The following is a 72,089-nucleotide window of genomic DNA, read 5'->3' on the forward strand; positions in this document are numbered from 1 at the left end:
ATTCACTTACAACCAAACTCTTAAGTGACTTGTTAGAAACGTTTAAAAGACAAGACACAACATTCACGTTTATTTCTCATGGGCCCTTAAAACATGCCACCATATTTCTGATCTGCTACATTAAAAGAAGTAACTCACTTCTGGTTCACTGGTCTAGAATCCATAAGAAAGAAAACAACCTACATCCGAAAGTTAAACTCAGTTTTGTTAGATCGTACAGATTTTGAGGTCTCCTTCAGTTTCCTTCTAAAGAATGGACACATTTGAAGCAACTCCCTGTGACAGGTCAATTCTGTTCAAGCCAACCACAAGTATCAATGGCCTGGTAGAGCAAATCTCTCTCATGACCTCTTTCCTCGAAGTCCCGGTAATAGGACTGTCACTTGGGCCCCTGCCATGGGTATTCTAAGGAAAAACTGCTTCACAAGGAAGCCAAGGCCAAGCTCTGTGAATGATGCACGGTGATAACACATCCCTCGTCAGTCACTTCTGGCTCCTTTGAAAGTGAAAGCCCAGAATAAGAGGCTGTGAGCCACACCAAAAAGCTAAATAAATACCAAGTTGAGGCACCTTTGGGATAGTTTTCATATACCACCAATTCAGAAGTACCCTGATCTTATGTTTTATTTTTCCAGTACTGTAAATCTCCTAAAATAGAACTACAAGTACTTTTTATATTTAGTAGCATTTGTTTTACAAAGGCCTGAAATTTATAGAAAGATTTAATACCAGTTTCACAGTTCCTAAATATTCTCAACATTATTTGATTTACAAAGATTTATTTATATGCACCTAGAATGTTCCTGTAAATGCAGCAATAGTTAAAACCACGTTTTCAAAGGATTGTTAAAGTAATAGAAAGCAAAGATCTAAAATGCATCAATTTTATTTACATAGTACTTTTTTTCTCTTTGGTTAAATTACCTTTTGGAGATAATGATAAAAATTTTTTTACATATCCATTAACATCTCTTTCCAAACGCCTCATTCATTAATTTTCTACCAAAGAAAAGTTGCTTTCTAAGCTATCTATCCCAATGACTCTGATCTTTTAGTTAATGCTGCATGTGGATAAAGTGCTTTATCATGGTTAATGAATTTTTCCATGTAATAATGCCTTTAAGTTGAATAAATAACATTATCCTATTACCATTAATAATAGCCCTTACTGTCAGCAATGAACAGTATGAGTATATATCAAAACTATTCTAAATGTTCTTAAGATACATTTCATTATTGCCTTTTGTTTATCCTCATTTTGTTGAATACATTTGCTGCTTTCAAGTATTCATTAAGGACCTACTGTGCACGAGGAATACTCTGATTTAACTGGTCTAGACACTGGTATTTTTACAAATATCTCCAGGTGGGGCACCTGGGTGGCTCAGTGGGTTAATCATCTGACTCTTGGTTTTGGCTCAGGTCATGATCTCATGGATCATGGGATCAAGCCCCATGTCAGGCTCTGTACTGACAGCCAGGAGCCTGCTTGGGATTCTCTCTCTCTCTCTCTCTCTCTCTCGCTCTCGCTCTCGCTCTCACTCTCACTCTCTCTCTCTGTCTCTCTTTCTCTCTCTCTCTCTGTCCCTCTCCTTCTTATGCTAGCTTGCTCTCTCTTTCCCTCTCTCTGCAAAATAAATAAATAAAAGCTTAAGAAAAAAATCACTCCAGGTGATTCTAATACGTGTAGCCTTCGTTGAAAATCACTTTTCGGAAAGCTGGGAAGATTTCACAGCAAAGGTGACATTTGACATAGACCTAAAGAGAGAGTAGGAGTTCCCCAGGGGTGGAGGTATGGAAGGGGCTATATAAGAAGAAACAAGGAGGCTTGACAGGCAAGCACCCTTGGCAGGATCAGACCATCTACTTTAGGGAGGTGGGAAAGAAAGTGACCAGAGAAGACCATAAAGTATGGTTAGTACCACACAGAAAATAGCTTTGAAAGCTATATTGGGTTTTTGCATGTTACTCAACTGGAGCCACTATATCTTAACATTTTCAAGTAGTAAAGACAGTACAACCTGACCTGTGTTTGAGATGCAAAATCTGCAGCCTGGAAGATGCATTAGAGTGTGAGAACTTTGAAATTGGCAGGAGTTCACATCATTCGGGCAAGAGATAATGATGGATTGATTGTCCCAAACTGACCTCCATTGTAATTTGGATCACTGTAACTTTCTTTTTATACATATTTTTAAATGTTATCAATCATGACTACAAATGTGTTAAATTTGTGCTCAGAAGATGAAAATAATATCCTTGATTCACAAGGCATGTAACAAATTTATCGGTACAAAAGAAGGAAGAAGAATTAAAACACAACAAAGACAGCATTTACTACCAAGTGTCTTTAAAAGAAAAAAAAAACAATTCAATATTTACTCAATAGCTTTGAATCAATCAACTAATCTGTAAATGCACCTGCTGTCAGAACCGTGGAAGAAATACTGTGCTTAGAGACAAGATTTAGGACCAGAACAAGAAACTCTTTTACAGTTGATTTGTTTTTTTTTTTTTAAATAATGACTAGTTGTCAGGGACTGAAAGAGATGCAGATTTGGGTGGAGGAAAATGGGGGAGAAATCACCTCACCAACTGCAGTATATTTGTGTGTGTTTGACCCTTAACGAATTCTGCATTTTAGGGTACTTGAGGCTGACTTGCAAATTAGTTTTAAAGTTGTCCTTCTTCCATTGTAAGTATTTCCGTGAATACTACCAATTGGAAATTAGAACAGTAGAGTACTTTTCTGAATCCAATCCTATTTTTATTTTATACAGTATTTCTCAGATATGATCTTTAGAGCAAAAGCCAACGGCAGAAAACAGTTTATACCAGTTTCATAGTATGTCTTTGGGTTTTGTAAATAATTTTAACTCAAATAAAATACTATTCTCAATACGCCCCCCCCCCCCCGAAAAAAGTTCTTCAGACTAAGAATACCAGGAATACGGAATGCAATTTACAATGATAAAGGGGTCAACTCATCAGGAGGATATAAAATTGTAGTATTGATGCACCAAGTAACAAAGCTTTGAAATACACAGAGCAAAATCTTATTAAACCACAATTACAGTCACATTTCAATATTCCTCCCTCAGTAATTGGTAGAACATTGACAGAAAACCAGTAAGGATGTAGAAGAGTTGAGCAATAATTTTAACTTGATGTAATGTAATATTTGGAACACTCCACCCTACAAAAGTAGAATACCCATTCTTTTTAAGTGCATATGGAAATTTCTGCAAGCTATACCATATTCTGGGACATAAAGCAAGTCTTGTTAAACTTAAAGGATTCATATAAGGTGTGCTCTCTGATGACAAAGGAATTAAATTAGAAATGATTACAGATCTTTAGGGGAAAAAATATTCAGAAGCAACACATTTAAATAAACTGAGCCAAATAATTAAAGGGAAATTGGAAAACATTTGAACTGAATGAAAATTAAAAACAATATATCAAAATGCACTGGCTGCTGTTAAAGCAGTGAATAAAGAAAATTTCCTTACATCAAATGCCAATATTAGAAAATAGGCATGATCACAAGTTAATGACCTTAGCTTATGCCTTTAAAAAATGGAAAAATGAGAGCAGTGAAGCTGAAAGTAAGTAGATAACGGGAAATAAATTCGTGTGGAAATCAAAAAAAAAAAAAAAATGAAAAGACTAAAACAGTGGTGAAAACTGGTGAAGGCAAATGGTGAACATTTGGGGCCAGATAATTCTTCCTGCTTAGGGCTGTCATGTGAATTGTAGAATATTTTGCAGTCTCCTGGCTTCTACCCAGGAAGATGTCAATACCGTGTCCCACTTCCCAGTTGTAACAAGGACTCCACTGGAACTACTATATCTTAACATTTTCAAGTAGTAAAGGTGGTACAACCTGACCTGTGTTTAAAATGCAAAATCTGCAGCATGGAAGATGCTCTAGACATTGTCTAGAAAATGTCTCTAGACATTGTCAAATGCCCTATAGGTGAGAAGGAGTAATGGTGCCCCCTGTTGACTTACATGAATAAATTTTTTGAAAGGCACAAACTACTAAAACTCAAGAAGAAATACATAATAGCCCGTATCTATCTATTAAAGAAATTAAATTTGTGGCTAAAAATATCCCAACAAAGACAACTCTAGTCTCCATTAACTTCATCGGTGAATTCTACCAAACACTGAAGAAAGAAATGATACTGATTCTACATGAACTCTCTTGGAAAGTTGCTAGTTGGGGATTACTTCCCAACTCACTCTATAAAGCCAGAATGACCCTTATATCAAAACCAAGGACAATATAAGAAAACTATAGACCAATACTCTTCATGAACATAGATACAAAAATCCTAAACAAAAATTTGGTTAATGGATTCCAAAGTATTGGGAAATGATAATACGTAATCAAGTGGCGTTCACCTCTGGAATGCAACATTGGTTTAATGTTCAAGATTAGTGTAATTCACCCCATGACCACATTAAAACAGAAGAACTATATAACCATCTCAATAGATGCAGAAAAAGCATTTGATGAAATATAATCCCAATTCCCGATTTACAAAACTCTGGGCAAACTAGAAATACAAGAGAACATCCTTACCTCGACAAAAGTTATCTACAATATCCCTAAAGTTAACACTGTACCTAATGTAAACTTATTCTACTCAAGCTTTTACGAAAGGTTCTAGCCAGTGCAATAGAATTAGCAATACATACATACATATGGAAAAATAGCACCCTGATTGGGAAGAAAGAAGTAAAATTTTATCCACAAATAGCATGATTATCTACACAGGAAATTTGGTGTTGTCTGTGAAATAACTCCTGGAAATATTAAGTGAGGTGAGCGAGGTTGCAGGATTCAAGATCAATATAAAGTACTCTTGTGTAACTGCGCACGAGCAATGACCATTGAAAATTGAAATATAAAGCAGTACCATGTAAAATTGCATAAAAAATATGAAATGCTTAAAGATAACCCTAAAAAATATGCAATACCTGTATAGTGAAAACTATAGTACAGTGGTGAGCAAAATTAGAGACATAAACAAATAGAGAAATGTATGGTTCTCATGGGTCAGACATTTCAATATTATTAAAATGTTTATCTCCCGAAATTTATCTGTAGGGTCAATACAGTCCAGCCACTTGGGAAAAATAGTCTAGTGGTTTCTTCAAAAGTCAAAAATACCCAACAATATGAGCCAGCCATTCTACTATAAGGTATTTATTCAAGAGAAATTAAAAACATATGTCTGTGCAAGACTTGTACATTGTGAATGATTATAGAAATTCTATTTGTAATAACCAAAACCTAGAAACAGCCCAAATATCCACCAACAGATAAAGGGATAAGTGAATTGTGATGTAGCTATATAATGGAATACAATTTAATAATAAAAGGAATGAACTTGATGAGCACTGAGTAATGTACAGAAATGTTGAATCACCAGATTGTACACCTGAAACTAATATAATACTGGATATTAACTATACTGGAATTAAAAGCAATAAAAACACTTTAACAAATGAATGAACCATTGAAACAGCAATACCATAGATGAATGTCAAAGTAATTACAGTGTGTGGAAGAAGCCTGTAAGACAGAGTGAAACATACTGCCCAATTTCATTTATGTATAATTCTAGAAAATGTACGTTCAACTTTAGTGAAAGGATCTCAATCAACAGTTGCCTAGGGATGGGTGGGGTGCAGTGGAGGTTGAGTGGAAAGGAGCAAGAGCGAGAGATTACAAAAGGACATGGTGAAGCTTTTGAGATGGTACGTGTGTCCTTTATCTTGATTGTGGTGATGGTTTCCTGGAGATACAAATCTAGCTTTCACTTTATATATGTGAAGTTGAGAGTATTGTTGTGGGGAGAAAAGAAATCAAGAAATTCCAAAGTACTAAGTGGAATGTGATTTCAGAATTTAAATATAAATTTTGTCTTTGATGAGATACAAGATAGGGCAGAATGTTGAGGGTAGACGAGTAACTTTACGCTTGATAGTAGGCTTTGAAAAATGACTCTGTGAGGACGACCAGCAAAAATCATTTGTATGATCATCAGACCGTATGCCATAGATGATTATTGAACCAAATAATGCAAATACATTTTTTTTTTATTTGCTGGACTTCTAAAGCTTGTTAAGTAAAACCCGTCCTTCATTTGTTATCTTTTAACCACCAGATAGACCAAGAGTCTGGATGCACTGCTTTTTCACTGGCATTTTCAATTCCCACCCATCGTATCACCATATTGGTCAATGAATTCATTTAAAGAAAAAAAAAAAAGGTCTGTATCTGCAGGTTGTTAAGCTTTACACTTTCTGGAATTCTGTAAGGAGTTTTGCACAATTAGTAGCCCAAAATGCGTGCATCTTCTGATAATGCGAATTAATAGTGGATGACTCACTTCCTTTTCCCCCTCAGTCCTGCTCTTGAAGCTCTGCACGGGAGGGAGACCGAATACAGAGGGACCTGAGCAAACGTGTGTTCTCTAATGCGTAGATTCCTGCCCTGGAAGGTCTACAGGACCCAGAACCACCCCACTGATATTTCAGGCAGAGTAGAAAACGACCACCAGATAATACCAACCGCCGCAGAGAACGAGACAGAGTTGGACCGTGAAGACAGACCCGAGAATCCCCAACTACCAGTCAGTCAGGTTCACCTCAGTTAATTTGTTTGCCTTCTAATAATGCCACTGTGTATTTTGTGGGTTTAATTTCTTGGGCCCCCTTTCTGCTGTTTTACGTGGGAATTTGTGGTGTAGGTGTGCGTGTCAATGGACTTTAAACCTCACCCTAGACAAAAATTATTTTCAGCATTTGACATATGCTTGTAGGTATCCGCATTACAGAGAGACTGCGTATGCACTGCTTGGATTTTTATAGTTTTCCAAATGTGGACAAAGGACTAAATAGTTAGCATAAAACATGTAAAAAAAATAATTCCTCATTGGTTGTTTACAAGAAATAACTTCATGAACAGCACTGTCTTTGCACGCCAGGCAAGCCCAAAACACTGACACCCATAATGCAGCCTTTGAGGTCTAGAGATATCTTGGGCTCATCTGACTCCCATCTTTAGGTCTGGTTAAACGTTGGTTCGCCCTCTGTCAGGATGACATGTCCTAGGTGCCTTAGGGTAAAGCCTTCACGCAGTGGGCTCACAGAAGGCTTTTTGTGCCTCCTGGCTAATAAGGCAATGGTCCTTTTGGCATCATTTGGGTGTAGGCTTACTCTGGGTGTGCCACTGTGATCAAGTTATGGTGGGGGACATGTATACAGCCCTCCACCTGCCCCTGATGGTGATAGTTTACCATATCGTTTCCTAAATGAACCTGATCAGCGTGGCTTGGTAAAACACCTATTTGATGAGCTCGCAACACTTTGTGACTAGGCTTGATTGGAACTTGCCAATTCAATCCCTTAGGTGCTAGTATAGCCCTTGGGCCTTCTTCAAATATTTATTTCTACTGCTATGCATCTCTCTAGGTTGCTATGTTCGAATCTTTTAGTAAGAATTATTTAATTTGGGCTTTATTATTCTGTCCTCTTTGAGCAATTTATCGTTAGTTTAGGGGCACTAGAGGCACCTAATCCTCTTCTGGTCGATTGGCGAAGCCCTTAGATATTGTACAGTGTAAATGCTTCAAAAGTCCTTATACCAACTGGCTTTGGCAGTCGAAGATAATTCTCAGAAATGATAAGATGCTTAGAGTATACAGATGCCTGGTTGGCTAGCCTCGAGAAGCAATCATTCCTCGGGCGTTAGAAATAAACATGTGAGCTAAGTGAGAACTCTACCCTTTCAGTCTTGTTCATTGGTCAGAACCTGTGGTTAGTTAAATCCACTAAGGGTTTCTCACACTCAACAATAAAGTAAGCCCAGGTCTTTTCCTCAGTAATTGGTTTATTCAACAAGTATTTATTGAGTGCCCACCAAGTGCCAGGCACTGTTCTTTGAGAATACCACCATGATCCATGGAGTAAAAGGCCTTCTTGGAATTTGCATGCTAGTGGGGGAAAGGCAATAAACAACATAAATAAGCAAAATATTCGGTATGTAAAGGAGGTGAGAAGGCAGAGAAAGGAGGCTGAAACCTCAAGCAGAGAATTTTTTATTATTTATTTATTTAAGAAATACGGACACAGAGCCCGATGTGGGGCTTGAACTCGCAAACCGTAAGATCATGACCTGAGCCGAAGTCGGACGCTCAACCGACCAAGCCACCGAGGCGCCCCTTTTTATTTTCTCCTGGGGACCCCGGAGAATCATACTGTGAGGGCGACTTCTGAGGAAAGACCTCTGTGTTTGTGCCCATTGTCTGGTAGTGTGGGATTTCGGGACCTGCGGAGATGGCCATTCTACCAACAGTGCTTCGGAGTCCCCGTGTGGGACCTCCCTTGTGCTCTGTTCCACTGCCTGAGCCACAGGCACAGGTGGGCATCATGGACGGGAGGGTCCTGTCACACACGGCGTCAGTCTAGCTCCCCATTACTGTTTCTCCAGGGCTCCTGGTTCTGCCAGCTGCCTCAATGAGTTCAGACATGATTTGCCATGTCTTCTCTGAAATCCCTGGTCCTGCCAAAGATGGAAGTTTCTGGATTGCTTTCTTTCCACCTTGATCTGAAATATTTGGATTTGTGTGCAGTGAGCAAACAACGGGGGTCGGGGGGTGGGGGGGAAGAAAAGTCTTTTAAAACCACATCAGGTTCGGGCCGCCTGGGTGGCTCAGTCGGTTAAGCATCCGACTTCGGCTCAGGTCATGATCTCGCGGTCTGTGGGTTCGAGCCCCGCGTCGGGCTCCCGTGCTGACAGCTCAGAGCCTGGAGCCTGTTTCAGATTCTGTGTCTCCCTCTTTCTCTGACCCTCCCCTGTTCATGCTCTCTCTCTCTGTCTCAAAAATAAATAAATGTTAAAAACAAAAAAACCACATCAGGTTCCTAACTGAGAGATGATAAATGAGAGCACCTCTTACATCGCTGTTAGTTACTAATATGTGTGGGTTTGGAAAAGGCCGCCTACCAGGCAGGATGCTACAGAGATGATGAAACTTTTGTTGGCTTTCCTTCACACTTCCTTCACGTGTTGACATGTGATGAGGCAACTTGTTTTGGGGCTACAAGATAAAACAGTTCTCCAGTCTTGAGGTAAACTTTACAAATATTCATTTACTCTTGGGTTTCACTACTAGCTATCCGATGAGGGAGCCAATGTTGATCCTCAGTAACACAAGACGCTGAAAAGATTTTCTTCTTTTGGGCTACATCTAAATCCCAGAGTCTGTTCTTGTGGTTGATGAGCTCTTGTTTTGTTTTGTTTTGTTTTGTTTTGTTTTGTTTTGTTTTGTTTTTAGTGCCCTCATCAAAATGCTGAAAATGTGTCCCTTGTATTCAGTTATGGCCGTTTAAGGTAATTACACAAACATAGGTCAGAAAATAACTTGTGTGTGTCCGTATTTAAATACAGCGTGTAGTACTTACGTCAGTCACTAAATGAGAATGTAGGCTTCCTGTAATGCAAACTAGCGGTCATATTTATTTTAGAACACTTAAAACAGGTGTATTAGTTTCCTAGAGCTGCCATTGCAAGTTCCACAAACCGGTGGCTTAAAACAGAAACGTATTGTCTCTCAGTTCTGGAGGCTGGGGGTCTTGAAATGGAGGCGTTGGCAGGGCTGTGCTCTTTCTAAAGTCTCTAGAGGAGGATCCTTCCTTGCTTTCTCCTAATTTCTCATGGCTGTCAGAAATTTGGGGCATTCTTTGGCTTGTAGACACATCACTCTGGTTTCTGCTTCTGCAGATCTTTCTCCTGTGTGTTGTATTTGTCTTCTCTTCTTCTAAGACACCAGTTATATTGGATTAGGGCCCCCCCGGATCTAGTATGACCTCGTCCTAACATGATTACAGCCGTTAGAGACCCTCTTTCCAAATAAGGTCAAATTATAGGTATGGGGGTTGGGACTCCAGCGTATCTTTTTAGAGCACAACGTTCCATCCGTAACAACTAGTATCTTAATTGATGACCCTGTTGAACAGCAGACTATTGCAGATTTTTAAATAGGTCAAAAATGTTATGATACCCATGTGTAGAAATTAATAAAGATTATTCTTTGATTTGAAATCCTTGGACTTTAAGTGAACTCCATGTATCTTTGAATAGTAAAGATTTTACTAATTGCCAGCAATAGATTCAGGGTCCGTAATTCCTCAGGGAGGTCATAGCCGTGCACGCACTTGGAACCCACGGGAAAAGAAGTTGGCTGTTCAGCTACGGGGAACTTGGGACCAGCGTCTGCTTCTAATAGAAACGCTAAGGACAGGAGAACAGCCAGCTTGTTTTCTTCAATAAAACATACCCTGTGTTTTATTAGCTTGTTTTATCAAAACCTTAACTATAACTCTTTTTATATGAATAGCTTCCATATGAATATGTAATTTTAAAACAGAAAATGAATTATTTCAATAAGTTGATTCATATTTTCCCTTCGCAATGTGCAGTGACGATCACAAGATAACAGTAATATATGGGCAACAGTTGAACTATAGAAAACATCTGTATGGATATCCAAAAGTTAGGATTTCTGTTTCCATTGTAAGGTCAATAGTTGCACGAGTAAAGCAGAAATTCGGTCACTGGCCTTTCCAGCTGACAGTATTAATCACATCTCCAGACTTTCTGTCATTTCGGCTCCACTGGTAGATAGTTGGTGGTGGACACAGAAAGCCTTCTGTCCATTTCCACATCTGACTACGATTATTTCCAAAATTTGCCTGGCTAGTCAGAAGTTCAGCTTTCCCATATATCACAGCTGGGACATCTGCTCACACGTACAGACTAGGTTTCTGTCGAGAAAGGCAAATGCATTTCCATCAGCTCTCACTTTGAATCCGATGCCCAGGGCCCGGGAATGCTCTTTGCATCGCCAGACTTTCTGAAAAACGATCAGTGGGAAATGTGGATTTTCGTAGGACCGAGAGAATTTCCGCAGAAGTTATCGGGGTTTTTGCCTGCCTTTGCAGCCTGACCTCCCTCCCTCGGGCCCACATCCATACCCGGACTCTTGTTTCTGGAACTTACCCTTGAAGCCCAAGGGAAAACATGCCAGAGTAAACCCCAGGAAGTGTGATCTCTGAAGGCATGCCCCTTGTGTGAACCGGAGGCAGACATTCGTCTCTGGCTCTGTGACAGCAGCTGTTACTCGTGACACTGAGCCGAGAACAGCACAACTGTGCATAGAGCCTTGCACACAAATAGATGCATTTCCATGCTTTACAGCAGGCATGACAGCTCAGATAGGGAGAGGTCCAGTTTCGGGCCAGAAAGCATCCTCACTAAGGATTCTCTAAGGGTGTCCTTCCCCCTCCCGAGTTTTTGTTTCTTTTAAATGTTTGTTTATTTTTGAGGGACAGAGAGAGCACAAGCAGGGGAGGGACAAAGAGAGAGGGAGACACAGAATCCGAAGCAGGCTCCAGGCTCTGAGCTGTCGGCACAGAGCCCGACGTGGGGCTCGAACTCGCGACCCGCGAGATCATGACCTCAGCCAAAGTTGGACCCTTAACCGATTGAGCCACCCGGGCGCCCCCACCCTCCTGCGCTTTGACCTTCGTTTGTGCCTACCCAAATTATGCAGAAAAGTTCGTTTCAAGCCACTGGACGTGACTGACAAATCAGTTAAGACGTGAAATTTCTTGTCCACTTTGGTTTCGTTAAAAAAAAAAATATTTTTTTAGATGTCCAAATACTCTGGAGAATCAGGATGAGTATTAGAGTCTTTTGTTACCCCTGCTCCCTGGAAAATACGTTTTTAATGCCTGTCAGCTGTACGGATGAAAGCTTAACTCATCAGGCCACTTCACTTCTAAATCTTTAGGCTTCAGTACTACCTGGGAATCTTACCCTTTGACAACTTTTAGCTTTACAGAATTTATCAGTTCTCTTGACTGAGACTGGTTCTCTTTCTTACATTTTCTTTCTTCAGATTTCCAAACATGGGTGCTTTCCACCAAGATGAAAGGAAACACCCTGGTGTGAGAGGCTCCCTCCCATCCCCCTCCCCACCTCCAGGATGAATTCCGGTTCCCTCCAGAAGCTTCACTCACACCTTGAGATCTGGGATGGCGTTTGAAAAGCTAGATTGGAGGGAAGAACCGTTACTAGTTATTCAGAATTTACTTCTGGTACCGAACAGTATTTTTAAAAATGACCCTGGGGGCGCCTGGGTGGCTCAGTAGGTTGAGCGTCCGACTTCAGCTCAGGTCACGATCTCACGGTCCGTGAGTTCGAGCCCCGCGTCGGGCTCTGGGCTGATGGCTCAGAGCCTGGAGCCTGCTTCTAATTCTGTGTCTCCCTCTCTCTCTGTCCCTCCCCTGTTCATGCTCTGTCTCTCTCTGTCTCAAAAATAAATAAAAACGTTAAAAAAAAATTTTAAAAAAAATGACCCTGAAGTAATGGTAGCATTTGTATGTTACCAAGTAGAGCTCACGTGTGTAAGTATGTTAATATTGAACAGAATTTTATGGTAACCAAAATTCATAACCCTTCTTTACTGACATCAGCAGGAATAGTCTCTTTGAGATCTCCAGCGTGAAACTGCATTTGGTGACATTGTCGGATTTTGTGTTTTTGCATAAAAGTGGCACATATTCCCTGAGATGGAGCTTTGGGGGGGGGGCGGAGCTTCAGTTTGCTTTAAAGTGAAACTTCTGAAATGGCAATCGTCTCCTGTACGGAATACGTTTTGACTATTAGTCTTAGCTCGTAAGAGTATTTCTGAAAGCACAATCCGTGTCAGCTTAGAGACCACCGTGAGGGTCACAGATAAGGGAAGAAGAGGTCACTGCAGGATCCAGCATATTTTTAAATTATTTCCCTGTACAAAGTGATCTTATTTACAAGGACTTGGAGGAAGAAATCATTCACTTAGTCGAATCAGTGTCAGAGGTACAGAGTCGTAATTTTAGAAGCAATTTTTCTTGAGTTAATAGCCTATAAATTCAGAGCGAGGATCTTCATCATTTTGCTACATTCTCCCAGCTCACGTTTGGATTTGAAGGCCGAAGTTTACCGAAGCCCTCAAGAATATCATTTCGGAATGGTCTCCCATGGTAGAGAAGGACTGGTGGGGAACAGGGCTATCATAAACAGACCCCCCTTTATTATAACTGCGCCTTAATGTCTGACTAATAACTCTTCACCACTGAGACTCCTAACAGAAGTTGCAAAACACCTGAATATCCATTTAAAGAGCCCATGATGGTGCCTCAGGTTATGATGGGAAGCTGAAAGATTTTGTTACCTGCCATAAAAGCCACTGAAGCAAAAAGTTAAGTAGAAGATTGTTTCTCAGGCAGTTGTAAAAGGGAGTTAAGGATTGAGCTGGGCAACAGCTTTCCCCTCCCTTTATCCCTCTTTTGTCTCCCTTTTATGGCATTTTTTTTCCCATGCAACGTTTATAGGTAACATATATGTCATCGTTCCCAATAGAACTCCAGGTCTTACCTTTTACTACTAACCTGTCACCAGACCGTCTCCGCCACCCACTGCACCCCACAGCTATTGGGTCTTGTCTGTCACTGAAGCATTTGTGTTTGCAAGGGAGAAGTGGCCGCTTCCTTGTTACTTTTCAGCGTTGCAGTTTGCTTTCTTTCCCCTTTTAAAAGCTATTACACCGAGACCTGCCACCCAAGAGCCTAAACATCATCTCCACCTACGTGTCCTGAGTAACTTGAATTTCGCTGCCCTGGGGAACGTCCTGCTTTTTGTGCAGAGGGACTTGGTTAAAAATGTCACTTTCACTGTTTGAGAATTTTTCAGAGAACGCGGGTCTCTAAGTGTACTCCAAGTGGATGTAATTAGCGTTAACAGCATGTTCCTGGTTTCCTTTTAGAGGATTCTGAAAATAAACAATTTGGTCAGTAAATACGTGTAGTTGGTGAACCTCCCTACTATCTCCAAATGGTGCTCTGTACAGAAGCCCCCAGCAAGATGGTAGGAGTGAGATGTTAGGAATGAGATGTCTTTTTCGTGCAGCATTTTGGGAATGTCACAGAGCACCGTGTCACCTTCATAGACCCCAGGAATGAAAGGAGCGATACCAGACCTTTCATGAAACCTGTTAAATCAGAGAGCTGGGAGAAAGTCATGTTACAACAAAGGCAGGCCCACAGTCTACCTTTATTTAATTATTTGTTTTGATGTGTGAATACAAGGCTTTGCCTTGCAGTTTTTCAGTTTATATATATATATATTTTTTTAATATAAAATAAGATCAAAGAGTCCCAGAGAGAAAGATGGATGTTTTATGGTCCTTACTGCATCCCACACGTGGTTGGTCATAATATCAGAAACATTCTAGTCATAGGGGGCCGAGTTCTCCGTATCGTTCCCTGTTCCCTGTGGTTGATAATACATAGTAAACAAAGCAAATATTTTCACGTTGAGAGATTCTGAGGCAAACAGCTTTAAAATCGGTTTCTTTATTGCAGGAATTCTTTCCGAGTCTTTGCTATGCTAATAGGCATTATAAATCTCCACGAGGGGAATAAAACTTATTTCACCAGGGAACTATTTTTTTGCTGGGCTTCTTGTGAGGTCACGTTCCATACATCATATTTTCTTCTTATTTTAGACCAAACTGGAGAGTCAACGGTGGGGACGTGGAGACTTATTTACATAAGAGGATTGAGGGTCACTGTACCTTATGGACACAGGTCTTGGTGTGTGTGTGTGTGTGTGTGTGTGTGAGAGAGAGAGAGAGAGAGAGACAGACAGACAGACAGACAGAGACACAGAGAACAGAGATGGGAAGATTGGTTGGCCACTTGACTGTTTGAACCTAGGATTCATGTAACATTTCTGCTGCATGGCTATAATCCATTGATACAGTTCTGCTTTCCTATTACCATATTTAGTGGAGCTGTCTCACAGTTCTGGGGCCTGACATTTAATAATTATCAGGTGAACTAATGAATGCCTCAAAGATTCTCTTCTGTGTGTATGCTTCCCTGATATTTTCTGAGGGTTCGTCTCTGGGACTCCTGGTTACCACCTGAGGACAATTATTATGAATATTTGAAACACAGAGCCTTCACTGTCTGTTTCAGGAGGTACCCTAAGGCAAAAGAATAAGAAAACCCTCCTTCATTGTGTTTTGCCAAAACCTACTAGGTTTTGAATGTAAAACCAATTTGAAGCAGATGAGTAAATATCCGATTGTCCCTTCTGAGCAGTAAATGCATTGATATCTATTGGTAATCTATTTGTCTAATAAAAAATTTTTTTCCAAAGCATGTATGAATTGTAGTTATGACATAATAATACATTTAAAATCTTCTTTTTTCAAGTGGGCTATACTTCTGATTTTTCATTAAAATACTTAATAAAACTTTGATACCTTTTGGGGCGCCTGGGTGGCTCAGTCGGTTAAGCATCAGACTTCAGCTCAGGTCACGATCTCATGGTTCGTGGGTTCGAGCCCCACATCGGTCTCTGTGCTGACAGCTCAGAGCCTGTAGCCTGCTTAGATTCTGTGTCTCCCTCTCCTTCTGTCCCTCCCCTGCTTGTGTCTGTCTCTCTCTCTCCTTCAAAAATAAATAAACGTAAAAAAAATTAAAACTTTATTTTTTTTTAATTTTTTTTTCAACGTTTTTTATTTATTTTTGGGACAGAGAGAGACAGAGCATGAATGGGGGAGGGGCAGAGAGAGAGGGAGACACAGAATCGGAAACAGGCTCCAGGCTCCGAGCCATCAGCCCAGAGCCTGACGCGGGGCTCGAACTCATGGACCGCGAGATCGTGACCTGGCTGAAGTCGGACGCTTAACCGACTGCGCCACCCAGGCGCCCCAAAAAAATTAAAACTTTAATGTCTTTAATACTTGATAAAACTTTAATGATTTTTTTAAATGAAAAAAATAGGGTTTACTTACAGAGTTACATGATTCTTCAACATCTATTTTTTTAAACTATCATTGTATCTAAATGAGAATGAGCTGGGGTGTTTCTTTTTTCCCCCTAAAAACCTATTACAAGAATGCAGGAATGCAAGAGTGTGTGTGCCAGGCACACACACGGGCACATGTGTCTTCTGTTGATCAATTTACAACTTGTCTGCAGCTCAGCAGAAATCTTAGTAGATTAGAGCGAATTTCTGGAATTGCCATTTCTGAGGAGTCTGAAACTTAATTACATGGGAAGGACACATTTCCTCTGCTTTAAGGAGCAACACATCTAGTTATGGTGAGAAACAATCATTTCCTAGACAGGTGCAAAGCTCAGATCCCTGGAAAATGCTCACAGTGTAATGAAACACAGAAGAGGAAGATACAAAACTCTGTAAAGAAAGATTCCATTATGTAACGGGTGCACAGACCAGAATGAAAGCATACCGAAATGCTAATAAGGTTGTCATCCGTTGATGGGTCTAAGAACAATTTTTAGTATTATTTTTCCTTACACTTTTCTCCTATTCCAAATTTCTGCGATGAGCCCTTGCTCCTCAGACAATAAATGCGCCCCTCTCGTTTTCACTCCCCTCTCCCAGCAACCTGGCCAGTCAGGAAGCCTATTGTGTGACTAGAGAGGCACGTTCAGCACCTCTGCATGAGGTAGACCCCAGCTAACATCATTGCAAAAGACATACCAGATATTCTGTAGATGCATAAGAAGAAAGAGGGAGTTGTAAAGTATCATTCCATCAATTTGACCCTTTTGAGCTTATTTCCTATAAAAGCACATGACTTCATTTTCTGTGAAAATATATAATTCATACAAGGCTGTGAGGAAGAAATTGAATTTTTTTCCCAGTGTGAGAAAGTCTGTATGGAAAAGAAAATTATAGGAAAGGAATGCTAAATGACAATGATGTTATGAAGGCTAACACCCAAGCAGGGAGAAGAAAAAATTTCTGAGTATCTATCTCCCTGTCCAGGTTAGAGTGAATTGTAACTGATAATCTGCTGTTGGACATATGATAGTACAACAGCTTACCAAACATTTCTTATATACATATTCAAATAAATATGTGTGTATGAATATATATGTGTGCATGTGTACATATATATGTATTTCCTGCTCCACACTAATGTTTTGTATCTCATCAGCTCGTGTTTACTTTCTCACATTTGTGGCCAATTAACCATACTTTAACATACTGAGTTTCTAAAATTATTTTATTGTGATCACTTTTTATTTTATGTTCTAAAATAGGGCAGCGAGTGAAAACACATATAGGTACACCGAGGGAGACATTTCCAGATTTATTGAAAAATCTCCTGTGAAACCTAGGTGGGAAGAGTTTTTTAAATCTTTAGAAATAAAACAGAAAATGCCTTTTGAAGAAGATCTTCATAAGGCCGGTGCACCGGTGACGGAGGGAATGATTTCCATCTTTTAAAAGAAAAGACAGTAAGCTTTTCCCCTTGCCGACCCTGCCTCTTCCTTCCCCCACATACTTAATATTATGCGATGCAGTCAGCACAGGCTAAGGGGACCCTTCCTACTGCCTGTCAGATACGTAGAATAAATAGTCTCATGGAGATTCCAGCTGTAGAAAGCGCATTGGATCCCTAATGCCAGAGCCAGGACTGGTCCCTCTCGTTTGCTTTTAAGTTTAGGTTTAAATGACCTCCATGTTTTACTTCCACAGAATCCTCTAAGATGCAGCTTCAGCGGGGCCATTCCTATCATTAAGCCTAGAATATTGTTGAATGAATATTCGGTGTCACTCCTATTGTCAAAAAATAATCAGGATGATCTTCTAGAAACACAAGCTTAGAATAAGAATGAAAAGAGATTCTCCATTATTGCCAATGTGCTCAATATCACAAACCTTTGTGGTGTAAATCCTTATGTCAGGTGTAGCCAGGGGGCTTGGGGGGATGTGAATTACGTATTTTTTACAAGATGTTGACTAAAGCTGGAAATGCTATTACAAAACTTATTTTGCAGCAGATTGATTTTTATTTACAACTTTTCAAAGGTGAAAGAATATTGGTCAGATGAATGTAAACACGCAGTGAAAATTCCTTTCTACCGAAGCATGCTTGTGAGTTCTTTCAGATGGCTTCTTGGGTTATATAAATTTAGTTTGAGGTCATTATATGGATAATTTGTTACTAAGTAAAGTAGTTTGTCAGGTTACGAGACATTAATCTTCCAATAGGTCTTTAATTAGGACAGATGCACTAAATAATTCATAGCAAGACTTGGCCTGGAAACATTTATAATACTCAATTATACCATTTTACAGGGAATGGCAAATTGTTTTTGTGTAGTCTGGAAATTGTGGGACTTAATTAATTACCTTCAATGTTTTAGACATCTGCTCTGCACTCTTTAAATGCATTAAATTGGCAACTCGTGAAATGGCTAAAAATAGTGTTCAAATTCCCCAGATGGTAAAGGGTGAAGATCAACCATGACAGGAAAAAAAAAAAGGCCACTGTGTGGTGTGCAGGAGATATGAAACCAAATTACATATCCGGCCAACATTTGACTTAGAAGACTCTCAAGTGTATAACAATTATTTTTGAAAGAACGAGAAATTTACATGATTTTTAAAAGCTTTTACCTAACATTTCTTCCCGGTATAAACAAATGGGGAAACCGGGCAGTTGTAATGGCAGGAAACACGTATCAATCTGTGCCGTGCAAACACCTCTGCGGGAAATTTATTTCTGCGCAAATAACTTTGCCCCCATAAGTTGTATCAAAGGCGTGACAAAAAAAAATAAGTACTCTGGAAGCATTTGCAGAGGTATTTTCATGTCATAGATCTTAAAATGATGGAAAGGGGAATTAAGAGCTTATTCCATTTGTAATTAGATCACAGAAAACAGATGGCAATGGCTTTGCACTGAGTAGGAGGATGCGGCCATTTAAGTAAACAAAGGAAAAAGCCATGTTCATTTCATTTTTCATCCTAGAAATTTCTCCAAGAAAACCGTAGTTCCTTGATCCTCTGCTTACGGATACTATGTGGGTCCATTACGGAGGAACTTAAGCAAATTCTGAATGCTCTAAGTTGGGGGGGGCGGCAAATTTGCAGATAAAGCGGTCCCCTCTTATGCTGCTGGGAAGACACAGCACAGAGCAGCCTCCGTCTCTTGGAGCCCAGATTCCCGCAGCTTTGTAACAGCATTTCTCCTAAGGCTGGGCAGTTTCTCCAGGGTTGTTTGGAGACATTTTGTTCACATGGACAGACAGACCCAAGTCCTCCTCTGGGAGTCACGCTGGCTCAACATCTGAGGGTAGCTTGGCGGCAGATGTGTTTTCTACCTGAGTAGCTCCTGAATAGTTGGGGAGCGTGGCGTTGACTATTAACAGGCTCAGTGGATGGACAGAGCTTTGTCACCAAATCACACAGAATCTGGATGAAAAAATACAATGCAAGCCACATGCGTGATTTAGAATTCTCTAGGAGCCACATTTTAAAAAGTAAAAAGAAACAGGGACAATTAGCTTCAAGGATGGATATTTAATGCAGTATCGCCAAAATATTTGTAATTTCTATTGGTAATCAGTATACAAATTATAATGCGATATTTTACATTTTTAAAAAAATGTATTCTAAGCCTTCAAATGCCAGTGTGCATTTTACAACACAACTCAGATGAGCCACCTTTCAAGTGCTCTGTGGCTCATGGTGGCTGGTGGCTACCATATTGGGCCACGCCGCTCTATGTAATGATCAAGGGTAACAAATTACATCCCCAACCATGATGGGGGGTAGCGTGGTAACATGTACAGAAACCCCAGCGCATGTGGTGATCACAGTGCCTGGAAGAAACAAACTAGTGCTCATTTTAAATGCCTGAAGAATCCTACTCACCTGGCAAGCCCCAGCGTAGTTTTCTGAGAGGGCCTTCCCTTCTTTTCATCTGCCCCTGAGACAGAAAGTTGAACCACTTTGTTTTCCCTGTTTCCCTTTGGTATTGACAATTTTTTTTTTTGCTATTTCTGTGATGTCATAATAATAATTATTATTATTTTTTTGTAACTTTCCCCATTGCAAACTCTAAGGTTTTTGAGGACAGGGTCAGTGTCTTGTTCATGCTGATTTCCTGACGCGCAAGGTGTGTTCCATAAACACTTGTGAGCTTGCAAATGGAAGGGTGCGGTCCACGATTCAGATGAGGAACCATGGCCAGAGTGCACACGTCAAGGCAGGCAGAAGTGAGAGAGAACAGAAGAGACTGGTAAATGGGGAGTGGGGGAAAGGAGAGGGGAGCGGAAAGAAGGGGAGACAGACAAGGGATGGAGAGGCAGAAAGAGGGGGAGAAATACAGGCAGATTTGAAGGAAGAAGCTCATCCAGACTTACACACCATCTGCCCCACCATCTCTCCACTGGATCACTCTGCTTTGCAGGACAAAGTCCTCTTTGGGGAGCCAGACACAGTATGGGAATGGAGTGGAACCATTTGCACGTATGATTGCTTAACAGTGTGTGGGATATAAAGGGAATGCGCGACTCTGTTGTTCTGGTATCATTACTTTATTAGAAAAAGAACAACATGGGGCACTTGGGTTAAGCATCCTACTTTGGCTCAGGTCATGACCTTGCAGTTCACGAGTTCGAGTTCCGCATCGGGCTCTGTGCTAACAGCTCGGAGCCGGGAACCTGCTTTGGATTCTATGTCTCCCGCTCTCTCTGCCCCACCCCCGCTCACACTCTGTCTCTCTCTCTCTCTCTTTCTCTCAAAAATACACATTAAAAGACATTAAAAAAAGAACAACAACAACAACAACTATGTGTTGCTGTACACGCTTGGGCATGTTCTCCCTAGACCAAGTTACTGTTAATACAAACCTAAACAGTTTTTGACCATGTTCAATTCAGGTAATTTGATTAGAAGTCTGTTTCTTAACGGAATCAATCTTTTTGTTTGTTTGTGTACTTTCACAGGGGAAAGGTGTATAAAAATAAGGATTTGGGGGTTGTGTATGACTTTAAAATTAGTATCTTTTAGAATTAATATCAAAGGAATACCTTCAGGCTTATGAATGTAAAAGAAACTGTACAAATTCGCCACTGCAGCTGTCTAGGCTTGTTGTTATTACACTACCCTTTGAGGCTGATTTCCCTACTAAAAACAAAAACAAAAACAACAAAAACTGGACAAGACAGATATCTAGAATGCAACTTTTTTTTTTTTCAAGGTTAGCCAGCAGAAACTCAAAAGAAATGGAGGGAGGAGAGATAAAAAGGGGAGAGAAGTTAGGAATTTTGCTTCTCCTTCCATCCAGTTTAGCAGAAAAGCAAAATTAACCCTGTGATAGCAGTTTGTTCCATGGGCACCAAGAACAGCTCACTGCTTCTCTGGTATCCTGAGCACCTCTCCCGTAGAGACAGTGGAGACTTGGTTTTCAGAGATTTGTTTACTCTAAAGGGAAATTTCTTTTTTCTTTCAGTTTTTGAATTTTTTTTTTTTTTTACGTTTATTTTGAGAGAGAGACAGAGGCCACGTGAGTAGGGGAGGGGCAGAGAGCAAGGGAGAGGGAGAATCCCAAGCAGGCTCTGCGCTGTTCGCACAGAGCTGGAGGTGGGCTCGAACTCACAAAGCTGTGAGATCATGACTGGAGCCCAAACCAAGAGTTGGTCACTTAACTGACTGAGCCAGCCATGCTCCTCTAAAGGGAAATTTCTGTTCCTTGCATCCTCTGAGCTCCTCCATTAGGATGGTTTTTGCTCAAGAGTCCCCCCCACCCCCCACACACCACTGCCACACCTTTGTCCTGTTGAAAATATCCAGGGAGCAGCATTCTCAAGAAAAAGACATACTTTGCGCTCCCACTATAATCCTCTCAAGCTCCACATCTTATTTTCATGAAGCCAACCAGTTGTTTTTAATACAGTGCATTAGATCTGTCACTGTTTTTACTTAAAGTAATTAGAGAAAGGGAAACTTAGCCCTCAGAAAAATACCAGTATGTAGAAGTAATTTTAACTTTTTAAAAACATTTTTTTTTAAGTTTTATTTAAGTAATCTCTGTACTCAAACTCATGACCCGGAGATCAAGAGTCATATGTCCTTCCAACTGAGCTAGCCAGGTGCCCCAATAAAGTTATTTTAACTCCAGTGGAGATCAAATGACTCTAAGAAAAAGGGGTAGTAGTCTTACCTACTGAGAACAATTATGAGCAATTATGAACAATTATGAGTTTTCCAGTATGGACTTTATTTCCGGTGAATGGTCATCGCCAATGCTTATTGGGAGTGCGCTATGGGCCAGGCACTGTTGTAAGTGCTTAACCTGAATTAACTACATTTGACCCTTGAACAATCAAGGGGTTAGGGGCCCTGAACCCCACCCCCCAAAAAGAGAGTCAAAAATCCTCAGGTAACTTTTGACCCCCAAAACCTTTAAATAGCCTACTGTCAACCTGAAGCCTTACAGGTAACATGAACCATTCATGAACACATACTCTGTGTATGTCTTATATCCTGTATTTTTACAATACAGGAAGCTAGCGAAAAGAAAGTGTTATTGGAAGCAGTAAGGAAGAGAAAATATATTAACAGGACTGTACTCTATTTATGGATGCTACAAGTCTTCGTTGCTTATATGATGAATCATCTGTTTATTAGTACCTACCTCAATATTGTCTTTTTTTTATTTTTTTTTATTTTTTTTTATGAAATTTATTGACAAATTGGTTTCCATACAACACCCAGTGCTCATCCTAAAAGGTGCCCTCCTCAATACCCATCACCCACCCTCTCCTCCCTCCCACCCCCCATCAACCCTCAGTTTGTTCTCAGTTTTTAACAGTCTCTTATGCTTTGGCTCTCTCCCATTCTAACCTCTTTTTTTTTTTTTTCCCTTCCCCTCCCCTATGGGTTCCTGTTAAGTTTCTCAGGATCCACATAAGAGTGAAATGTCCATCAACTGATGAATGGATAAAGAAATTGTGGTTTATATACTCAATATTGTCTTGATACAGAACATACCAGATGTTATACATATACTGAGGCTAGACATCAAAAATGAAAAGATGATGGGAAAGAGAAATTCATGTTTATTTACAGGTATGATGATTCCTGCACTGCTAGTGAAGAAGTAGCACTATGATTGCTTTATGGTAGCCTCGTGTAATTGATATGTAATTCGCTAGCCTATACACTAATGAATGAATTGTTATAAAATTTTTAGGGCATACAGTATCATAGCCATTCGTAATACAGCATTGGAAATCTTAACATTCATTCTCTCTAGGCTACATGGTTCACCTGTGGGGTTTTTATCCCCCAAATTATTATAGACCTCAAAAAAAAATTTCCAGTATGTTTATTGAAAAGTATCCCCATATAAGTGGACCCATCAGTTCTGACGCATGTTGTTCAAGGGCTAACTACATTTGGATTCTCAACATCCCACTTAAGGGAGGGATATTGGCAGAGGGTTGGATGATTTGCCCAAGGTCACACGGCTGGAAGGAGGCCGAAGTTGGCTTTGAACCCGTGCCGGTACCACCCCTCTCCACGGCTTTCCCCTAATGGGTATGGAATGAGGGTTTGTGGAGACTGAGTCTGTGCACTTGCTTAGGTCATGGTCACTGATGGACCGGGCATGAAAAAAATGCCTCTCCCATGGCATAAACCCAGGTGGGTGGCACGGTGCTCAGGCCACCAACATGAAGGCTAAATGGTGACAACAAATAGATGGTCAGTGAAACCTGATGCCATAATGAAAAAAACTAACTCAAAATGGAATTCTGCTTCCTAAACAAGTCCCATAGATCCTTGAAGACAGAAAGTATGTCCATTTTTTTTCCTTTTCCTTTAGATTTTTCCGTAATCAACTTGAGGGCCAGATGCAGTGCCTTGCACAAGTGAGTTAGTAAGAAGTGTTTGGCACACTGAACTGATCTCTGCCTTAGTAGCATTATCTTTAATAACTGTACCCTTATATATGATTAAAATCAGCTATATATTGAAAGCATAGGTGAGTGAATAAACATATATGTGATATCTATTTTCACTTTGTTTAGCTGACTTTTCAATAGTCTAGAATTAAATATATATTTAATTGATTATATATAGCTATTAATTTTCATGTTTCTTACAAAGAGGATAAAGAATAACCCAAGACATAGAAATAACAATTCTTTCAAAATATCCATGTGAGGTAGGAAGGTTTTCCTTGTATATATTACACTAATACTGACGGCACTTACTAGTTATTATAATGGATTGTTCATTAAAAGTATAAATTTTTCTTTTAAATAGTTTTAATTTTGGAACTAGAGAAAATTTAAAGTACATGAGTTAAAATAATGACTAGCTATTTAATTTGGCTTACTTTCTCTATAATTACTAAGTCAATACTTTCTTATATCGGACTTATCTTTTCTTCTTCATGAGTTGAATGAGCTATAATTGTTTCCATACAAAATCTTTTGATCTGTATATACCTTCTGGAAAGTTAGGAAGTATTTTATGATGCGTCACCAGTGTTATTTCAAAAACCCAAAATTAGTGGTAGACTCACATATAGGGAAGACAGAATCAAGTCAGTGGATTATTTTATATTGCATGTCTTCTGATAACGTGTCATCAGAAGTCACTGCATTTTAAAAAAATGAACCACATATATAGTGGAAATCGATCTCAGCTCCTGTCTGCTCTTAGTGAACATGCTATTATGCTTATTTACTTGCTCAAAAACTTTGGACGACACTAAGCGAGAGTAGAAGCCTTTTTCCTAGGGTGGGAAAAACAGCCTTCTGTTCGCTCTACTTATCCTAAGCATGGCTTCCTACTTTAGTCATTACCCAAATATTACACATCTGGCTCTTAAGGTTCTTTACCCATTTCATATTAGATCTTAGATTTCTTCATCCCATTATCGATCTAAAATGTCTCTAGCTCTCTCTCGGGTACAGGAAGAACATGGCCACGTGTTGCATCAGATAATTCCTATTATTGAAAAGCTGTGTTCAATCTAAAGTGACCTTTTCTTGTATTTATTTTCGGGCTAGCTTTACAGCCCACGTTAAATTGAAGCTTTTGTGCAGGGACTGAAAAGCATGTTATTGTGGGGGCCGTGGCACTCTTGGTGTGTTTGCTCAGGGAAGCCCGCTATCCAGACAGCCGCTATTCAGGACGATCTGGGCGTTTGGCCGGGCATTTGGCCGGGCGTTTGTTGCTGCTTGTTGCTAAGTCAGCAGCAAAGGGGAAGGCATTATGTCTTAATTTGGACCATAAAGAGTGATGGCGCAAGTGATTTTAGGCTTAAAAAAAAAAAAAAGCTCATCTGCAAAGAGGGACTCTGTGCTTTCACAGTCAGAACTCACAACGTTAGCACTTTTGAAGGTGTTGGATAAGAACTTCGCGGGGGGAGGGTTCAGTGTGAGTGTTTGGACTTTTCCCAAAAATAAATTGGACAATATTCGCCATTTGGTTTTACTTTAACTTCGGTGATCCTTTATGATAGTACGTGTTTGTAATGACAGATTCATACTGTCTGTGGGATTTGAGCAAGACTAAAAAAAAAAAAAAAAAAAAAGGCTGATTAGTATGTTAAGCTGTGTTGAGAGTTTTCTGGGAGAGTTTCATGGGAGGGCCCATGTCACTTCACTCGGAGAAAATGCCCAAACGGTAAGAGATTAACTTTCTTAATTTGTGTCCTATTTCTCCTGTGTTGTTCATTCGCGTACCTTTTCAAATATGTAGTTGCATGTAGAAGTTAAAAGAAAGCCTCTTTATTTCGAGTAATAATAGTAAATGATCATTTTTAAATTCCCCTCTGGTTAGAAAATGGATTTCTCAAATTTTGCCATTAATGTCATGCTTCTCAGATTTATTCTGGTTTCAGTTACATGCATTATTTTTTCCCCCCAAAACCAAACAACATCATTTGAGAAGCTTGAGTTACCCGATGAGAATGCCAGGTTTTACTAAGCCCGGGAGAATTCTGGTTACTGAAAACAGGACAAAGACCTGCACCTATCAGAGCAGTGGCCTGGTAGTGGCCCACTTAACTTTCTGGCTGTGAGTGAAGACCTTCTTCACACTCCCAAACATCTGTTGTGCACGTTCAAGTTCAACGTCAAGTTCAGCATCCCAGACGCGTTAAGCAGCTGTATTGATTTTTTTTTTTTCCTTTCGACTTTCTCATCTTTCCCCTCTTTCGTTCTCTTGTCGTCTGGGTCTCTGAAACCCTAGAACACTACAAGGGGGAAACAGGGCCATGTTCACAGGTGTTCTACCTGTATAATGGCGCTGGGGCTCCCACTCAGAAGGGTCCCACGCTCGGTTGAACGCTCGGTGGTGGTTGTCTTCAAATTCTACGAAACTTTTGAAAAAGGAGCCCCACAAATTATGTACTGGTTCTGGGAGGAAGCAGAAGGAGCTGCTGAGAAGGCCCCGAGTCCTCCAGAGTCCCTCACTCCATCATCGGGAGTTTCAGTTCTGAGTAGCTAGTCACTAGTCTAGATCCAGAAATATGACAGCGAATATTTATGTGAGAAGCACTACGCATCACAGGCTCCTCGACTCAGACAAATGATCAGAATCGCCAGGGATGAGTCCTAGGAATCTGTATTTAAAAAAAAATTTTTTTTAATGTTTATTTATTTTTGAGAGAGCGAGAAACAGAGAGAGACAGAGTGTAAGGTGGGGAGGGGGCAGAGAGAGGGAGACAGAGAATCCAGAGCAGGGTCCAGGCTCCGAGCCGTCAGCACAGAGCCCGACATGGGGCTCGAACTCACGAGCTGTAAGATCATGACCTGAGCGAAGTCGGACGCTCAACCAACTGAGCCACCCCGGCGCCCCAGGAATCTGTATTTTTATAGACTTCCTGTGGTTCTCAGGTCACTAAGGGCTGACAGCCTCTGTCTGATGAAGCACACCTCCGACTCAACACACATCTGTTGCTCCGTATTGACTGACTCAATACCAAAGGAAAGGAAACAAAAGAAAATAAACTCTATTACCTTCAGTATACTTTATGGTACGCTGTCGTAGCACGAAAGGACTGGTTTGTGCTAAAGAAAGAGAGCCCTCTGTTTGATTTGGTGGAGGACAGTGATGTCTTCATTTGGGGCCAGGCTGCTTTAAACTACTTTTTTGAGAGTTGTTATTGTCATTGATTTCTGCCACCACTGTTAGAAAATGGAATGTTTGCGGTAAGCAATTATGAGTGATCAAGCAGCTGTTTCAAGCAAACACTGCCCCTGTCAGTGATTTTGCAAAGATCAATTACAATGATAAGGATCATTGTATTAAAGTCAGCTGACCTAGCCATCAATCAAGGTTTGGAAGGGAGCTTTGGCAGACGCTGGAGTTGAGTGGTTAAGAGTCTGCACTTTGGAGGCAGACAGGCTCTGGTTGAATCCAAACCCGCCTCTTAACGGGCCCTGGGCAATTTTTTAATTTTTTTTTTTTTCCCCGAGGCTTATTTTTCTGTTCTTTGGGAGGTTTTGTTGTTGTTGCTGTTGTTTGGTTTTTATCAATTAATAAGGATATTGATAGACTCTACTTTGTAGAGTTATTATGAGGATTAAACAAGATAGTCCAAGTAAAAATCCTAGCACACAGTGCCTGGCACATAGTGTGAGCTGAAAGGTATTTTTATTATCGAGAAAAACTTAAAAATTTATAAGGGGTGCTTGGTGGCTCAGTCGGTTAAAGCATCTCACTGTCGGTTGCAGCTTAGGTCATGATCTCCGGGTTCGTGAAGTTGAGCCCCTCGTGGGGCGTCAGTGCTGACGGTGCCTTGCTTAGGATTCACTCTCTCTCCCTCTCTCTCTGCCCCTCCCCTACTCACATACATGTTCTCTCTCTCTCAAAATAAATAACTAAACTTTAAAAAGAAATTAAGGTTCGTGAAGACTTAAAAACTAAAACCAAACTGAAATCCTGTAATCAAATTGCAGGTCCTTGTCTAGTTTTCCATAACTGCGCCTGATGAACTCATTAAGTCAACCCCAAAACAGAGACCAACTTCGATGTAGCAGGCACACGAGCATGAAGGTACAGGAAAGACAGGAATACAATGTCAAAATGGGTTTGGCATATTTGTTTTAACAAGCGTGATGATTAATTTTACGTACAAACCTATCTTGGCTATGGTACCCAGTTCGTTTAAATGACAGTTGAGGGGCGCCGGGGTGGCTCAGTCGGTTGAGCGTCCGACTTCGGCTCAGGTCACGATCTTGCAGTTTGTGAGTTCGAGCCCCGCGTCGGGCTCTGTGCTGAGGGCTCGGAGCCTGGAGCCTGCTTCGGATTCTGTGTCTCCTCTCTCTGCCCCTCCCCCACTTGTGCTCTGTCTCTCTCTGTCTCTCAAAAATAAATAAAATATGAAAAAACAATTTTTTTTAAATAACAGTTGAGATGTTGCTATGAAGGTAGTTTTTAGATGTGATTAACCTTCAAATCAACAGACTTGGAGAAAAGTAGATTAGCCTGCATAATGTGAGTGGGCCTCGTGTGATCAGTTGAAGGACTAAAGAAAAAGTACTAAATCCCCTGAGAAAGAAGTCTGCCCCCAGACTGCCCTTGGACTCCAGACTACAAAATTCATTCCTCTGTGGTCTCCTGCCTGCCAGTCTGCCCTACAGACTTCAGAGTTGCCAGCCCCCTACAATAGCATGAGTCAACTCCTTAGAATAAACCTCTGTTTATCTAGCCATCCCTGCCTCAGACAAAGTATAGTTAACTTTTCCGTTTTTATTTTCGCGAGGTATTAGTGAAACACAAATAAACTGAGCATTTGGCGCATGAAGTAAATCTTTTGGAGTGAAATTACCTCAAGGCAGGGCTTGGGTATTGAATCTGGACTGTGACATCAGGCGAAGGCATTTTCCTGCAATAAAGAGTTGCACATCACCAAAGAATAGGTGCAGCCATTACCTCTGTTTAAAATTGAGGCTCTTCTCAATCACCGTTTAGGGCTAACCCCATATGCGTTGCTCTGCTCTGTGCTTTGCTGAAGAAGCTCTGAAATTCACAAGTGCTTCTGGGCAAGCAATATTGATACAGAATTTTGCCTTTCTATGAAATGGCTTGGCCGGGGTAATTATTTATCTGAACAGGCTGATGCCTCCAGCTTAGTGCCTTTGGATTCCTGGGAGACCGGAGATGGGCGTGATTGACAGATCGCTGAAACTCCGTCACCTGGGTAAAACCCTGCTGGTAATGAAGCATTCATACTCAGACCTCACCTTTCTGGACCTGCCAGGCTGCATTTGCTGGCAGCAACTCTGGAAGCTTTCCATGGGAAAATGATGTTTCAAAGGTGCCAATTACAGCACATATGTATTTCACCTTGAGAATTTCAATTGGCAGAGATAATATCATGGGTTGCCCTTAGAGTTTTGATGGGAGGTTCATTTGTACTAAGAGATCGGATCGAAATGCAGTGATTAGCAGAGGCTTTGGAACACAGTGCATGAAGAGCAACAGGGGACTGTTTCTTTAGAAGCAGGTCTTAAAAGACCGTTTACCAGCGAGCTCTCAGCTAATGTTTAAAGAATAGTGGTGTGCATACCCACCCAGCGCAGGGGAGAGTCACAGTGCCTGCGAAGTGGCAGGGGTGAGGATCAGAGAACGGGGTCCCACGGCTGGCAGAGGGTGGTGTCCTCTTGAGGAGCCACCGCTCTGGTCTCCCTGGTTCGTTTTGGTACAGTGGGTGAGGGTGGGGGGGCCCCGTACCCTTCTAGCCCCTTCAGGGCCCTTATAGACGTTGCTGGTGTTTGGTACGATTTCTGTCCTCTGTGCTGCCGAGGTGTGTCCCCAGCAAACATGTGTCTCGGGGCACACAGATAACTAATGGTGTGCGAATAAGCATGTTCTTCTAGAAACCGACTGGATTTTGACTCCTTAGGGGAACGTTGTACGTACATGTAAATTAGCCTGTTCTAAGCCATGATGCTGGCCACCTAGAAGTAGTTTCTTTCGTGTTGCACCACGCAGGAACTGATGGGAAGGAAAACTGAACTCTCTTCCAGGTTTATGGAGCGACGCCTTCCCACCGTCTTCTCCTGCTGTATCGTAGAGCAGCTCTTAGGCAAAATTATAAAGCAACCTGGGTAGCAGAAGGAATCCTTATAGAACGTTCCACCGCGGGCCCAGTGTTTTTCGTGTGTTATTTCATTTAATCCTCCCAAAAATCTGGGGAAGGGTGGATTGAACAAGAAGCATTTTTATTTCTATCTTCTCTGGAAGGAACTGACATTCTGAGATGTCAAGGCACCGGTCCCAGGTCATCGAGATAGGTAAGGCTCCAATGCCTTTGCCGCTTTCCCTGTGTTTACATACATATACCTTTTCCATTCCTGCAAGTACAAGTTCCTTTCTCTCCGGGTGTCTCTGTCTCCCTCTGTCTCTCTTTGTCTTTACGTCTCTCTCTGTCTCCCTCTCTTTCTCTCTCTCTCTTGCACGCACACACTCCTCGCCCCCGTCTATACTGTTGTACTGGGCGAAAACATCTGATCAACTCGTTCACACTCAATTGGTAGCGGCTTAATATACTGTGCCTTCCCTGAGCATTTTAATATAAAAGGTCAGAAAGAGGATGAAGCTTAGTCGAAAGAATTGCTTTGTAAATGGATTTTCGAAATCTGTGGAGAATGTGGCTTTGGGCTGGAGGCTTTCTCTGAACGCCTCAGATAATCCCACTTAGAAGCCCCGCTGCCTCCTCCAGGCTCCAGTGTGGTTAACCTGTGGCTCCTTCCCCGGCTGCTGCCTGCTATCTCCTTAGCATCTCTTCACTGCTGCTCAGACTTAACGTCTTACTTGTCTTACCTCGGACTTTCCATCAAGCTATCAGTGAAACAGGTATTTTGCCCAAGGCAGTTGCAACATACGAGTCAAAACGGGCACCTGCGTGGCTCAGTTGGTTAAGCGCCCAACTTTGGCTCAGGTCATGAGCCAAAAAAAAAACCCACGTTCGTTGGATTCTTCATATAATTGTATCAGAATTGTGTCAGAAACATTTCTGATCTTAAAACAACCCTTGATTTCGCATCCTTCTCGTTGTTGAAGGCTTCTTCCTTTGGCCAGGGTGTTAGTCTGGAGGCCTGAATACTCTTAGGCACCGGGCTGGATTTATGCTCTGTTTTTAACTTTTACTTGAGCAGTCTGACAAGGTTGTAGATGAACCAAGACGGACATCCACCTGTCATAGCAAAATAGGATGATAAGCACCCTCTTCCATATGGATGACCCGATTCTACCATCACAGCCCAGGAGTTGCTGTAAGAAGAAACAGAACCCACTGGTTAGTTATTTCCAGAAATGACAGCTCAGTAGCAATTATGGGAAAACCGAGATCTTTGTTTCGGGGAGAAACTCTTGACATTCAAAGGGAAAGTGGTAAGGAGGAACTCAGCAGGGCACGACATTTCATTATCTAGGGGTAACATTAGCTGGCGACTGAGTCATTCCGATAGGTTCATACAGATCCCGCCCCACTCAAAAGTCAGCTTTCTCCAAGGCCCACATCAGGGTTCCCTGTAGCAGAGATAGGGAAGTGGTACACTCACCGGATCCACGCCGTCCTCAGCGGCCTTGTCACATCCCGCCTGGGGACAGGATGCAGCATCTTGGAGCATCAGAGTCCAGAGTCATGCCTTATCTGTCGTCTCACAGCACACGCCGCCCCCCCCCCCGCCCCACTACTCGATTTTCATAACCAAGTGTCAGCCTGACTCCTGCTTGTCAGAGACCTAAACCACCTGAGTTCTTTTCCTACAGCGCGCAGTAGCGGCCGGCTGTGGTCTGCATCTCAATTCCACCGTGTCCGCTCCCATCACACCCTGGCAGAGAGCAGCCACCCCCGGGGAACTGCCAAAACATCGGCACCTCGGGATTTCTCAGTTTCATCAAGTTTGACCACTAGAAAGTTACACACTTGGAATGTGTGACTCCAGCTTCCCACGGCAGTGTCTTCACAGAGCTACGAATTGAACATGATGCCCTTGGCTTGGGTCTGGTCGATGGGAAAAATGAACTCCTGAAGAACATGCTGCTGTGTTTCACAGAGCCACTCTGGGTGTTGGGGGGGTGGCCCATCCAGTACGCCGGTCAGCACCCCACTAGGGACACCTGGCAGAGGCCTCTTAGTAGTTGGGCGCTCAGCTGAGCATTGCTTCTTCTTATGGAAGGGTATGCATCTGTTTCTAAGACAATGGCGCTCTTGAGGGCGCCATATTGCCCTTTCTGCCTGAGCTGCCACAAGTCTGGGGCTAAATTCCCTTCTCAGTTGTCGTGGTTTTCTTTCACTTAAGCTTGGGATAAAATGATTCCCATTCTCTATCCCTCTCATTACTCAGCCCTTTCCTAGACCCGGAGCTAGACATTACAGTGTTTCTTCTCATAAGCAGATCTAGTTAGTATCCTTATTTTATGGATGAAGAAAATAAGGAAGAAGATGATGTGATGAGCCCCTGTGGGCAGAATCCCACTGGGAACTTTGATAGTTGTAAACAACAAACACGGGAATGGAAAAGTAGTAGTGAGTACTCACAGGACATAGTCTGGGTCCAAGCAAAATCTTCCTGCGGTGGTTGTTATTGTTGTATGGCACCGGCAAAGCCACGCATTGTGTTGATACAGCACTTACTCAGCAAACCAGACCCTCTAATGTCAGCAAAGCCATCACTGTGGACATGCCAGTGTGAGGGGCAAGAAAAATGTTTAAACTAAAACCTTACGTTGAATTCAAAGCATCCACAGTAAAAGATATAGATCTGTGTGTGTGTGTGTGTGTGTGTGTGTGTGTGTGTGTGTTTTGCTCTATTATTAGGAAGTAAAATTTAGAAGATAAGTAATTATAATTTAAGTAATTTGTTTAATACAGTACCTAAAATTACTGTCAGATAAACATTTCCTGAAAAGATCAAAATATATGGTTATTTTACATCTTCCCATTTGGATCCCTTTCAATTTCTGTAGTTTATTAGCTTGGTTCAGTGTCTTTGAGCATTAGTCAACATTTAAAATGTAGGTTTTTATGATTCTGGGGGAAGCAATTGCTTCCAAGGGAGAAAACATTCTGTAAATTACATGTAAATGTTTTTACTTGGATGAGTTCTTTTGCATCTGTGCAGAGGATCATTTTAATTTGCACAAGAATGAAGGTTTTCCGTGATTGAATGTAGTATGCATGCCTGTGTATCTAATTTCCACTTCATTTATACAGGAATCTAGCAGGCACAAGGGGCATTTTTGTTATAATGTAAGTGCTACTTAAAAATAAAATAAAATTATAATAAAAAGCTGAGGATTAGTGTGCCTTTCCTAGTTTTATTTCAGAGCTGTCCCTTAGAGTGGATCAGAGCAGATCTGAGTCATGTAATTTGGCATTATGATGGTCTAAAGATACGGACCATAAAGACTTCATCCCAGGAACAAAACAGATGAGAAACCCAGAACTGTGATTGACTAAAAACCTCAAACCACCTCTTCTTCCCTCACAGCTTTACATGGCAGGGGACAGTGGGTTAAATCATTCTATAAATCATTCCTCTTTCTTTTTCCCTTAACATCTGAGGTCATGTAGCCATTTTAAAAAGTGGGTGCGTGAAAATCCAAATGATATAAAAGTATCAAGTTAGTTTCTTCTCTTTGTGAGTATCAAGTTAGTTTCTTCTCTTTGTGCCTGCTATTAAAACCTTTCAGAGGAACACCCAGCTTCTAGTCTCTGTTTATTGGCAGCAAAAAAGATGTAGCATTTTGGCATTAATCAGTTTCTAGGGTGAAGACAGAGGTACAGGTTTTGCTCCATCACTGAAAATGTAATAATAAAGGACACTGGCACGTGAATATGGGTATGGTATTTGCCTGTTCCCAGTTCAGAGCCATGAGACTTCTCTCCTGTTTATCTTATTAAATCTGCGTTATTAAATGCCCTAAATTAATTAAAGGTGATTGTTTAAGAGTTCAAACACATTTCACCAGCCAATTCTGTTTTCAGTCTCAGGGCGGCTCCTTTTCCTTTATGGATCCTCTGTTGGGCACAATTATATATTTAGCATTTTATCTCCATAGGCACTGTCCCCCCCCCCCCCCCCCCCCGCCAGTCATTTCTTTCCTTTGGCCATCTTGGGAAATAAAGAGGTGGAATTTCCCCTGACTTAGAGCAGAGACTACTGAGGTTCTGGAGGCGTATGGGCATCTTGCCCAAGATTAGTGTTGGCAAAGAGAGTTGATTGCTTACGATTCTCCAGGGAGGACCAGCACATTTAAACAGATGTGGCTCCAGCGGGGTTGAGACCAGCGAACGTGTCATATGTTTCCTTCACATCCACTGAGATGTCTTCCAACTGTGGACCAGGTAGAGCAAAGGCCAGATTCACGTGGATTTCCCAGTCTACGTGCAGCTGCACTGCCTTGGAAAAAGGCTTGTGATTTCAGATTTCAGGCTCAGGTGCCTTCATCTCTGACATTTCAGTTAGTTACTTGCCTACAGAGTCGTCATACCTCCCACAATTAATAAAATCCACTTATCACGAACGGTTCCTTTAAAGTTTATTCATTTATTTTGAGAGAGAGCACAAGTAGGGGAGGGCAGAGAGAGAGAGAGAGAGAGAGAGAGAATCCCAAGCAGGCCCCGCGTGGTCAGCACAGAGCCCAACGTGGGGCCCCAACCCCCGGAATGCGAGATCATGACCTGAGCTGAAATCAAGGGTCAAACGCTTAACAGACTGAGCCACCTGGGTGCCCCACAAACAATTTTAAAATAATTTCAAACTCCCTGAAGATCAGGTAATTGCTGAATGTGTATACAGGACGTTGCTATGCAGTTAGTCACTTTGAGATGGAACAAAAGCATATCCGATAAATAAAAAGAGACTTCCAACCTGGTACCTACTTCCCTCATAATATGGTTGGTTTTTAGTGGGCCCATCTTACCTCAGTTAAATTGTTTTAAAGTAACATGCTAGTTATTACAAACACTAATCAGATTCAACTTAATTCTTTAATATTCAGGGTTATCTTTCAGATATTGAATTAAATGACAAATACCTAAATGTGACTGCATAACTGAACTGTCATAATATTTGCATCATTTGGAGTTGCCATCTTGGGAACGAATAGAACCTTAAGTTTAGGGATGCCTGGGTGGTCGGAACACTCAGTTGGTTGAGCGTCCCACTCTTGACTTTGGCTCAGGTCAGGATCTCAGTTGTGAGATGGAGCCCCGCGTTGGGCTGAGTGTGGGGCACCCTTCACCCCTGCCCTGCTCAATGTGCACTCTTTCTTTCAAAATAAATAAATACTTAAAAAAAAAGAAAGAAGCCTTAAGTTTTTTCACTGTAGCTTTATTTAATAATTGGCTTGGAACTCTTTCTATCCTAAACAAGGATAGACTAATCTTCCTTTTAAACCAGGATCCAATCCCTAAGACTTAGAAAACTTTGAATAACCTTTTTAAAAAGCTTAAAAAACCCTGGACCGTTCTACTTAATTCCATAGGTCTAAATATCAACGTATTCCTTCCGAAAAGTCCTCTGCACTGCCAAAATTACTTTTATCTCTTAGAAGCAGCAGCCCAACTAGTGTCGTATAAACCTGGGAAATCTGAAGCAAGTTCAGATACACACTTAAAGTTTTATAGCCTTCACTTAATAGCAAATTTCATCATGTAAGTTTCACCCACCACTTCTTTCCTAAAAATAAAAAAAAAAGGCTGGATCAAGATGGCAGTTGTAACAAAATACCGTACTTGGTTTTCTCTTTTAAAGTTCCTTGAAACAACACAATAAAATTTGTCAGAATTAAGCTTTCTGCTTAACAAGAAAGTGTGCCATGAAGCTAACCACAAATTCTAAGGAACTCCAAAAAATTAAAAAAGCAAACGGGATCAGATCCACAGAGGAAGGAGACTGTAAAAAAGCAAACAAAACAACAACTGCCTGATTATATGTGGGAGAGATTTACCACTGAGTGTGTAAGAGTGAATTTTGCCCGGGTTTTATGGGGACACTCCCAACTCAAGAACAAAGCACAGGTAACGAGGAAGCTTCTTAGAGCAATGATCAGAGTGACCATATGGCCACTGTATTGGGGCCTGCTGGCCAGTGAGCCCTTCTTCATCCTTGGCTTTTGTTGCACTGTGGGCAACAAAAAACCCTGCTGGCTTCATGGGAAAATTCTACTGTATGTTTAAGGAACATACACTTCTCATATTACATAAATGGTTCCAAAGGAGAGAAAATGTTAGAAAGCGTTCCAACTCATTCCTTAAGGCTAACATAACAGAATAAAGTACCATAAAATAAAATGAAAGCAGTAGTCCAAGCTGACTTGTGAATTTAGATGCAAAAATCCTAAATAAAATATTTGCAAATCAAATCCAGCAATGTCTTACAAAGGGTATTTCCCAGGAATACGGTGATGAATTATCATTGATTATTCACTACATTACAATGTATTGGAGAGAATATCGCCACCTTCACAGATTTTTTTTTAAATTAAATCCATATGCTCATCTCTACAGACGCCAAAATTGCATTTGATGTAACTCAGTTCCAAATTCTGAGCAAGGCAATGAAATGAGAAAGTCACACAAACCCCAAAGAAAACAAAATACACTTCAAAGCACGCTCGGAAAAGAAAGAAAACTTGATAAATGACATCCGTCAAAAACAAGAACGAAGTTTTGGAAGAATTTTTCATGAAAGTGACCAAGAGAGGAACGTGTAGGGCTCAGCCTTCAAGATGGCCTCCGCTCCCAGCATTCGTTCGGTAATACGCGTGATACGTGTAATTCCCTCCCTTAGAGTGTGGGTGAGGCCCAGGATTCGGCTGCTATCCTGGAGAATATGGCAAAAGTGATAGGATATCCCTCCACGATTATGAGATGTTTTATGGTAAAGGGGATAGGATGTCACGCCTGGATTACATTATGTTATGTGACCCGGTCTTGCTGGCAGATTCGTTCTCCTTCTACTGGCCTTTAAGAAGCAAGCTGCCACAGTGTAAACCGCCTCCGAAGGGGGTCACGTGACAGAGAGCCGCGGGAGCTGAGGGAAGCCTCTGGCCAACAGTCAGCAAAATATTCTAAAGCTCTGAGCCCTGTAGCTGCAAGGAAATGAATTCTGCCAACAACTTGGGTGAGCTTGGAAGGCGATCCTTCTCCAGCTGAGCCTCCAGATGAGGATGTGGCCAGGCTCACACCTTGCTTGCAGCCGGTGAAATCTACATGCCGAGAACCCCGCTAAGCCATTCCCAGTTTAAGGGTTTCCTAATGACGCAACTTAGGACACATTTAGTGACAAGACAGTGAACTGTGTAATTTATAAAGTGTGCGATTTCAAGAATTCTGACAGTATCCAGATACAGATACTTATGAAGCCACACCAATAAGCAATAATCCAGACTTTAAAACCACAGTGATGCCCCCACAGTAATCAAGATTAAAAAAAAACATGCCCCCCCAAAATTTTGCCTGGGCCCCTTTGAAATCCCTGTCTTTTGTCCCTCCCCTCCCTCGTCGCGCCCCTCATTAGCACACAACCACGGATTTGCTTTCTGTCACAACAAATCCTCTGCATCTTCAAGAATTCTAGAATGAACTTTTGCTCTGGCTTCTTTCATTTGACATAACTGTTTTGAGATTCATTCATGAGACAGTATATATTAATAACGTACTCCCTTTTTATTGCCGAGTAGTATTTCGTTACACAGATATACCACGGTTGGTTTGTCTTTCACCTGTTGATGGACATTTGGGCTCCAGTTTTTGCCAGTGGCAAATAGAGTTACGGGAACATTCACGTGGAAGGCTTTGGATAAGCGTACGCTTTCATCTCCCTTGGGTAAATACCTAGCGGCAGGGTAAGCGGGTAATATAGTGTGTGTATGTGTGTGTATAAATTTCAAGCAAGTGCCAAAATGTATTCCTAAATGGTTGCACCATTTTACACTTCCACAAGACGTGTGTGGATTTGACACCTCCCCTCCACATCTTCACCAGCACTTGGTATGGTCAGTCTTTTTAACCACAGCCATTCCGGTATACAAGTAGTAATACCTCATCGTGAGTTTAATTTTGCACGTCCTGATGGCTAATGATGTAGAGCATCATTTCATGTGCCTACTTTTCATCCATATATTTTCTTTTCAAATTCTTTGGCCCGTTGCATATTGCATTTTATTTATACCAAGTTTTGAGAGCTTGTATGTATTCTGGATGAAGGCCTTTGTCCAATATGTGATTTGCAAATGTTGTCTTTTACCTGGAGGTTGTCTTTTTATTCTCTTTGGAGGGTCTTTCAAAGGCCAGAAGTTCTTGATTTGGGTAAAGTTCAACTTATCTTTTTATTTATTTATTTTTTTAATTTTATGGATAATGCTTTTGGGTTGTGTTTACAAAATCTTTTCCTGAGCCAAGGTCACCAAGATTTTCTCCAGTAATCTTCATTTATCTGTGTAGGTCAAAGTTTCATTCTGTTTTTGTTTTTGTTTTTGTTTTTTTTCGTTTTTTTGTTTTTCTTCTCTTCGAGGGCTTCCGTTGACCATTTTTGCAGTCAACCATTTTTGCATCCCTGGTGTTAAGTTATTCCAGCTTTTGTATATCTAAAAACATTTTCCTCGAGCCTTACTTTTTAAAGATATTCTTGCTGAATAAAGAACTCTGGGTTGAACTCTGGGCTGATGGTATTATTCTTTAAAAACTTTTTAGGCTGGTACTGCACTATCTTTTAATTTACATTGTTTCTGGTTAAAAAAGAAAGAAAGAAAGAAAGAAAGAATCCACTACCAGGGGCAGCTGGGTGGCTCAGTGGGTTAAGCCTCTGACTCTTGATTTCAGCTCAGGTCATGATCTCTTGGTTCATGGGTTCAAGCCCCACACTGGGCTCTGCACTGACAGCATGAGCCTGCCTGGGATTCTCTCTCTCTCTCTTTCTGCCCCTCACCTGTGCATGTGTACTCCCTCTCTCTCTAAATAAATAAATAAACATTAAAAAAAAAAAAGTCCACTGCCCTTCTGATATTTGTTCCTCAGACATAATGTCTTTTTTTTTTTTTTTCTGGCTGCTTTTAAGATTTTCTTCTTATCACTGATTTTAAGCAATTTGATGACAGGGTGCCTTAGTGTAGTTTTCTTCACACTGCTTGTGTTTGTAGTTTGTTGGCAAACTGTGGTCTGTACCGCTATGAATGTTTTCATCAGATCTGGAAAGGTTTTAGCCATTTTTTCTCTTCAAATATTCTGGTGGTTCCCTCACCTTCTCTCCTTTGTGTACTCTAACTGCATGTACTTTATCACTGGAAGTGTCCTCAGTTTCCTGATGCTGTATTCTTTCTTTCTAAACAAAGCAAAACACGATTTGTCTAATTTTGAAGTGTTTCCAGTACTGTGCTTTCATGTTCTGTATTTTTTTCTTTGGCAGTGTCTAAACTGACATTAATCCCATCCGGTGTGTTTTTACCTCACACATTAATTTTTCATCTTTGGAAATTTTATTTCAGTCTCTTAAATATCCTCCGTGCCTCTCCTTCACATGTTCAGCCTTTCAGCTTCACAAACATATGGGACACAGTTGTGATAACTGCTTCACTCTCCTGGTCTACTAATTCTTAAGTGTGTGCTGTTCCTGGGCTACTAATTCTAACATCTGTGCTGTTTCTGGGTCAGTTTTGATGGATTGATTTTCTCCTCATTCAGGGTTGTATTTTCCTGCTGCTTTGCATGCTGTATAATTTATTTCTAGATGCTGGATGTTGTGCGTTGTATCTTATTGATTGCTGGATTTTTGAATTCCTATAAATATTCTTAAGCTTTGTTCTGCCGCATAGTTGCTTGGAAACACTTGGATCCCTTTGGGTCAAAGGAATTTTCCCTGTTCCTGAGGCAAGACCCTCCTTCATATCCTAATCGATGTTCCTGAATTATGAGGTTTTCTAATCTGGTTGTTGAGGACCCATAACCCCCTGGAGCGTGTGGGCTTCTGGTGCTGTTCACTCTCACCCTTTGGGCTGGCTCTTTCCTTGGCCTCAAAGAGCCTTCTCACACCCACGTGTCATCAATACTCAACAGAATTCTCCAGGCGAACCGTCTGCAGATTTCTGGAGTTCTCTGTGCTTTTTCTCTCTGATATGCTGCCCTCAAGCTATGGCCATGTTGGCCTCCCTGACTCCCAAGTGTGTGACCTCAACTCAGGAGACTGTCACCTTCTTCCTGGGTTCTCCTCTCTGCATAATGCCCAGAAACTCTCTCCAGCCAGTGATCTGTGGCAGTCAGAGTACCTTCGATAATATAATTTTTAAAAAATTTTCTGAATCAGAAAATTTTGTTTAAAAAACCACCATAAGCAAATATAAGGGACAATAAGGAAAAATAGATGTTACATGTTGGCAGAAAAAAAGATTAATATTGAAAATATACAAAACAGGGGCTCCCGGGTGGCTCAATAGGTTGGGCGGCCAACTACGGCTCAGGTCATGATCTCACAGTCTGTGAGTTCGAGCCCTGCATCGGGCTCTGTGCTGATGGCTCAGAGCCTGGAGCCTGCTTCCGATTCTATGTCTCCCTCTCTCTTCCCCTTCCCTGCTTGCTCTCTGTCTCTCTTTCTCTCTCTGTCTCTGTCTCTCTCTCTCTCAAAAATAATAAACATTAAAAAAAAATTTTAAAGAAAATATACAAAATACAAAGCAATGAGGAAAAAAATAACCCGATAATAATGGTCAAATTCATAGAAGGAGAAATATATATGGCTAAAGTACACATAAACTTGATCTGTTTAATCACCAACATAATCAAAACGAGGTATAATTTTTTCAGTTATCTGATAATAGAGCTCAAAAACGATCAATAACCTTCGGTGTTGGCACAGACATGTGGACATACAGAGACTCACAGAGACTGTGGAGAGTACTGTGTATTTATTTGGAGGACCTTGTTGGAGGAAAGTTAATCGATTTCTCTTAAAAGGTTAAATTCATGTGCTCTTTGACTTAACAGTTCTAGCTGTCATCCTCTATTTATTCCTACTTACATACATGCAGACAAATTTCCAAAGAAGGACTCACTACAAATAAAATTGGAAGCAACCTGAATGACCACGCACTGAGAACGGCACAATGCATCATGGTGTGTCCGTATCATGAACAACTATAGAGTTACTAGAAAGAAGGTGGTAGCCATGTATGATCTGACACATGACTATCTCTAAAAATATTGCCAAGTGGAAGAACCTACAGAATAAGACACATAGTAAGATCCCATTTGCATTTTTAAAAATAACCTCACATATTCTTATGTAAGAGTATATATTCTTCCGGAGATGTAAAAAAATTGGAGGGCTGTGAGTTGAGTGGTCAACATGATTACCTCTGGAAATTGGGGGAAGCCAGTTGAAGAGAGAATTTCAGACTCTGTGTAACTTCTCTATTGCTTGAATTCTTAAATAGTCTCAAGAAGGGGAAAATGCAGCCTTGAGTTTTAAAACTGGTAGAGCTCCTGTGGAACACTTTACATTGGTTTCCATGTCTGTGATCTGTTTGGGAATCACCGTAAGATACAGGCGGATGTAATAGAATTTTAAGGGTTTTGTAAGTAGTCGTTATTCATTTGCGGAGCGTGGATTTGGGACTGGATGATGAGATTGCATGTGTGAGAAGTAATTCCATTTGAGGATAAGGGAACAAATGCGGAGGGTTTCAGGTCTTCAGCTGATTGTTAAGGACAGGTAATAATTATAAAATCTAATGTAAGAAAATTTCATTTAAAAAATGAGAAATCCATTTCTGAACGCATTTAAGCTTTCTCCCCAGATCGAAGATGAGAGCTCATCAGTTGCAAGTACTCAGTGCTTTCCATGGTGATGGCGTTTAAATTAAAACAACTACAAAAATCTGGTGTTTCCCAGGAAAGCAGAAGTCCATTGTGTGAGTCTTATGGCCAGAGGTGCCCGGAAAGGAAGGATGGGGGCTAAGTGTCTGTGGGGTCTCATTTTCTCCTGGCTCCGGCTGTCTTTCTAATTCTGAGTGTCTATGGAATATTTGCTTAAAGGAGAATTTGCCACTGGGGCGACAGCCCTATCCAGTGATCAGGATACTCTAAGCACCTGACAGCAAGCCTGGTCACGTTGTATGGCTAGCCTTAGGGTGACAGTGACAGGAGAGTCCGGCTCTCCTCGAATGATGACACTAATCCCTGAAACCATCTTTCCTCCCTCCCTCCCTCTACTCTCCCTTTATCCCTCCTTCCTTCCTTCCTTCCTTCCTCCCTTCCTTCCTTCCTTCCTTCGCTCTTCCATTCTTTCATTCACCTTAACGGCAATTTATTGAGCAGTTACTGTGTCAGACATTGTTCTAGTGGAGATATTGGAAAACCAGCAAGAAACACACCAGAAGAAAAGCCTTCAGGGAAACAGCTCTTTCCTTTTCAGAAATCAAACATCTGACTTTAAAAATTGGTTTTCCCAGGGAGAGTATTTCCTGGCCAACTGGCCGTGAATTATTAGTTATTTTTTCTTGTGATATTTGAAGTATGCATTGCAAATGAATGAACATTTTGGTTTATACACCACGCCCTCATTGGTTTAACTAAGTCTGAATTAAATTCCCAGAGGAGAATTCTGTATGCATGGACAAAATTCGGATTAGGAACCTGTACGTTAAGCATTATATCCAACACTCCACTGTTCTAACAGCGCATTTTGGTTCCTCCTTGTATGCCATATTTTCCTCATCTCTCAAAAGCCTCAGTAATATTCTATCCTTAGTGAATGGCTCCAGTTGGCAATTAATAAAAAGGAAGAGATCAGAGAATTTGGAGTAAGGGCCAGCGCGGGAAAGATGGGGCCCTAACACATGGAGAGATCTGGAGTGGATGCCCTTGAGGCATATGCCATCTGCTCTCACATTTTTAAATTCCTTCAGACTGAATCTATGTACTTCCAAGAACTCCTTTTAATCTGTTGCCACAACCATAATATTCCTCTCTCAGCTTCCAAAGAAACAAAACACAACAAAAAAACTCTAGGTCGCTTCAATTACTACTACTAATAATAACTGACATTTAAAAAGTACACAGCGTGTGTTATGAATTGTAATCAGTATCTTACACCCACACTCCCACACTCTGAGGCTGGTGGTGTTATTATTCCATTTTACAAAGGAGAGAATGGAGCATTAGAAGAGTTACACAATTTGCCCGAAGTCATTTAGTTTGTAAGTTACAGATCCAGAATTTGATGTCAAAATGTAACTCCAGACTGTATGCCCTTAACCACTGGACTCCAATGCCTTATTATTTAAACACATACAAAAATTCATGTGGGGGCATATGGGTGGCTCAGTCGGTTAAGCGTCCGACTTTGGCTCAGGTCATGATATCCTGGTTCATGAGTTCGAGCCCCACGTCGGGCTCTGTGCTGACAGCTCAGACCCTGGAGCCTGCCTCGGATTCTTTGTCTCCCTCTCTCCCTCTCTGCCCCTCCCCAGCTCGCACTCTTTCTCGAAAACAAATAAACGTTAAAAAATTTTTTAATTAAAAATAAAAGAAGCTAAACAGCTTAAAAAATCAATATAAACATGGAACGGAACCCATAAGATTGTCATGAGGATTAAATAGCACATGAAGTATTAAACACTTAGCAGGAATCTGGCTGTTGATCTCCCATCTTTGAACAAACTCCATTTAAAAAAAAAAATGTGGTGACTTAAAATGCGGTGGCGTCTATCAGATAAGTTCCGAGCAGCCCAGAAGAGATGACACTGTTACTCGATGTGTTCAGTACTTATACTCCTGTCCTGCAGATTATGACTACATTGAATTTTTTAGCATCCATGTTAAACTGCTGCTCATATAAACGTATAGTCCTCTAAAACTGATTTTTTAAACAATGAACCATTCTTAAACAGGTCATCCCCGTATTTGTGCTCGTGTAGACTTAATTTTAGTGCATTTCTGTCTTCATGCAAACTGCCATAACGAAGTACCACACACTGGGTGGCTTATAAACAACAGCAATTGATTGCTCACAGTTCTAGAGGCTGGAAGTCTGAGACGAAGGTGCCAGCACGGTCAGGTTCCGATGAATTGCAGAATGCCAATCTCTTCGAATCCTCGCGTGGTGAAAAGCAGACAGGGCAAGCACTCTGTGACTCTAAGGGCTCAAATCCCATCTATAGGGGCTGCGCCTTGAGGACCTTAAATCCTGATTGCCTCCCTATCTTGTGGTGCCGTCAGACCGGGGGTGGGGGGAGAGAAGGGTGGACGGGTTTCAACTTAAGAACTCTGCGAGTGACTCATGCAGTCTTTAACAACTACTTCCTAGTCTTTAGACATACATTTAGACAGACATATCTATCTAAAAACGCATGCATACATCTTCGGTTAATAATCTCACTTTTCTTAGTGCATATGCAATGAATACTTCTCCATGTCACAACAGATGATTTTAAAAGGCCGAGTAGTACTCCATGGCATGGCTCTTCTTTATTTCATTCAATTCGTCACCACACAGCGGACTTCTCCCTGCCTCACGAGGTTTCTAACACCCCAGTTTTAATACTGGTCGCCCAGATAACTAAATTCCAAATCTTGTCAGTTTCTAACGAAGCAATCTTGTCCCAATACTATTGTTCAAAGATGCCAGTAGGATGTCCACGAGATCCATTGAGGGGGAGGTGTTTTACAAAGCGGTGTTTACACTTCCTCTAAAGACCGCAGAAACGGGTCCCACTTATCGCTAAGGACATTTATCTGCGCATGGGTTTTTCGCACGTGATTTTATATTAACATACAACATCTGTACTGCGTTTTCCTGTATACTAGCCACATATGTGATCTCATGTAATCCTCAAGAGAAGCGCATTTTACAAATGGAGTAGCCGAGACTCATTTCCAACCCAGCTTGTCCCGTGAGTGGCCGAGGAATGATTCACATCTGTGTCTCATGATTCCGAACTCGGGGCTCACTTCTGGTCTGGATGATGATTATATTTTGATTCATTAGCATTTCAGCAATAGGACAGATTAGCATATCCCAGGCTGCTCAAGGCACAGTGGAGTTTTCTCATCTCACCTCACATTAATAAAAATTATCTTGCAGGCAGAATTTTTGCAGAACCTGATTAGTTAAAAACCAAGAGCCTACCTCCAGCATCAAGATACACAGTAATTGATTTTGTTTGGTGAACAGCGCAGCTGCCGGGAGGAGCTGAGGCCAGCCTCCGCAACTACCTCTCCCTTCCTTGGTAGATGCTGAAATGCTCCCCTTAATGTATTGTCATTAGAGGTGGCAAAGTCCTTAACAGCTGTGAGCATTACAAGTGCAACAATAAAACATGATTTTTTTCTCCCCTGGAAAATGCCCTTGTTACAGTGCTCAAAAATGAGTTAGAGATGATTTCTTTGTCGCCCCTATGGACCTTTAACGGGAATATATTCAAGGCTTTCTGTAGCTTGCGTCCTTATAAATTCATTCTTGTCAGGTGTAGCCATGTCTCGGGCTCCCGGAGTGAAATATGAGAAAGAAAATGAAAGCAGAATCAGGTGCTGACACATTTGCCAGAGGAAGTCAGTGTGAGGGAGACGTTCCAAGGCAAAGGGGTGAGCCCAAGACAGAGCAGTGCCCGTGGCATCCCCTGCTCCCTTCTCAGACCTGCCATTATTCAGATGCCGGGAAGCCGAGCAAACGAGAGCGATGACAAGTTTGATTCCACTACCCTGCTTTGGCTTTGCTGAGAGTCACAGACCCCAAAATCATCATAAAGGCCTATGGTGCCTCAAGGTAGGAGATGGAAGTCTGCCGACCGGTTTGACCTTGGCCGCACTGGAAAATCGGATTGCCTGTAAGGACCCCACAGCAGCCATATTGTAGCGTGGAAGATGGCCTTTCCAAGTGGGCAGAGACACCATACCAAATCAGCCATGCTAGTCCCAGGAAACCTGAACTGGAAATACTGACTTCGGAGGGCGTTCTGGAAAATAGGACTCGAAAGTCTGGGAGGTTTAAAGAGACAGCTGGTGTTGTGCACTGATATTCGCTGGGTGAAGCCTAGAGGGGGTGCGTGACACGCGGTCGAACTTCAGCAAGCCTATTGAACCTTAAAATGTTTTACTCCGGTTTTGTATAACCTAGCTGCGATTGAAGTGTTTTCCAGGTAGACTGTGCACCTGACGCCTTTGGGGAACTTTGTTATTTTCCTATTATTTTACGAAACCTCCAAATAGGTCACGTTTGTGTCGTTGTCCTTTGCTTTGATGTGATCTATAGCACTTCGCTTGAGTGCAGCGTGTGGCCGCTGGGGTGGATGGGGAATAAGATGGCTGAGGTCTAGTCCCTGCCTTCACTCACTTAGAGTAATAACTGAAATGCACAGAGATGAGGCTAGACTCTGAACTGGGGTTGGCAGGAGTTCACGGACAGGACAGTTTGACGTGAAGGGAGGTGATGTAAATGGGGGTTCCTCAGAGCCCTGGAGGCAGAGGTGCCTAGGAAAGTGCGAGGTTAGCAGGACCCTCTGCAGGACAACAAGCTTTCTGTTCTGGCAAGTGGGGAGGAAGGATGGATGTAGGGAAGAGACGTGCCAAAACGAACCCAATAGCAGAGCGACAGATGACATTTTCTAAAGTAATAGTATAGCTTAAATTTAAATGACAGTAAAGGTTTCTTGGCTAAAATACTGCATTGCGGGTGCTCTTTTTTTAAAAGTCCCTGGAATAATAGGGGCCCTTGGGTGGCTCAGTCGGTTAGGTGTCTGACTTCAGCTCAGGTCATGATCTCACGGTCCGTGAGTTCGAGTCCCGCCTTGGGCTCCGTGCTGACAGCTCAGAGCCTGGAGCCTGCTTGGCATTCTGTGTCTCCTTCTCTCTCTCTCTCTGCCCCTCCCCTGCTCACGCTCTGTCTCTCAAAAATGAATAAGAAAAAATGTTAAAAAAAATTTTTTTTTAGGTCACTGGAATGCTAAAAAGAAAGCATGTCACCAGTAGTTTGCACGTTGGGGTTCTGGCCACGACAATTATTCTTTAAGCCTTCATAACACCGGTCCCTAAGTACCGATCCACACTCCAGCACAAATGGATGTCAGAAACGTGGTGCTCAGTGAAAGAGGCCAGTCACAAGAGACCACGCCGCATGACTCCAGTTATAGGGAATATCCAGAACAGGCAAATCTCAAAGAGGCGGAAAGCGGATGAGCGTATGTCTAGATGGTTCTGTGGCAGAGAATGACTGCTACGGGACATGAGTTTTCTTTTCCTGGTTAAGCCAGTTTCACTTTGAGGTTTAGACGCAAACTAGGGAAGGAGGCAGCCTGCTTGGGTCATGCCTGACTCAGCATTGACCAGGGTCCTCAGTGGCGACGGGTAATGCTGTGTAAACTACATTCCTGGCCTGAGGTCCCCACATGGTTTCTGGGCCACCTGGAACCATCCACAGCTGCTTCAGGGGAAGGAGAGCTGGCCCAGGGAGAGAGAGACTGGTTCACGACTCAGGCAAACCACCTGATCTCCTGGACCTTAGATTCCTCTCTAGCAAGTGGGCCTTTGGATTATGAAGTGGCACGGTGAGAAGTGTGTAGGATGGCAGGCAGCTGGCTGTCAGGATCCTTCAGGAGTTGACATGGACTTTGATGAGCGTATCACAACAGCTGAAGGCTTGGTCTTTGTTTTGTCAGGCTCTGAATCGTGATTTTGGCCAGTACTCTGAGAGCTGACTCCTCGCTCAGAGGTTCACCGTAAGCATGCTCTCGGGACTTTGATTTATATGCCTGGTTGAAATGTATAAATTGACAGCAAGAAATGTGACTGCCAAGGGCACTGAATACCCATTTCTTCCAGCCAGTGCATCCATTCTGTGTGTGTGTGATTTGTTTTGTTTTGTTTTTTACATTTTAATTCCAGTATAATTAGCTTACAGCGTCATATTAATTTTAGGTGTGCAATGTAGTCATTCAATAAGTCTATACATTATTCATACGTATTACTACTCTACATAGTGCTTATCACGGTAAGTATACTCTGAATCCCTTTCACCTATTGCCCCCACCCGTCCCCTCTGGCGTTTGCTCTCTAGAGTTAAAAGTCTCTTTTTTGATTTGTCTCTTATTGTCGTTGTCTGTTTGCTTTGCTCCTTAAATTCCACATATAAGTGAAATCATATGGTGTTTGTCTTCTCTGACTTATTTTGCTTAGCATAATACCCTCTAGAGCCATCCATGATGTTGCAAGTGGCAAGATTTCATTCCTTTTTATGGCTAAGTAATATTCCAGTGTGTGTGTGTGTATGTGTGTGTGTGTGTGTGTGACTTCTTCATGCATTTATCTATTGGTGGACACTTGGGCTGCTTCCATAATTTGACGGTTGTAAATAATGCTACTATGCACATAGGGTTGCATTTTATCTTTTTGAATTAGCATTTCCATATTCTTGGGGTCAATACTCAGTAGTGGAATTGCTGGGATCATAGAGTAGTTCTACTTTTAATTCTTTGAAGAACCTTAATACGGCTTTCCACAGTGGCTGCCCCAGTTTGCATTCCCACCAACAGTGCACGAGGATTCCTTTCCTCCACATCCTCGCCAACGCTTGTTGTTTCTTGTGTTGTTTATTTTAACTGTTCTGACAGGTGTGAAGTGATATCTCATTGTGGTTTTGATTTGCATTTCCCTGATGATAAGTGATGTTGAATATCTTTTCTTAGGTCTCCTGTCTATCTTCGTTGGAGAATATCTGTTCACATCTTCTGCCCATTTTTTAATTGGATTATTTAGGATTGGGTTGTTTGTTGAATACATCGACTCTCTTTAAAAATCTAAATAAATGCCAAATTATGATCAGAAAGCCACTCAGTGAACACTTAATCATTACAAAAGGAGAGTCTGGGCTCTAAGAAACCATGGGGTTCTTTTTCTAATAATTTATTTAGCATTTATTATTCCTATGACAGGACCATCTGGGTTATGTGTTTGAGTCAGAGTGTCCTCTCCCCTAGAGACAATGGATACTTTCTCTCTGTCATTAGACTCTTTTCACCAAACTTACCAATAACCCCACTACCAAGAGATCAGAATCTTAGTAGGATTCTTTTTGCTATTAGATTACAACTAACTTTTTGCTCTTTTAATTTCTGACCTAGGAAGTAGTTTACTTTCAAGCTCCCTTTTTGCATAATCTGGTCTTATTCATTGTATGTAAATTATTTAGTTTACCTTCAAGAATTTGGAGAGAACTTTACTGTCTACACATCATCTCATAGCAGACAATCATACGCTATCATACATGTATAATGTAATATACACATATATACATGTATTTAATCACAGTCAAGCACAGAATAACTTATTAACATATAGATAATAATAAGATTATACAGATGGATGGTTTTGAAAATCAAATAATACCATTTTGCGTTAACTGTGCCGTGAAAACCGTAAACGATTTTCCTCATGAAAGATTTTAATGACCAGTTCTTGGACCAGATCAGATCTGGGGGTACCACCATACATAAATATGCAGGGATGATGGGATTTGGGGGCTAAAGACCAGATGTCCAAGGTATATGTCTCAAGCTGCATGCCCTTGGAATAGCTCAGGCCCCTGGTGTATTTTTAGTAGGCCTACGGAGGGTTTTTAGATTTCCAATTGATTGGAAACGTGTAGAAATTAGAATAAGCCACATAAAAGGACATAACGTTCACTTCTATTGAAGTAAAATAGAATCTCTAATAGGCTAGGGTTGCATTTGTGTATGACAACAATGGCAACCTGTCTGGAGAAATTGTAAGTTCTCCAGATTGTCTTAACCCCGCCCACTCTGCTCGTTTACATACCGGACCGGCATCTGTAGGCATTTGAGTTGTGACCCCTGCGATCATCCACAGATGACCTCCGGGCTTCTGAGAACATTTCCTCTTTCAAAAACCTTTTCTGTTCACTGCCTGAGAGTTGACATTAATTTATAGAGACGAAAGGCTTCTATTCTACCGTTAGGGAGAAGAGCTTATACACCATGGAGAAAGTAAATTATTCACATTAAGGTGTAAATCTGTTGATTTGGACCCCATCCTGGGTGGGAGTTTTTGACGCGTCGGGAGAGAGACGGTTGTGCTGAGCCCGTGGGAAGCAGACCAGGGAAGGGGTCCAGAGGGAGAAGTAAGAGGGTAGTCAGGTGATGTCAAAAGCAAACCTGCATCTATTTGGTAATTCTGTTGGACTTCATCTCTTTTGGGACAGACTGAGTCCCCCAGGAGTCCCGCCAACAGGAACGTGCTGTCCTTTTTGAGCCAGCACAGTCGTGGCTAGGGAAGAGTGATAACAGCCGTAGTGGGAGCTCAAAGAGAGCTTGGACACCACCTGTCAGGGCCTGACAGGGTGGATCAGGGGAGAGGGAAGGCTGGTGACACATTGCTTACATATACCAAAATGGCTGGCGTGAAACCGTGATTATGTTTATTTCCCTGATGTCAACCTGATAACGTTTTATCAGCCATGATGCGGTCTCTGAAACATGCAAGGAATTTGCAAGAGCTCACCGGGAAATAAGCCAGTTCTGCTCTTTTGTCTTTTGTCATTTTGCTGGAGATGCAAAAGTGTACACACGGGTCATTCATAATGAGCAGTGCTGCGGTAGTAAAACCAGTCGTTGTAATGAATAGCGTTGCCCTGGACCGTGATGTTGAAGCAGGTGAGATATGAGAAAGGAAGCTAATGGGTGCTTGGCCAGGAGGTCATCTGCCAAAGGGAGATGAAGAATTACCTCGATAATTCTGGAGAAACAGAAACCCTCTCAATTTTTTCTCTAATTGTGCCAGTTGTCTATGTCATTTTGAACGTAGGCAGCTCGCCTACTCAAACATGGCAAGTGGACCCATTGCTGGCAGATCTAAGAAGGAAGGAGGCCAGATGACTCCCCAGTTTCGATGTAAATGCCATATGTCATGTTTTCCTTATTTTCAAGAGGAAAAAATTTTATTAGGCTGTCCCTTGGGAAGTTATTATGAATGTTTTGCCTAATCTAGTTATCTCTATTATAAGAGATAAAACAGGATTCTCATAAACATGACTAAATTTATTTAAACACCTGGGTAGGGTCTAAATGTTCAGAATCTAATTTTTTGAAAGATCATATTCATATACATACGGAAGAAATAACTTCAATAGTTTAAGAAATGTACGAGCTGAAGGCACATGATTGGGAATCAAATCCTCGCTTAACCAACTATTAGCCCCATCACTCTGAGCAAGTCACTTAACATCTCTGTGCCTCAGTTTCTCCATCTATAAAATGGGATGACAGTTCCAGCATTATAGGGATGTAGTGAAGATTAAATAGGTTTATGTGCCTTCCTGATAATACTTAGTAAACGTCAGCCAACTTACGATTTATACATCTTTCGACACTTGTGTGTTCATATAAAAGTATGATAGTTATTTGGAACAGTAAATTATTCAGAGCACATTTATCTTAATTATGAGTAAGTGGAAATTTTTGTACAAATTAGAGTTCATCGGGTGTCATTCTCAAAGAACACAAAAATGACTAGTTGATGTAGTTACATAACAACTTGTATTGTCTCTTTTGTTTATGTTCATTCTGCTTTCATTCATTATAATGTGTTAAGGGACTATATGCTCTTTCTAAAGTAGTTTTTTTCAGGGTGCTTGGGTGGCTCAGTTGGTTAAGTGTCTGATTTAGGTGCAAGTCATGATCTCACACTTTGTGGGTTCAAGCCCTGAGTCAGGCTCTACACTGCCAGCTCGGAGCCCAGAGCCTGCTTCAGATTCTGTGTTTCCCTCTCTCTCTCTCTGCTCCTCTCCAACTTGTTCTCTCTCTCTCTCTCTCTCTCTCTTAAAAATAAATAAATATTTTTCAAAATTAAGTAGTTTTTTCATGCTAGATTCAATAAATTCCATGTAGATTATTTTTACATTCTGATCTGACAATTTCTATTACACTCTGGGGAGGGAGAGATCTTCAAGTTTCTGGAATTTAAAGTATGAGGATTGGCATCTACATCAGAAAGAGTAGGAAAGAAAGAATCAGAAACTCTACCACAGTAAGGGAAGCTTTGCTATGGTTGTTCATTTATTTAGCATTTATTTTCTAAACATTACTGGGAGGCATTGCTAAGATTTCTTGCTGTGCCTTTTATAGGTAGAATATTAATAACTAGTCTTCATATTTATTTATTCCTGTTTATTTCCTTATCCATTATCAGGATCCCTATCCCTGACCATTTCCTCAGCTCCCTTGGGCAAATCCACTTCTGAGTTGGTAAAGACTCTATCTAACTCTCTTGGCCCCTACGTGGTATTTGACCTTTTTTTTTTTTTTTTTTTGTACTTGATATATTTTATGTCCAAAATATCCCTGTCACTTTCTTCACTGGCCCAGATGGTGTTTCTAGTTCAGAAATCAATAGTCTCCTCTTGTGACATAAGGCCTGAATATTTTCGGGTCTTACGTGGCTTTCATAATGGAGACTTTCCATGTAAGCCTCAGATAGTGTAGCATCCAGAGTGAAATCCATCATTTTTGGTCAGAATGACCTCCAGCATCTCTCAGAGATGGCCCTAAATACTTGTTATAGCTATGGTCCTGTGACATATGTTGCATTTAAAAACACGTAAATATCAAAGCAACATTACAAAATCCAGCTAAGGTTTAAACTGTCCCTAAGGTGTGATGTGAATGTACATGCACTGAGAAAGTTTGGGCCTTGATTTCCATTTGGAAAATCCTTTGTTCCACATCCTCCTCTTGGAGAGTCACAGGGCTCATTTGCATATCCTGTGCTCAGAGTAGCACCCAGTAATGAAATAGGTTTAACCTCAGTTAACCTAATATTTCTCTAACTTATTTTTTGAGCATGGGAGGCTTGTTTTTCTCAGAACTCACATTAACCTGTCACCAAACAAATGATCTGCAAACACTTAAGGAAAACTGATCTGAAGAGTTGGCTGTTTGTAGCGGTCACCTATGGTTAATGCTAATAAAGATTTAATTTTCCTCTTAATATAATTCTAATTGTGAGAACGATCCTGTCATCTTGCATTTCTTATCACCATCCCTACCTCATCCCCTGAATTTCTAACCATTCTTCAAAGGGCAGCTTAAATATGATCTTTTTTCTTGAAACTTCTTCTGATCCTCTCTCTGTATGCTCTCATAAGCAATTTACGGCAGCCCTCCTATCATATCCTGATTTTTATCATAATTATGTCTATCCCTGTGTGTTATTAGAAGTCAGAACAGTACAAAATTCCTTTTGAGACTCTCCATAAACCTCGTTGAAAACAGGAGCCCAGTAAATATTTTTGGCTAAATTGTGAGGCATCAGTTTTTATAAGCTTTCGCAAGATTCATTTGCCAGAAATGATTTTTTAAAGCCAGCCTTTATTTTTGCCATCCCTAATATCAAAAGATAAGGAGTAGTGTTAATTATGTCCTCCATGAGGTCAGGCCTTCAAGAGGGGTAGCAAATCTTTGCTCATGCAATTATAGTGGAGTCACTGGTCCATGGCTAATTACTTATTAGCCATTTCATTGCTAATTTGATTAATAACATTAATATAAGCCTTTATGTTGATTTTGTAAAATGCATTACAAGATAGGTCAGTATCCTGGCCCTCATTATATGGATGGGGAAGGAAGACATAAAAAGTTGATGTGATTGATTACTTCAAGGTTACTCTTTATGGTTGTGATGGAACAAAATAAAACTGCATCCTAGTCAGTTGCTAACACACTAAACAGGTCTGGCTATAACATTGTGGACTAAGGACGTCTTTGCTAAATATGCACTGTATCCAGTACAGATTCAGAAAGCGTGCAGCCAACAGCATTTCCTAGCAACAGTCATTTCAAGATGGTGGACTGATCCACAAATGGAATGTGATTTACTGTCCTATATGTGTAAAGCTTAAGAAGATATTTATGTAAATATCAATTTGTTTTTTACAAAAGTTCTAAGATCATTTTATGCACTAACAGGCATTATGAATTTTCAAGATAGTGCTATAGTATGGAGTCTTTCCAGATTTCTGTCTATGAAGCTCATTGCATGAAATACAGCCATATACTCTCCACATTGCATGTTATCACTATGTTCCCGGGAGAAGCCTCTTAACCAACTTCAACTAGTTGTCTCATTCTTGTGGTTCATTCTTTCTGTGGCAGTGACTGCTAGCTATTCACCATTGGCCCCTCCCTTCTCCAATAGTAGCTGCCTAACTACATTTGTGTCATTTATATGGCTGCCTAACGACATTTGTGGCCATAGGACTAGTTTCTCCATTGGGATTGTGCATGGAAATGATGTCCATAACTTACAAGCCTGGCCCAGAAAACCTCCTAGAGGTGCCCCTCCATGTTCTTCCCATTTTCTGTGGCTGGAACAGCAGGTACCAGAGATACGTTGGAGGCTACATGTTGCAGCACAGCTAATGCCCACCCTGGATCTCTGAAAAACCGAGGGGAGCAGAGCCCGGGCCATTCCAAGACACTTCCCCTGGACTGTTAGGAGGAAAGAAAAACATCCTGTTGTATTGGAGCCATTATACTTTGGATCTATTTGTTATAGCTGTTTGTCTACCCTAACTAATAGTATGTTACTGGTTTCTCTTCCCCAAGTCATATTCCTTTGCCACAAAATTCTATGACTCACCTCATACCTGGTTTCCTGGATTGATCTTCCTTTCTCATCATCACCTTGCAAAGCGCCTCAACTAAGGAGCTCAGGGCTCTGAGTGGCTTTTTTTTTTTTTTTTTTTTTTTTTTTTTTTTTTTTTTTTTTTTTGCTTCTGATTACCATATTTTTCTCCCATCAGATACTCTGAGCTTAAAAGAAATTCTTTTCTTTTGGCCAATCTTTTGGCCAATTATATATATTTTCCCTCCATTAGCACTTAACTCAAAACCAACACAATGACTTTAATATAGAGTTTGTTACATTTTTTAAAAATTTTTTTTAGTGTTTATTTATTATTGGGAGAGAGACACAGAGCGTGAGCAGGGGAGGGGCAGAGAGGGGGAGACACAGAATCTGAAGTAGGCTCCAGGCTGAGCTGTCAGCACAGAGCCTGATGCAGGGCTTGAACTCACAAACTGTGAGATCATGACCTAAGCCAAAGTCGCTACCTAACCACCTGAGCCACCAGGCGCCCAAGTTTGTTACATTTTGAATGAAACATATGTTCATCTTAGAAGGTTTAAAAAATATAGATAAATAAAAATGAGAAAACAAAATTGCCCCTACAGTCATCACCCAGCGATAATCATTGTTCGTGTTTTAGTATATAACTTACTGGTTATATATAAAATGCTGACATTTAAAATGAGAGCTGATGCCTTTTTAAAACCACAGGTCTTATAATTTTCTTATGAATGAAATATACCAGAGAATGCCAGGAAGTTAACTGATTTTAAAGAAGGGTAAATATCAACTTTTAGATGAATTCCAAAACTGTATGGGCCCACAAGATAATTTCCTTATAAGTTTTCACTAGGGCTGGCCACACAGTAAGCCCCCCATCCTCTCATTAGGCTAAAAAAAAAATGCATAGTTACTTCAGTTCTCTTGCAAAGCCCCATTTTTGTGAAACTCAAAAGAAGATGAACAATTTGAGGGCAATGTATGGCCTTTTCTCATTTTATATTCTAGAGAGTGGCACCCACTGAGATCTCAGGAAATATGTTTTGGGTGTGTGAAAATAAATGTAAATTAGTTTGACCCTAGACAGTTTATAAATTTTGGCATCAAGAATTTCTTGAGCAAATACGAATAAAGCATCCTATACTAGAATGCCTGAGATTTGAGAATGCTTTTAATGAAGAAAGGAAAAATAATTTCTAGAAAATTTCCACGATGATTCTACTTGCTTCTCTGCTGATTTCTTTTTCTTCTTCTTCTTCTTCTTCTTCTTCTTCTTCTTCTTCTTCTTCTTTGATGTTTGTTTTATTTATTTTGAGAACGTAAGAGTGAACGTGAGCAGGGGAGGGGCAGGGAGAAAGGGAGAGGGAGAGAATCCCAGGCAAACTCCTCACTGTCAGCGCAGAGCCTGATGTGGGGCTCGATCCCATGAACCATGAGATCAAGACCTGAGCCGAAATCAAGAGTCAGACCCTTAACTGACTGAGCCACCCAGGCGCCCCTGCTGACACTTTTTGAAACCTTTCATTATCTTTAACTTCTTTTTTGCCTTTTGGCAACATCAGCAGAGCCTAGAGCCCATCCACAGAGAGAAACATGTAAAATGGATTTTTACTGGCTCTCGTGAAGATATCCCTACTTCCTTACCTGCCTCTGGACATTATATTCTTCATCGGTGAAATGAGAGGGTTTGGCTCTGTAGCCTTTGTTGTGCCTTCCTTCCTTCCGGCTTTGACACTCCAGGATTCTACAGATTCTTGCTCTAGCCAACAGGACGCTTTTTAAAGATTCTCAGGGAAGAAAGGGGCCGGGGCAGAACAACGAATCCATCTGGTGACTGCCACGGACAAGTGCCTGGAGCAATCAATCGTTCTTGAAGAACATTCTGTCCTGTCAGTGATACACGGGACCGTTACAAAGACCGATACTAGAAAAGGCCTTTACAGAATACTTTGTAGGTCAGTTTTGGTAGGCTTTTGGGAAGCAGTGCTCTCAATCAGGTGCAAGATGATCTTACCTCCTTACATAAAATCTTTGAACTGCCTTAGGAATAGATCAAACCACATGCAGTGCAAACTTCCAGAAAAATCTTGCTGTAGGTAGCGTTTCAAGCCTTTGTCCTATCATCAGTGCAACAGATTTCTTTTGACTTCCCTTAGGAGACACAGCCTTAACTTCGGCTGAAATACTTGTAAAACGCTGATACTTTAGGCTGTCAGCTGAAATTTGAGTAGCTAGGTGACTTTATCCAATAGTTTTTTCAAAATTATCTGCTTGTAATAGCCAGCACGGCGGCTGCTTCTCTCTGCCTTCACAGAAACTTCTGATGCGTGAGGTTTTGCCTGTGTCTGATGAATCTTCCTTTTACCTCGAAACTGGCGACTGACTTCCCAGAAATGCAGAGGATAGAACGAATAGAGCCTTCTGCTCTGCCTTCCTCCAGACTCCTGCCCAGACCATGCTGCACATTCAGCAGCGGCCTGATGCTTCAGGTGTCCAGAAATCACTTCCAGTCGGAAAGTCTGGGTCAGTCTCCACTCTTGCGACTGAACTGGTTTACGTTTCAGATCTGGGGCCCAACCAATCTTAGTCTACTCTTAAGCAATTGAATTTTTTTTTTATTGTTTACTTATTTTTGAGAGAGAGAGAGTGTGAATACGGGAGGGGCAGAGAGAGAGGAGACACAGAATCCAAAGCAGGCTCCAGGCTCCGAGCTGTCAGCACAGAGCCCGTCGTGGGGTTCCAACTCATGGACCGTGAGATCGTGACCTGAGCTGAAGTCGGACACTCAACCGACTGAGCCCCATAAGCAATTAAAATTCTGAAGCAGCTTGAAATCAACCTGCTTAACATCTCCGGGCCTGTGGCTTTTCCTCAAGCTGAGCCTTTTAAAGTTTCCCATTGAAAAATATCCTTAAACGTGGCTGGAATTTGTAGGGAGTGGGTGGAAAATGGGAGAGGAGGCTTGACCACTATGAGGCTTGAAAAGACCTGCTTGGATCTCTCCAAGAGGTTTTCCATCCTTCATTAGGGGGCGCAGAAGCTCACAGGTCTGCTGAGGATACAGAGCAAACGGACTGTGAGAAAGAGATTTGCAGTCCCTCGTGTATATGTCCAGGTAGAAAATTACAGATGAAAAAAGCATATCCAATGAAAGAGAACTGGCTGAAAGTGAGGCTCAGAATCTGTGCACCCCCCACCCACGGCACCTTCCCTCAGTTCTTGGCTCAGTCTGCACCCAAGCCTTTGCGGACTGCTGCTGTGTCGGGACGTGGGTAAGCATACCCACGGCACCCCGAGCACCAGATCACCTCCGGTTCTGCGGCCACCTCTCCACTGTTCTCTTACCTTAACCTTTTCTCCACTTCTCTGTTTTCTTCCTCCTCAGTCTGGATGTCATCATCCCCTCCTCCTATTTTGCAACAAAAGCGAAAACACAATCCTGGTTTAGTTCTTTGGCCGACTGGTCAGTCAATGAAGATCTGCAGGTATTGTCTTCCTTTCTTAATTTGGTCACTGCTATTTCTCCTCCCACAGACCTTCAATTCACCCTCTCATGTAAAGGGATGTAGAGGTCAAACCCTGGGACCTAGCAAATAGATCTGCAGTCCAATTTGATGATAGCCTTACGTTGCTAAAACCTCACAGGCCCAGTCTGCAGAGAGTGGGAGCCAGTATGACCTTGAGAATGAGACCTGGACGCCATTGACCGGCATCACCACTCATCACTGTGGCTTCATGGGCAGGTTCCTTTCCAGTTTCCTTCTCAGCAAAATGGACATAATAATACCCATCTCATAATGCTGTTGGGAGGAATAAAGTCTCATAGTAAGTGCTCAATAAATATTGTCTCCTCCCTTCTTTGCTTTATCCAGGTTAGGCAATGGCTCTCGAGTATAAAGGGATGCCCTGCACCTAGGTTACAGGGTAGGAAAGAAAAGCGCTCCTTGAAATTCTTTCTGTGTTCACACAGGCACTGTGCTGTGCTTTAATTCGTCTTTAGGGGTAGGTAATATGGGGAGAATGGATCCTACAAATGGCAAGTGGCCACTGATGGATCGGAGGCAGATTGAGGGCACTGGGCAGAACCCAGCAGGGATGGGATATGGTGGGAGGAACCTTTTCCACTGCCGGTGATACCTTGGGTTATACTATCAGAGAGTTAGTCCTTTGACTGAAGGCCTTTGTTACCATAAAAAATTCAGATATTCCCACGAGAGCGGCACGTGAAACCTTATCACCCATTTGCACGGTTCATTTTTTAGTTGTGCTATTATTCTCTGTAATGATATTTTTTACCTGTAGGAAGTGTCACATGCTCAGATGCATTCATTTTATAGAGCTTTAAAGCTGATAACCTGAACCAGAATGCACATTTTTGGTGTTTTATTTTTCTTTTTTTTGCTGTAATTTCAAAGGTGTAACTGAGCTTAGCTGAAAATTACTGGTTTTACCTCGTCGTGGCAGGTAGCGTTTGATCATTGACAACTCTGTTTTCTTCATTGTTTCCTAACTAAAATCTCCACAGCCTCTATAAATATGTAAATTACCCAAATCACTAGTTTTCCATTATTTCTGCCCCTAAGCTGCTTAAAATGTTTCTATATTCCTACATTTCCAGTGCAAAACAGAGCAGCAGGTGACAGCTGGGTTTGACTCGATTATCGTACCTCTACGTAACAGCTACTTGTTTCAAAGTTTCTGATAATCAATTTTTCCTAGGATGGGCTCCATATCCTGGGCTACTGCTATGAAAGGCCAGGCGCCAGCAGTTGTGGGACAGGATTGCAAGAATGAGTGTGTGTTTGTGCAGAGACTGTGGAAATCTCATGCTACACGCATTGCTGCTTGTGAACTGTGATTTTATGACGGTGGAAGCAAATGGGATTCTTTTTATTGCTTTTTCTTCAATTGGTAGGACTCAAATAATGAAGCTGATATGGCGTCCATGTATGACTGTGTTATCCTCTCCTGATTCATTGCCCGTTAAGTTAATCTGTCATGAGCTGGATCATTGGGTCTCTGTGTGGGCTTTCACCACGTTGTGGCAGGGAAGGAGAAAAACTATATGTCGCATACATACTCACAGAGATTTATACAGCTACACATCCGCGTGTCTGGCTTGAGAGAAATCAACAGAGACAGGCTCTGAAAAAAAAGGAGAAAATCGTAGGAAATGGGTCATTGACAGGAAGGCCCATGAAGGGGGTCCTGGGACTTGTTTACCTAATTCGAAGCCCCATACTGTGCGTGAGAAATATATTTGTTATGACTGCATAATACGTCTACCACAGCCCCGAGAGTGAAAGCGTACAATGCCAATACCAAAGGCAGACTAGGCCTGCGGTCGTCATCCATCTAAATGGGCCTTGATGTGGATGGGGCAGGAACCAATAATTCATGGATGTGTTTATTTGAACCTTGGAGATGGCTTTTGTATGCCAGAGTCCTAGAAGAATCTGAACTAGAGCCAAGGATTATTGATCTCACTGATAACAAAAGCCCCTGACATTTGTATGGTCCTTCATGCCTTTGAAAATGTTTCCGTGGTCTCTGTGGAAATGGGTGGGATAGAAAATTTGGTAATGTCCTCACGTGACATATGGGGAGACAGATTCCGAGAAATGAAATAATATATAATTACTTAGTGGGAAATGAGCGAGAACAGGTATCAGCAAAATATGGCTGTTTACCTTTTTTCTGTTTTTCTCTTTTGTTCCATCTGTGCTTGTAAATAAAGTTTTATTGGAAACCTTGGGGTGGAATAGTTACACCCATTTAGATCTCATCTATGGCTGCTTTCACACGACAATGGCTAAGTTGAGTCGTTGTGACAGACACCTTATGGTCCTAAAATGGCCTAACACATTTACCATCTGGCTCCTTACATAAAAAGCTTGCCAATGCGGAGCTGGGACGGGGGTCCCTCAGGAATGCCCTTTTAGAGTAAGGTGATGAAGCAGTTCGTGTTACATCAGAGGAACTTCGTGCCAGTGTCCCTGTGGCCCCAGCGTGCAATGTTGATGACATTAATTATCCCCATCTAAATGTATTTAGCTCATAAATGTTCTATTGTGTGGTGACAGTTTGGTGGAAAAGCAAAGAAGAGTATTTTGGAGAATTTTTTTTTTTTTTTTTTTTTTTGGATTGATAGAACTTCAGGAAAATATCATCCAAGCCTTTAAGGACTATTTCCCCGTCTGGTAAAGAACAGTTTGATCAATGTTGTTCTAAGTGCTCAGTTAGCACACTTAGCCCGTTTAAGTAACAGATAAACGCCTCGAGTAACAGGAACCACTTGCTCACCAAAACGAATGGTACCCACGTGGCACTCTGTCCCCAGGCGGTGTTTGGTGCTCCTGTGGCCACCTTCCCCCGGAGAGCCAGCGGATAGCATGTCTGACAGGCGGCCGTCCTGAGAGGAGATGCCTCCCGAGGTCATACTCCGCCTGCTCTCCAAAACAGCTTCTCATCTTTGGTGCAAGGAGGAAGATGGGGGAGGAGAAGTGGGAAGGGGAGAACGCAGGGGAGAGAGAGAGAGAGAGAGAAAGAGAGAGAGAGAGAGAGAGAAACTAGGAACGTAGCTCTGCCCGAGCCATGGCCACTCATGGCCGCTCAGGTCAAGTGCGCCCGTGCCCTCTGGACTTCCCAGCCATTACCCCTGCGACGCTGGCTGCTCCCCGGTAGAAAATATTACCGAACCTGGGATTTTTCGTGTGTGTGCGTGCCTCTTGACAGACAGTACTAGGTGGTGATTGCTAGTCACATTTTCAAAAACAGGATAAATTTCTTTGTGATGTTTTCTCTGACATTGAACGTTCTGTCAAATACCTACATGAGCTTCCTCAAGTCAGGGGAACATTATCTATCCTTGATTTAAGCCTGTTACCTCCGGGCAAAATTATTCTTTAAAGGCCTGCATGTAACTGAACAGAAATGCTTACAAAGGGAGAGAATCATGAAATGGTTTCCTGTGACCTGTTTTCCTCTAAATACCTGTAGAGAATGAGCAGGAAGCTCCCTGTGGACTTTACTTATCTGGTTGACTATAAAGAGTCAGCAACAACACGGGTTTTTTTTTTTTGTTTGTTTTTTTTTTGTTTCGGTTTGGTTTTGGTTTTGTTTTTAGCAGAAATGTTTATTGCTTGGAGAACTTTCCCGGCCTGATCCCTTATCTCACTGCTATCCATGGCCTCCAAAAGTCGGAATTCATTGGTCAGCTTCTCAGAACTTCAGACTTTGACCAGAGAAAATTAACCCATCAGTTCACAACTCAGTGTGGAGAGGGCTTTTTGAGGATTCAATCCGCGTCCCTGTTTCGCGTATAAGAACACAGCCGTTTAGGACTTCGTTACTGGCATATCACTGCTTAGTGCAAAGCCAACACGGGGACCCAAATTTTGGACCCATTGTGACCAATGGGGCAAATATCTAAGCAGCCTCTGGCCAGACCCTTCCGTCTAATCCAATAGCAGCTTTCTTGGAAACACGTTTTTCTTTGGCCAAGATCACCCTTTTTCCTAGGGTATCTAGGTAGAGCTATCTTTAAGGTGATTCCATGACTTTCTTGTGCCAGTTATCTATTGTTTAAAAACCTTAATGGCCTATCATGAGATCATGCGTTGTTGTTTATGCATCTGTGGGTCAGGTGAGTCGCTGATCTGGGTCAGGCTCAGCTGTTCTCAGGGGGCTAGCCACGCGTCAGCTGTTAGCTACGGGGTTGGTCGGCACCTGGTAACTACCTAAATATCCCAGCACAGAGAGTGACTGAATAAATTATGACACATCCACACACAGGATTACTATGCAGCTGGAAAAAAATGAGAAAGACTCTAGGAACTGATATATACAGTTATCTCAAGGAAAGAGATTGACTGATTGATTTTTGAGAGAGAGAGAGAGAGAGAGAGAGAGAGAGAAGGGCAGAGAGAGAGGAAGACAGATAATCTCAAGCAGGCCACGCACTGTCAGCACAGAGCCCGACCTGGGGCTCAAACTCAAGAACTGTGAAATCATGACCTGAGCTGAAATCAAGAGTTGGACGTTTAACCGCCCGAGCCACCCAGGCGCCCCTCCAGTAAAGATTTTTAAGTGAAAAACAGTTACGTATGAAAAAGCATATGCTATGTTTTATATTAAAAAATAAGGGAAATTATTAAAAAAAAAAAAAAAAAAACCCACAGGGGGGCCTGGGTGGCTTAGTCGGTTTGGTGTCCGACTTCGGCTCAGGTCTTCCCAGCTCATGGGTTCGAGCCCCGTGTCAGGCTCTGTGCTGACAGCTCAGAGCCTGGAGCCTGCTTCAGATTCTCTCTCTCTCTCTCTCTCTCTCTCTCTCTCTCTCTCTGCTACTCCCTTGCTCACACTCTGTGTGTGTCTCTCTCTCAAAAATAAATAAAAACATTTAAAAATAAATTGAAAAAACATCCACATATCTGCTTATCTTTACAAAATGAAACTGAGGAAGGATGGATCAGAAAAAAAAGAAGTTGGTTAGCCTCAAAGGGTGGGAGAGAACTGGGCAGGACAGATGATGTAGCAAAGTAGAACCTCCTCTGAGTATATACCTTGTTGTATCGTCTTAACCTTTGGAAGCATGCTACGGTTCTATGCATTCAGTTAATAAAATTAAATCCTTAAGGATGACAAGGATTAAAAAAAACTGAAAATGAAAGCAGTTGAAACTAATAAACCCAATTATATTTCAGATGAATTTTTCAACCACGCTGAAGAGGGAAAAAAAGGAAGACTGGATCTAAGCGACAACTTATGAACACAGTATTTGACTGTGTATCCCCAGCACTGAGCAGATGGCTGTAGGGACAGGGTTTATAAGCAGATCCTTAACTCTTAAATAGGTTTGGTGTTCATGTTTTTGTAGTGGTGTGGGTGAAGCAATTTTGAATCCATTTTAAATATATTATGAGATGGCTCAAATGAGTAAATGAGACGGAAGGGTCATGCAAATATGAAATGGGGAAGAAAACAACCTTGTAATAATGGAGGGAAATTAGATTTATTTACATGAGCTCACAATTTCTTTGACAATATTTTACATTTATATGTGGATATTGATATTATATATATAATTATGTACATATATACATGTATGCGTGTATATGTGCACATATACATGCACGGATGCATTTATGTATGTATTTATGTACATACGTAGGGGTGTGTTGTGTGTATACACGCATGCACATATCTCCAGCTCAGGCACCACTGGGAGACACCTCATAAGCAGTGAGCACAGATAGTGCCCAGATCTTGATTTTTCCATACCATTCCCCACTTGAAGGAACAAGGGTCCCTTGGGGGAATGAGTGATTACAGGGTAGAGCAGGAAAGAATGAGACTGAAATATCTTGTCACGCTAGAAATTAACCAGGTACGCTAGAAATTAACCAGGTACGCTAGAAATTAACCAGGTATAGAAGGGAAGGGGAGGGGAGGGGAGGAGAGGGGAGGGGAGGGGAGGGGAGGAGAGGGGAGGGGAGGAGAGGGGAGGGAAGATGGCCACAAGGACATAGAAGCCAGCAATTAAGGGAATTCTGGTGGGTGGATCTGGGGCAATTTGAGTACCATAATAATTCAGTACGGTGCTTAGTTATACATCATTTAAAAAAGGAATTCATTCTTGCAGACCAATAATAAATTGATAAAGCAACAGCAGAAAAGGGCACTTGCATCTAGTGAATGCTGAGCGGAAGGGGTGGTGAATTGGAAAGTCAGCCTTTTTGTAGCCTTTTAGTCATAGTAAACATCAGAGGAGACAAAATCATCAAGAATTGCTAAATTTAGGGGGAAATTGTGAGGAGGAACATGGCCTTATAAGTTTGTGTCACTGACTATTTTTTAATGGCAAGGAGGAAACCAATAAGCAAATAGTGGAGTAATCAGGCCACACTTTGACCACGTGATGAAAATTAATGCTGACAGTGAGATGTGTTCATTCAGATGTGATGCCATGAGAACATAACATCACCTGTGTAGTATTTCCAGATGGGGATGCTAATCGTGAGGGCATGATGGGGTAGGTTTTTATGTTAAAAAATGAAAGTGAGGGGTCTATATTTTTCAAATATTTCCATCTCATAAAGGGCAAAGAAATGCTGAGGAACTGTTCCAGATCAAGAGACGTGACAACTAAATCTAATACCTGACCATAGACTAGATCCTGAATGGAGGGAAAGAAATGCCATAAAGGACGTTATTGGGTCAACAGATAAAATTGGAATGTAGAACAAGAGTATGGCAGCAATGTTAAATATATTGAAGTTGAAGACTCTTCTGTAGTTATGTAAGAAAATATCCCTATATTCATGACATATGTGCCTGTGTGTTTAGGAGAAAGAGCCATGGTTTAAGGCATACCCTCAAATGTTTCAAAAAAATGTAATGATACTTAATGTCTATATTTATAGAAAGACACGGTCGACAAAAGATAAAGCAAATGGAGTAAATTCTAGGTGAATCTTATTTTTGTAGTTTTCCTATAAATTTGAAGTTGTTTCCAGTTTTAAAGTTTAAAAGTCACGGTGCCTGGGTGACTCAGTTGGTTCAGCGTCCAACGCTCGATTTTGGCCCAGGTCATGATCTCAAGGTCGTGGAATCAAGTCCCACATCGGGCTCTGTGTTGAGTGTGGAGTCTGCTTGAGATTCTCTGTCTCTCCCCCTGCCTCCCTCCCCTGCCCACTCTCTGTCTCGCTAAAATGAAATAAAAGTGAAAAGTAAAATCAAAATTAAAAAAAGTTTAAAAGCCATTATTAAAAAAAAAATAAAGACAACGTAGTTTGATTACTGGTCCACCACCAACTAGTTGTGTAACCTAGGACTCATTACCTGTCTGATCTTCAGTTCTCTCACTTAGACGGAAATACTACCTTTTTGTGTTTTCTTGTGTCTTGAGGATAAGACAGTGTACGTGAGTTATTAAGTATTCTCCACATGACTGGAAAGCTCCTGGCCCTATACAGCAGTCATTCCACAATTGGCAGCTTTTGTGTTCACATTTAATCATACTCTGGTTGTCTTTTATCATACTTAGCTGCTTTCCTGGTGAGTATCCTCGATTTGAAAGAAATTTGAAAGCTTTACGAGGCAATAACGTGTTTTATAGCTTCAGAGAGTTGGCACATAGTGGGCCAAGAATTGAGCTGAAATAGTTCCATGCAGACCAGAGGTGGGGAATGACTCAGTTTAGCGCCATGACTGTCTCTTGGGAGAATAACATGTGCTGCTCACGTATCACTACATTGTCCCATTGGCGGAGGGGAAGGAGCCTACTAGGAACTGATTAGTATCGACCGAGCTGTCGCTTTCCCACCAAAAGTCCAGAGGCTTCACGTGGGAGGGAAGGCTAGGAGCCATGTTCATCACGTGAATCTTTTTGTCACAGTGAGGTCCACTTGTTCTTCGGGACGTGAGTTCTAACTTTGGAGCCATGATGTTACTTAAAATTTGAAGTGAGTAACCAGGCATCAGCATTTGAATTCTGGAACAAACACCGGAAGACAGTAAGCATCAACATGCCCCACTGATTTATGGTAGGGAAGGAGGGCGGGATTTAGAAGCCTGGCACATGGCGAATATTTATTGGCTCTAGCATTCAGAATATTCATGTGTTCCTGCTCTTTTATACTAAATATCTGCTTTTAGCTCTTTGGGGGAGAAAACAACAACAGTTTTCTTTGGAAACGCCTGACTATAACGACTGATTGTCTGAATACGTGCGGAGTACCAATTCCCATTTTGAAATTGAGTTTTAGGTGTTGACCTTTAACATGGTGCTGCCTCATACGTTCTGTTGTCCCCTCTTCCCCATCTTCAGAAGTACCCTCCAAGGAATATAAAATCATAAAAATGCAACCAAAAAAAATTTAAGGAATCTAAATTTAAAGAAAATTTAAGGAATTATTTCATCAATCCTCCCCTGAAGCCCGGAGAGGTCACGTGCCTTCATGGTTGGCGAACGTCATAGACACACTAAGAATCCAGGAACCTGCCTCTTGTCCAGTGCTATTTCTAATCATATGCTTTTTACGAAATCCCTTTTTATACCAACTCTTTAGTTGCTTGCAATTTTATTTAATTTGTAACATCTACTTGACTAAACTTAAAAATTACTTTAGGCGAATTATGTAATACCCTATAACTGAAAAGACAGTCAAGCTCCACTGTTTTCTCCACATTTCCATTATAATGACTGGGAGCCAATAGCTCAAAGAGCTAATGCTGGTAATAACATGGAAGATGAGCAAAGGGCACTTGAATCGGAAGTGTGTCTTGTTTTACAACATCCGGGAGGAGAATATTCCGGTGTGCAATGGCATTCAGTCTGAGTCTCTGAAGAGAATTCTTAGGAACATACAAAAGTGCCGTAGGTGGTTAGGAACGTGTTAGATAATGACATGAGAGAGAACAAAATTGTTCAGAACTAGAATACATCTTAGATTTCCCAAAACTATAATCTCTACTGTGTTATTATCTCTGTTACCATTTTTTTTCAAAGACGGGGGAAAATAATGCGTTCTTAAACATCTCTAACCTGAGTTGCTTCAACTCAGGCCTTTAGACGTGCCCACATTTCTTCAATTCATTCACATAGTTATCACTAACCACATATTTATTGAGTGGATGTTCTGAGCTAGGCATTGGTCCAAAATAAGATGCTGTCGGACAGCCAGTGCTCTCGTGGAACTTTGAGACGGGAAGCAAAACCGGGCTAGCAAGAAATTGCAGTCAAGTGAGAAAGTCTCCTCTCCTGGGTCTTTATAAATCTGGTTCAATTACTTTCTTGGGATCACTTTATTTTAAATAAAAGGGAAGGATAATAAAGCACAAACACACACCAAAGAAGCCAACAACATCAAAACCAGAACAACAGGAAGTATGTAAGTCTCCCTGAAGGAAAGTGCCAGAAATGAGTCGGTGTTGGAACATAGCCATTTTGTAGGAATCCATGACAGGTTGGTATCACCACAGCACCCTCACAGTGAACTCAGCTGTTTTCCCTTCTTAAAAGGCTTAAATATTCTCAAGCCTAAACTGGTATTAAAATCATGGAGTTGAGGTTTAAACTTGGAAGATACCGTACAGACCTAGTCTGGCTCATCACTTCCCATGGAGTGGCCTTGTCTCATTTGATTCCAGACCTTGGTGCACTGAGAGATTGGATTGGATAGGAGTGATGCTGGATCAAAGGGCAACTATTTCTGAGGCCAGAGGCCTACATCTCCCAGGCCTTTTGCCCATAGTGTTGTCACGTTTTGACCCAGAGTGAACTGAGATCTCAGATTTACTCCTCTTGGAACACGTAATGATACTTCCTTTAACTCTTAAAAAGGGGAAAGCATTTTGAAACGTATTAAATTACAGAAAAATAATACAAAGTGAAGTCACACAGCACAGGATTGAAATATTTTATATAAATGGTCAGATATGATCCTGAAATGATGATGGGTCTCACAACGGAAAACATATTTAAAAACTAAGTTGCGTTTGCTCTTAAAAGAATCCTAACAGGGGCGCCTGGGTGGCGCAGTGGGTTAAGCGTCCGACTTCAGCCAGGTCACGATCTCGTGGTCCGTGGGTTCGAGCCCCGCGTCAGGCTCTGGGCTGATGGCTCAGAGCCTGGAGCCTGTTTCCGATTCTGTGTCTCCCTCTCTCTCTGCCCCTCGCCCGTTCATGCTCTGTCTCTCTCTGTCCCAAAAATGAATGAACGTTGAAAAAAAAAATTTTTAAAAGAATCCTAACAATTCAATTCTGTTTTTCTTTTAAATCTAGAATCACCTCCTCCTAGATCCCTTCCCCGTACACCCATCATTCTCCTGACCGGATTGAGTTCCTGTCCCTGAGTCCCTGGTCCTTTCTGCACATCCCTGCTCTCAGGATAATGTCAGCCCTCCTTCCTTCCTCAGAAGACTGAACCCTCTTCAAACCCACACTGCAATTTCCAGTGTATGTCAGAAGGGCTAACAATGCCTGGCACCTCTGGAACCCACTGGAACTTTTCAGGAAACTAAAATAATGTAAAGCAGTCGCAAGCATTTTCATGCTTTTTGACCCATGATTGCTACATCTTGTGGGGAAAAAAGACATCTTAGAGCATACATGGATTGTTAGGGAAAATTTCACATGTTGTTTTAAATTTTTTTTAATGTTTGTTTGTTTTTGAGACAGAGAGAGAGAGAGAGAGAGAGAGAGAGAGAGAGAGACAGCATGAATGGGCGGAGGGGCAGAGAGGGAGACACAGAATCTGAAGCAGGCTCCAGGCTCTGAGCTGTCAGCACAGAGCTCAACCCGGGGCTCAGACTCACAAACCAGGAGATCATGTCCTGAGCCGAAGTCAGACGCTTAAATGACTGAGCCACCCAGGTGCCCCTCTCCTGTTGTTTTAAACCTTAAGGTGAATCTGCCTCTCTCCTTCCAAAAAAATAATGGGAAAAAATATATCCTTACCTGTATCTCTAGGTTAGAATTCTTATTTAAATACTATGGGCATGAGGTAGGGATAGAATGAAGAAGGATATTTTTTGGATCGTCCAATGGGATTCCCCAATCAGTTCTGCTATAATTAACAAAGAATTTAAAAGCTAAAAATCCAGACGTTCAGTGATGTGTTCAATAACTCGTGCTGGGATCTATTTTTTTTTTCAGTAATGCTTATCTTTCCAAGGGGCATAGTTAATTTCTTCAGTACTCGGTAAATTATTACAGAAATTACAAATCTACTAGCAAATCAATACAACTAATTGTAAATTAATAGATTTCTAAGTGTGAAGGAGCATGTAATAATGTAGATGAGTTCTTTAAAGAACATGCCAGTTCCAGCATCAAGGGCTCGGGCCTCCAGCTGTTCCATGTGACATCTTCAAGTGTAAACACATTTCTTTCCCCCAACTCTCCCCCTTCACCCCCTTATTTCCCACTGATTTAGTCTGCCACTGCAGCAAATAACATTTCCATTAGCCACCTACTGTTAAATCGCAGAGTAACTGTGATAAAAAAAAAAAAATTCCAACATGCAAACAAACCAGTGGAGAAGCAACCGGAGGTTACCGTCTGTCTCAAATTTTTTTATGGGGCCACCCGTGTTCACACTAAAGGCAAACAACATGCGAAGTTAAATAACTGGATCTAATAGGAAGCTCCAGAATGTGCATTTACAACCAGTGCACATCTGAAGACAGTGAATTTATAATTCTGTACTTAACGTGCTGAACAAATCATCTCTACAATCATATTGGGGTGCCCGTGAGCTTTAGCATGGGACTAGATGTTTTTTTGTAAATACCACATCCCCGCCTGTCGATTTTAGGCAATGATGGCTTGGCAATACAAAAGGCCAATAATTATCGTAATTATATGAAGGTAATCCGTGAGAATGTGGCATGGCTTCGTTCTGCCTTATGCGCTCGGATGAATACGGAAGAAATAATATAAATGTACGTTAATTTAGCACTTCAAAATTTACGAAGTGCTTTTGGTTTAGGTTTTTTAAAGCCATAAATTGGGGCAAAATATAAATACCATTCTGCAGCAGAGGAAGCAGCTTCAGAGAGGTTAAGAAATCTCCTCTGGGTCTATAGCTAGTTACTTTTCAGGATGCTTTCACAGAAGTAACGATCTCACGATCTCACCTCTGGAAATAGTTATATAGGTGGAACCCTATGTCAGTATGTAACGTGGTTACATAGTTACATTTGGAAGTTAGATAGCTCAGTCAAGCTCTAGGTTTACATGATAATGCAGGTGCCACCTGGAATACTAGCAGGAGGGGCTGGAGAACATTCAGGGACACTTGTCCCAGGCAGGAGCAAGAGAAGCCACAGGGCTAGGCACATTGTTTTAGACATCTCCCTCTCCCACAAGGCTTTATTCTGGCTTAACCTGGGAGATGGTCGGGCTGGCCCCAGTCTTTATTACTCGGCGGTTAAGGAACTGGCGAGGTACCTAGAGCAGAGATGCAGAACAGATACCTCGCATCCTGGTCAGTAGGGCTGGTCAAAAGTTCAAGGGCTGGTTGCTCCCCTTCCCCATACACCTGTGATATTTGGTGACTTCCTGCCCTCAAGGCAGTTTCAGGGTATATGGGGGCAGAGGCAGGGGCAGGGCAGTAGGGACTGGGAGATAGGAGGGGAAAGAGTTTGCTTACGTGGCCTTGGATCCAGAGGCTGGGCCCTAAGGATACTCCCACCAGGGAACCAATCATAGCCAACACTGCTAGTTCAGCAGAGGGAACCTCTTCTTGGCTTCTGTTTGGCCTAAGAGAATCTCAGTATAATCAGAGTATGGCTACTGCATTTTTAGTTCATCAGCAATGAGCAGGTTTATAGGGTACCCTGGTGCTAAAAATTTAATGTAATTTAACCAAGTCATGAAGATACTGCATATTATCATTATTTGACATTTATGGTCTGTAATCCTGTCTGCGCCATGTGCTTTTCGGAACATAAATCTGATCTGAAAAATGAAAATCTAAGTTGGCTCAAACAACCAGCCAGCTAAATCCTTTATTAACTTGAGCCCAGATTCTACTCCGGCACTCACTCTTCATGAGAAATAGACAAATCCAATATATAGAAACAAACCAAACTAAACGAAAACGAAAACAAATCCATAAAATCCAACGTGAGGCTGGGGTTTTTTTGTTTATTTTGTTACTGTCTTTGTTTTTTAACCAAACTGCTAAAACTTGAGCTGTGGTAAATTCAGGTTCAATCCTATTTCCTATTCCTTTCAAATCTGTAATTGTGGGTAGTCTGTAGTGTTTAAAATTGTGACCTTGATTTTTATTTTATTTTTTTTTTCAACGTTTATTTATTTTTGGGACAGAGAGAGACAGAGCATGAACGGGCGAGGGGCAGAGAGAGAGGGAGACACAGAATCGGAAGCAGGCTCCAGGCTCCGAGCCATCAGCCCAGAGCCCGACGCGGGGCTCGAACTCACAGACCACAAGATCGTGACCTGGCTGAAGCCGGACACTTAACCAACTGCGCCACCCAGGCGCCCATAAAATTGTGACCTTGAGACATTGTGATTGACTAACCATCGAGAGAGGTTCTACTTAATTTCTTGTACTTACTTAGGCAATTTTTTTTTAATTAAAAAAACAGAAAGTAAAACTTTTTGGTTGAATACCACTTAACATGGAACAAAGTGTTATATGTCTCTGCAAAATTCATATATTGAAATCCTAACGCTCAATGGGATGTCATTAGGAGGTAGTGTCTTTGGGAAGTAATAAGAATGGGTCCTCATCAGTGGGGTTAGTGCCTCATAAGAAAAGACCCAAGAGGGGTGCCTGGGTGGCGCAGTCGGTTAAGCGGCCGACTTCAGCCAGGTCACGATCTCGCGGTCCGTGAGTTCGAGCCCCACGTCGGGCTCTGGGCTGATGGCTCGGAGCCTGGAGCCTGTTTCCAATTCTGTGTCTCCCTCTCTCTATGCCCCTCCCCGTTCATGCTCTGTCTCTCTCTGTCCCAAAAATAAATAAACGTTGAAAAAAAAAATTAAAAAAAAAAAAAG

The sequence above is a fragment of the Prionailurus bengalensis genome, chromosome B2, assembly GCF_016509475.1.
Source record: "Prionailurus bengalensis isolate Pbe53 chromosome B2, Fcat_Pben_1.1_paternal_pri, whole genome shotgun sequence".
Lineage (NCBI taxonomy): Eukaryota > Metazoa > Chordata > Mammalia > Carnivora > Felidae > Prionailurus > Prionailurus bengalensis.